The sequence below is a fragment of the Triturus cristatus genome, chromosome 2_2 (genome assembly GCF_964204655.1).
Source record: "Triturus cristatus chromosome 2_2, aTriCri1.1, whole genome shotgun sequence".
Taxonomy (NCBI): Eukaryota; Metazoa; Chordata; class Amphibia; order Caudata; family Salamandridae; genus Triturus; species Triturus cristatus.
This window is the reverse complement of record NC_140582.1, coordinates 295168127-295240215: the sequence shown is the minus strand read 5'-3', so window position 1 is coordinate 295240215 and position 72089 is coordinate 295168127.

Below are 72089 nucleotides of genomic sequence, written 5' to 3'. Positions count from 1 at the left end.
ATTAATATATATTTACTTTCAAACAATTAATAAACTGTTAATTTTAATTTATTTTTATAATTTTAAAATTATATACCAATTTACAAAAATATATGTATGTACTAATAATATAAAATCTAATTTAAAAAAACATTCTATTATAAATAAAAACATTAAACTATTTAATAATCTTCAAACTTAGATTTCCCACTCCAGTGAGTGCAACAGTAGGGAAAGTGTTGGATAGCGAAGGGTTAAGAATTACTATTCCCTCTCCAGTGAGTGCAACAGTAGGGAAAGTGTTGGATAGTGGAGAGGGAAAAATTACCATTCCCACTCCAGTGAGTGCAACAGTAGGGAAAGTGTTGGATAGCAAAGGGGTAAAAATGACTATTCCCAAACCAGTCAGTGCAACAGTAGGGAAAGTGTTGGATAGCAGAGGGGTAAAATTTACTATCCCCACTCCAGTGAGTGTAACAGTAGGAAAAGTGTTGGATAGTGGCGGGATTAAATGTACTACTCCCACTCCAATCAGTATAACAGTAAGGAAAGTGTTGGATAGCGGAGCGGTAAAAATGACTATTCCCACTCCAGTAAGTGCTGAGGGGTAAAAATTAATATTACCACTCCAATGAGAGCAACAGTAAGGAAAGTGTTGGATGATGGAGGGGCAAACATTAGTATTCCCACTCCAGTGAGTGTGACAGTAGGGATAGTGTTGGATAGCTGAGGGGTAAACATTACTATTCCCACTTTAAAAATGGTAACAGTTGGGAAAGTGTTGGATAGCGGAGGGGTAAAATTTACTATTCCCACTCCAGTGAGAGCAACAGTAAAGAAAGTGTTGGATAGTGGAGAGGTAAAAATTACTATTCCCACTCCAGTGAGTGTAACAGTAGGGAAAGTGTTGGATAGTGGAGGGGTAAAAATTACTATTCCTACTCCAGTGAGTGGAACAGTAGGGAAAGAGTTGAATAGCGGAGGGGTAAAAATTACTTTCCCACTCCAGTGAGTGCAAAAGTAGGGAATGTGTTGGAAAGAGGAGAGGTAAAAAAAATTACTATTCCCAGTCCAGTGAGTGTAACAGTAGGGAAAGTGTTGGATAGTGGAGGGGTAAAAATTACTATTCTCACTCCAGTGAGTCCAACTGTAGTGAAATTATTGGATAGCAAAGGGGTAAAAATTACTATTCCCACACCAGTCAGTGCAACAGTAGGGAAATTGTTGGACAGTGGAGAGGTAAAAATACTAAGCATGGGCAAAGCACTACGCTACGCTCGCTTAGTTTGCGAAGTTTGCGCTACTTCGCACTACGCGAATTACACGTAGCACAGTGCAAACACACGTAGCTTAGTGCAGCGGTCATTTTTTGCTTGTTCGCGGTCCTCAACCTCAAGTTGGCGACCGCGAGCAAGCAAAATGACATCCTGGCGAGACTTTTTCCTCGTTCGCGATCAGCAACATCAAGGGGCCGATTCCGATCCTGTATTTTTTTTTCCCGTACGAGTCGTATCTGTATTTTTTTCCATACGAATCGTACAAGTCACGTCCGACCCGTGAAGTACGATTTGTACGGGGAAAAGTACATACGGATCGGCCCGTGAAGTACGAATCGTAGCGGGAAAAGTTGTACGAGACGTACCCGGACACTTTTCCGTACGAATCATAAAACTACAGTCCGAGCGTACAAGTACGATCCGGACCGGCTTTCCGATTTACGAATCGTACGGAAAACGTCCCGTACACTGGGAATGACTTTACCCGCTACGAAGCGAAGTTTGTACGACTCGTATCCCGGGAAAAGTAGTTCCCGGGGTGCGAGTCGTACAGGCATACACCCCCGTGCGTGATGTATGTATGGTGTGTACCCCCAGCGCATATGTACACACCGTACCCCCAGCGCGTATGTACGCACCATACCCCCGGGCTGGGGGTACGATGCGTACATACACGCTGGGGGTACGGTGTGTACATAGGCGCTGGGGGTACGGTGCGTACATACGCGCTGGGGGTACGGTGCATACATATGCGCTGGGGGTACGCACCGTACATACATAATGCACGGGGGTGTATGCATGTATGACTCATACCCCCGTGGACTCAGCTTTTACGCCTGCTATTGGCTTCCGTAAAAAAAGAGCCGCACGGAGTGACATAGGGACGATTCGTACTTGCTGGGCCGTAAAAAGCTGCTTGCATACGTACGGAAGTCGCGTACATGCTGTTCTGGATCAGATTCGTAGGTATTTTTTACCCGTACGGTCTTTTGTACGATTCGTACGGAAATAGGCTTTCTGTACGAATCGTACTTCCTAGGTTGTACGGACAGTTTACCAGGTACGAGTCATACGGAGAAAACGCTCCGTACGACGATTCGTACGGCCCTTTTCCAGGATTGGAATCGGCCCCCAAGTTGGCAATCGCGAGGGAGGTCAGGTTTCTCATTGCGAGTGGTCGCATATGCTCGCGACCGCTCGCGATGAGAAACTACCAGTCCTCGTTGAGAAAGCTGCAGTTCGAGTAAAAATCTACTCGAGCATCAGAAAACTACAGCTCGCACTGTGCAAGATGCCGTTTTCAATGATTGCACAGTGCCGGATGCTTGTCCGCACTGTGCAATCATTGAAAACGGCATCTTGTACAGTGGGAACAGGGTACTACGCTGTTCCTGAAGTGCTACGCATAGCTCGCATAGTGCGAAGTGCACCTTGCGTAGCTAAGCGTAGCGCTACTTCGCGAACTACGCCCAGAGTTAAAAAATACTATTCCCACTCCAGTGAGTGTAACAGTAGGGAAAGAGTTGGATAGTGGAGGGGTAAAAATTACTATTCCCACTCCAGTGAGTGGAACAGTAGGGAAAGAGTTGAATAGTGGAGGGGTAAAAATTACTATTCCCACTCCAGTGAGTACAACAGTAGGGAAAATGTTGGATAGCGGCGGGGTAAAAATTACTATTCCCACATCAGTCAGAGCAACAGTAGGGCACATGTTGAATAGCGGAGGGGTAAAAATTACTATTCCCACTCCAATAATTGTAACAGTAGGGAAAGTGTTGGATAGCGGAGGGGTAAAACTCTTTCCCTACTGTTCCACTCACTGGAGTGGGAATAGTAATTTTTACCCCTCTACTATCCAACTCTTTCCCTACTGTTACACTCACTGGAGTGGGAATAGTATTTTTTAACCCTGGGCGTAGTTCGCGAAGTAGCGCTACGCTTAGCTACGCAAGGTGCACTTCGCACTACGCGAGCTACGTGCAAGATGCCGTTTTCAATGATTGCACAGTGCGGACAAGCATCCAGCACTGTGCAATCATTGAAAACGTCATCTTGCACAGTGCAAGCTGTAGGTTTCTGCTGCTCGAGTAGATTTTTACATGAGCGGCAGCATTCTCAACGCGGACTGGTAGTTTCTCATCGTGAGCGGTCGCGAGCATACGCGACCACTCGCAATGAGAAACCTGACCTCCCCTCGTTGAGAATCTCGCCGGGAAGTTTATTTTCCACACTTGCGATCGCCACCTTGATGTTGCTGATCGCGAACGAGGAAAAAGTCTGCCGGTATGTCATTTTGCTTGCTCGCGGTCGCCAACTTCCCGTTGAGGACCTCGAGCAAGCAAAAAATGACCGCTGCACTACGCTACGCGTGTTTGCACTGTGCTACGTGCAATTTGCGTAGTAGTGCAAACTTCGCAAACTACACGAGCGTAGCGTAGTGCTTTGCCCAGGCTTAATCCTCAAGGACATGCAACATGAGCCGGTCGCCCACCATGCCCGCATAGAGGCCAAGTGGGATGACATCACTGCGGTGCATCGGGACATACTACAATGCCTCGGCCAGATCAACACCAACCTGTCCACACCCCCCTGTGTGCCCACAACATCAGTTGCAACACCATCTGCCAGTGCCACAGGGAGGGAGGAGGACTCTGGCGGAGAGACCCCTGCACCGCAGAGGCCTGCACATAAGGATCCCCCCCCCCGGAAGAAGAGGAGTCGTCCAAAGAAGAACATGTGAGAGGCAGATGTTCCAGCACATCCCCCAGGGCCTCCAAACCTGTTATGGACAATGTTCTTTGTGCGCAACCCGTACACCTTGTCCAATCGCACACAACTCGCCCACATGACATGGAGGGTTCATGTTGGGCCTATGTATCAGATGACTGTGGACTTTACTCTGGACATTTCATCTACCAGCACTTTCAACTCCAATGTGCACTTTGTATTCCCAAACCACTGTTCAGCACCCACCATCCTGTGCACTTCCCTCACACATGTTTGTAAATAAACTCACCAGTACACCATACTTGCCTCTGTTGTGATTCCAACTTGTCATGTTCAGGGAGATGTCGATCTGCTACACAACACAGTGCATGCCAAATACTGCAACAATGTGACCAACATTTGGCATACACAGACACAACACCAAGCCCAGTCAGTGGTAACAAGTCCACAGGTGAGGTAATCAGATGTCACTCAGATGTGGGAAGACAGACAACGCACATAACAATGCGTAGCACAGGTTCATTACACATCAGCAATACGTTTATTCCAAACTAGTTGCACGGTAATTCTACGTAACAGTGGACACACGCTCACAATGTGTTGGAGAATGGAAGTCCAGGGATGTGGGGTACATCAGTTGATGGGAATTGTCAACTTCCACACTGGTGTTGGCTTCTGGGTGTTGGGGGTCAGTGTTGACCACACAACAGGCAAAGTACCCAGGGAAGGACAGACAAGATACAGTCAAAAGCACAGAAGAACAGGAGAGAAATGCAATACACATGCACAAAACATGTTGCAAAATACCAACACAAACACTAGTTAGCAGTACTACCCTATTGTGGAGTACACACCAGTTGAATGGACACATCACAGCACACATCTAGTCAAGTGGCACACAGACAAACTCAGACAGCAACAGAGCTGGCTCAACACATTCCAGGCTACCTCCACACATTCACATAACAACCCTTGAAACTCACATTCAGATGAAGAAGTTGTTGATGAACTGGGAGCGGACGTCACCATCATCTTCATCATCACTGGCATTTTGGCCCAGGCCGGGATCCTCCACAGGTGCTGGAGGTTGGTCGTCGTCATTGTCATCCTGGATGAGAGGCACCTCTTTCCGCACCGCCATGTTGTGTAGCATGCATCAGACCAGTATTATTTTGCACACCATTGCAGGCTCATATGGGAGGGTCCCTCCCGTCTTGTCCAGGCAGCGAAAGCGACTTTTCAGGAGGCTGAATGTCCACTCAATCACCCTCCTGCTCCGACCATGTGCCTCATTGTAGCGCAGCTCAGCTGGTGTCACAGGGTTCCTGAGGGGTGCCAGCAACCACGGAATGTTGGGGTATCCGGAGTCACCTACACACACAAAAAAGAACAAGTAGCTGAGTTTTGTAGGAGTGCGGAATACAACAGTGACAAACACACACAATGAGAAACAGTCAGTACACACCGACAAGCCAGGCACGCTGAGCTGGCGTCTGTGACATCAGTGTTGCAATGCGACTACTCCTCATAATGTAGGCATCGTGCGCCGAACCAGGGAACCGTGCACACACATGTGTGATCGACATGTCAGCAAGACAGACCACCAGAGCATTGATCGAATGGTAGTGCTTCCTGTTCCGGTATGCCTGCTCATGTGCCTGTGGTGGTATCAGGGCATCATGTGTCCAATCAATAGATCCATTGACGATCGACATCCTCCCCAGTGTATAAAAGGCATCCTTAATTTCAGGGAGTTCATCTGGGCTCGGGAACTTGATATACAGGTCGAGGAATTGCAACATCCCCTCCAAGACATCGCGTAGCACCCGACTAAACATCATTTGCAACATACCACCAGCAGTAGCCACAGTGTACTGGAAGGTACCGATAGCAAAGAAGTGCAGGGCTGCCATCACCTTCACCTCTGGGGTCAGTGCTGTAGGGTATGTTCTGCCAGGTAGCAGATGTGGCGCCAACTGCTCCGCCAACTCCGCAATCAGTGGCCTGGTGAAGCGGTACCGTCTGATTCAGTCGCGTTCCTGCATGGTTGCAAGGTCTGGGAACGGACGATGGACAGCTGGTGCCCTGCAGTACAGAGATGCACAAAGGAAGATTGTCAGTACATCCACCCAGGTGGCCATGACCACGATCACTATCACATGCTAGTTCATGACATTACACAATGTACTGAGGTGTGTGCTGTTGGGCATGGACACATATGTCACCTACAAGACTACCACCTCACATCTCAATTCCACATGTCCACATGAGTGCCATGTAGTGCAATGGGCCAATCATCTGGCTGTGTCACCCAACCTATGTGCTGCTGCAACGTTAAAAAACACACCCCAGTGACAATTGAGGCCTCATGTCTCCCAGGCATCACAGATCTTTGCCATGCAGAAACCCAGGCTCCCTGTATTGCCACATCAACACAGCAATGGACATGGCGTAGCATGTACACACCACAAGGCAAGCATAAGTCCCACAGGTAGTGGCCACTGTTGTTCCTGCCGGCCCTACATGTATGTCTCTTAGACACACACCCCATCAAGGTTGATGCATATACCACATGGATGTGGAGACTGTCACCCATTGGTAACATGTGATCAGACACATCTGAGACACAACATGCACACAGACTGTGGGTGCACATCAGTATTGGGGCTACAGGTCTCACTGTGATGTACATGCCATCACCCCCAGGACTCAGGGTGTATGTGACATGTCTTAAACATATCCAACCTGACACTGTGGCCTTGACTCATGCCCATTACGGTCCAATTGCACATCACAGTGGTAATGTGCACAACACACAAAGGATTCTGCCCCCATGTGCACGTGCACAGCCTGGGAGTGGCTGCACAAAGTGCCAGCCAAAAAAACAGCTGTGCCCCCCCCCCAAACAACCAGGGAATGCAGCCTTACATGCCATGGGACACTGTGTGGCCAATGCTATAGTGTGGCAGGTGTGCGCAGGTGTCCATGGCCAGTATATGTGTGTTGCATCCGTATAATAGTCACACTAATGAGGTCCGACGCGTGTGACAATGCGTACGCATTGCACGGTTCATGACTGAGCCGTGCGTACTCTTTTTCATTGAATGCAATGAGGTCCGACGCGGGTGACAATGCGTACGCATTGCACGGTTCACGACCAAGCCGTGCGTACGCTTTGTCATTGAATGCAATGAGGTCCGACGCGGGTGACATTGCATATGCATTGCACGGTTCATGACCGAGCCGTGCCTACGCTTTGTCATTGAATGCAATCAGGTCCGACGCGAGTGACAATGTGTACGCATTGCACGGTTCACGACCGAGTCGTGCGTATGCTTTGTCATTGAATGCAATCAGGTCCGACGCGGGTGACAATGCGTACGCATTGCACGTTTCACGACCGAGCCGTGCGTACGCTTTGTCATTGAATGCAATGAGGTCTGACGCGGGTGACTATCATGCATACTCGTTGGACAGGCATGGTCCGAGACAGGCGCACGCCTTGGCCATTGAATCGTATGGAGACGGGTGCATGTGTATATTAAAAATACGCGTTGTACAGTCAGTTGAATGAGCCGGGCGCACCCATTGGCTCAGGACTGTCATGGAGACGGATGCAGATTCAAAACTTGTACAAGTTGTGCACTGGAAATTCAGTTGGATGCCTACAACAATGTTGCAATTTCAAGTGTTCCATGAAGGTGAAGATTTGAACGATGCGGAAGGCGTGTACGAGTCGTACTTTTGAATGGATTGGCCAGATTCATAGAATGCAACCGTGTTGGACCTATCACTTGGGACACATGGCACAGAGTCTGCCTCTGCAGCACAGATATAAAACTGGCTGGCCCAAAGGGAGCTCACTTGCCTGCACTACATGCTACTGGACCACATCCCTGCTACCACTGCTGCTGTCTATGCATCCTCTGGCTCCTGCTGTGGCACGTACTCTGGAGAGGGCCCCAGCCTTCACTGAGGAGGAGAACCAGGCCCTGCTGGACGGGCTCCTTCCAGAGTACAGAAAGCTCTATGGGACACCAGGGGAGCAGGTGAGTGTGCTGTCCACTGCCTTCCTAATTATGCATGTTGTCTGACTAGCAGTACTAGCAGTGTGTACACTAGTGGCAAGCATTCTCACTGACTACTTTCATCCCCCAAAGTATGTAGGTACATGTAATGAATAGTTTTCCTGCTGCTAAAGTGCATTATTGCAAGCTTAAACTATCCAGGCATTGTTAACATGTCAGACATGCATGTGAGTTTTCATTCCCCATGGTTGCACTACCTGTGTCATTTATTTCCCTTTGTGATGATGACATGTATATCCAAATGTGTGCTGCACAAATCTGGGGCATGTGTGTTAATGTACTTTTCACTTTGTCCTCCTCACAGGTTGATGCCTACCAGAAGCAGGAGATCTGGCTGACCATCGCCCGGGCTGTTTGTTCTGTGGGGGTCTACAAGCGCCGTATCCGCAACTGCCAGAAGAGGTGGCAGGACCTTCGGGCTGGACCTGGAGGATAGCTGGAGTCCAGCTGAAGCTGTCACCTCCACGCAGGAGGGGTGGACACCGGACCTTGACACCCCACATGCTCCATATCCTGGCGGTGGTCTTCCCGGACCTGGATAGGCAGTTGAAGGCCAGACAGCAGCAGGAAGGAGGTGAGTCCATGTCTGATCTGTGTACTATGTCTGACATGCAAATAGCAGTCTTTTGTCCTGGTCACACTTCCACATTACGTAGGTCTTGTAGTCCCAAACTCAGGTCCCTCATTTGTGTGATGCACCCTCCTCATCTGTTCCACAGGTGTGGCCCCTCCAGTCTGTTGCTTGTGTCACTAGGGCACTGTGTCCCTGCAGTCAGCTATGCTTCAGGGACCGGTCAGCATCAGTACCCGTGAATCTGTTGTGTGTTTCATGGGTGGGTCAATTGTTTACACAATGCCTAAGATATGACATGTGATCTGTGTGTGCCCTTGAGATGTGTACCAATTGCTGGTCTGACTCGCAACATGTGGCTGAGGTATTCCAAACAAACCCATGCAGCAGGGGACTCCAATGTTTGGGCATCAGGAGTATGTATATCAAGTATGTCACACTTGCTTAGCCACCTGACTACTGTCCGTGGCAAAACACTGTTTCACTTAGTCCTGGCCAGTCATGCCCCCTCAAGGGCATTCAGAAACACTCTGTAATCCCACTCCTGTGCATAAAATTGCAGGTTGTGCTTAGTGACATGTGCCCTCAGGTGTCTGCCTCTGTGTCATTAGGGTGTGGCTTGTTGCTACGTACAACTGGGGTGTCCATGATTCAGAGGGTCAGCATGACATCTGCGATGTGACTGTGAGAGACAAGACCTGTGTGACATATAGGTGTATGATCATCTGACAGCGCACAATGATGTATGCAACTGTGTCCTTCATGCATCTGGGTTACATGCATGGCAGACTGTGATGTGTTAATGTACAGGGATTTGTGTTTGCTGAGACTCATATGAATGATTTGCATGATGTGGGGTCTTCTGGGTCCTGGATATGTTGTTTGCATGGGATGGGCAAGTGCGCCGGTCATGTGCAGAGTTAGCTTCACCCCTGAGCTAGGATTGTGAGTCAGTGCATATTGTTGTCGTCTGGATGCCCTGCCCCTGTGACAGGAGACATTGTTGACTGACTTTCAGGGCATCCCAGTGCCATGGCATTTAACTTGCTATGAGTGAGCCTGCGTTGTGTTCAAGTGTGCACCATGCACCCCATTGTGGCCTTACCCACCAGGACATGAGCACATCATAGTGTGTGTTGCTGGCATGCATCCCAAGCAAGTTAAATGAGTCTCTGCCCATCCCTTCATCCGGACACCTGTACTGAGTCAGTAACAAGAGATGTGCTGTGTGTATAGTGACATACTCCTACATGTTCACTTGCATGCACAACTAATGTGTGGGTGGTGCATGTTGGCACATTGGTGTGTTAGCATCCAACATGCAACTGATATATGTGTGAAAGTCAAGGAGGGATATGTGTGCCATGGTTGATGTTGAGAATGACAATTGTCTTATCCTAAACAGTGTTGGCACTTTGAGCTGCGTTCAGCTAATGATGCCAGAGCTTGCCCTGTGATGTGATGTACTCACGGTGCTGTGTGCAGTCGGTGCAGGTGACTGATGTAGTTCTGTTACTTCCTATTCCTATCCAGATACATCCACGGCCACAGGAGGGGACAGCTCCACGGACCAGGAGGAGCCACAGAGCCTTACAGGGACTGAAGGAGAGGAGTCAGGTGGACCCAGTGGCACGGAGGGCGAGTGGAGCCACACAGAGGAGTCGTCAGCACCACCACCCCCAGCTGAAGGCCACAGCAGCTCTGAGGATGACTCCCTTGTGGAGGTGGGTGTCAGCAGCCACCAAACCCCAGCTAGTGAGGCTGTCTCCGCCCCGCCACAACCACCACCACCACCACCCCCCTCCCATCGGCTCCCATCCCAGAGGTCCCTGTGGGCTCCCGTGTTCGTGAGCATGTCTCCTTTGTGCCAGGCACCGCACGCCCTGCCCCTGTGTCCCCTGCTGCCCTGAGTGAGGAGTCTGTGGACTTACTTAGACAGATCCATGTAGGGCAAACGTCGATGCTGAAGGTCCTACATGCACACACAGGTCTGTTGACACAACTGGTGCCATTCATGGGGGGCATTTCCTTGGGCATATCTGCCCTACAGAGGACCAATCAGTCCGTGGCCTCCTCCCTGATGGCAGCAGTGGCCCTCCTCCAACAGTCCCGCACCCCTCCTACCCCTGCACCACCCATGATTCCTAGCACCCTACCCGTCCCAAGCACAGAAACCCCCAAACCAAGGGCTAGACATGCACATAAGCAAGCACAGGGGACTGATTCCACACTCACTGTGGCTGGTTTGCTGACACACACACAGTCATCCCCCACCACTCCACAGTCCTCCCAGACCTCTCCCTCCCAGCCACCTTCCCTTGCCTCACCTGCAACCCCATCCCCCAAGAAGCTCTTCCTCTGTGACCTTGGCCTCTTCCCCACCGACCCTGCAGATCCTGATTACAAGGGGAAGAGGAAGTCCCCACACACAGGAGTGCCCCTCACAACCGGACTCCCTCCCTCAGGCACAGTCAGACCGAGACGCCCACCCGCAAGTCCCCCCGGTGGAAGAAGAGCAAGACCCCCCGCCACCACCACGCAGTTCCAAGGCAAAGCCTCTGTCCTCCATCCCCCAGGCCACCACTCCAGAGGTTCCCCCACCACTCCCTGCCCCGGGATCCCCCACACACAGATACACCATCCCCAAAATGCTAAGGCCATCCCCCCCTAGCACTTGCTCCTCCACACCTGGTCAGACAGTTGGTGCCACTGATGTGGGGACCGTTTCTCCCCCCTGCCCTGCCGACCTCACCTGTCCCCCATTCCGCTCCCATGGATGTAGGCACGAGTTGGAGTCCACGACCACCCCGTCTGAGCACTGCAGTGGTGAGCCAATCCACTCCATTTGACCTGCCCACTGGAGTTGTGCCAGCACCCACCCCATCTGACTTGTGCCCCACAGTTGTGACAGCACCCACCACTTCAGTCAGCTCCACTGCAGTTGCAAGTGTCTCGCATGCATCCACCACCTCTTCACTGCCTCCTTCTGCTGCGCCCTGATCCTGTCCCTGCGGTGCCTGGCCTGCCCCCATGTATGCCCCTCCGAGGGGATGACCCCGGTCCTTAGCAGTGCAGGCAAGCAAGGTGTGACAGTTGTCACTCTAGTTCACTCCTTGGCATTTGGACATGGACTGGCCATTGGCCTTTGGTTTGCACAGACGTTTAGATTTTCATATACTGAATTTGTCACTCTAGTTCACTCCTTGGCATCTGGACATGGACTGGCCATTGGCCTTTTGTTAGAACAGACGTTTCACTTTTAATATGCTGAATAAAGCTTTTTTCTTTGTCCCTGTGAACTTGATTTAGCTGTACATCATGTTGATGTTGTTTTACATGCCCTTGCACCTGTAATGCTTGGTTTACAATGCTGCATACTGATGTGTTGATGTGAGGTACTCCCTGTGGTCCATGAGATATGTATCCTATTCTGGTGGGTATCCATGTCATCCTTTGCAGCTACCTGGGTGTGTCAGGATCAACTATTTGTGTACATCTCTCTGTGAGCATTTCATTGGCATGGTCACATCTGTGGCTTGCACCCCTGCACATATGATGTGCTTCCCATTGTCCAATTTGTCACTGCCACATACTTTGAGCTCATCAAGACTGGACCTACAGGTGTGGGCATCATTGTAATAGGAGCAACTGGGGGCTCTGTGCAACTTGCTAGACATATGTTTTGGGTATGTGCAGATGACTTAGGGGAGACTCACGTACCCAGGCTGTTGTGACCCGAGCCTTCATTGTGTGGTAACTGATGGCTGACTGACCAAGTGTTCTGCAGACATGAGTGGGACTTGCAGTGAATATGTTTGGCACAGCTGGGCTCCCACAGGAGTTGTGTCCCCTCAAGTTAGTGTGTTGTCCAGTGACATGGCCTGGGCCCATGGTGTGTGTTGTATGAGCATGTGTGTGTGTCCACATCCCTGTTCATACACAGACAGTGTTCCCTTGATATGTTCCTGTTGTTGATGCTTGCTGAGTGGTACTTGGTTCATCCCACTACTTTTCCAATGGGCTACCAGATGTGTGGGTGCATGACACACTACTGTTAATTGGTGTATCATCATTGTGATTTGTCAGTTCTGAGTGGTGAAGATGTTGTCAGACACAGATGGGACACAGTCAGGGTTCCTCAAGGCACTTGTTTGTTCGCAATATCATGTAGTTGTCCCTAGGTGGTAGTTTTCAGTGACTGAGACATTTGTATGTGCGTGTGACTGCTCCCACTTGTCGGGTTCACGGCTGCGATGCTGGCAGGTGTCAGCATGGGAGCCTTGTGTTTCTCCTTGGCATCTGCATTGTCCTTGGACTGTGGCAGGGATTCTGAAGGTTACATGAGCTTTGAGGTCATGTCCATGTACCGCATACTGTGCAGTATGTCTGTCATTCCCCAGGGTTGTAAACAGTCCTTGTGTGATGTGTCTGTGCACCTTAGTTCATCCCAACATTCCTGTGTTTGTCATGGGTGCATGTGCAATTTCACCTGTCCATGTGGACTTCACAGATACACATTCTTGCAGTTCAGGTGTGTGGTGTTGAGGGTGGACTGATGTGAAGGTTTGCATGGATGGTCCCCTAGCTCCCGTTTGTCCATGGATGAGGGGCCATGCTGAGTGATTTGTGTTTGTGTATGTGTGATGTACGTTTGTGGCACAGGACACATGTCTGGGTTTCCAAGTTTGTACGACATCTGCCTTTGTCATCACAGTGGAGGTGTCATGCATGCTTGTGTCACCCCACTGTCTGGTCCCTGGGGGTAGTAGTGTTGTGTGTCAGTCTCTTGCTGTGTTAGTTGGTGTTCATTCCAGCTTGTGCCACATGTGTCTGTTGTGCTCTCTCTCATCTCCCAACGCCTGATTGCCCACTGAGGGTCTCCCAATGATGGTTTGCTTTTGTATGGCACTGTGTCCACATCTGTGTCACTGTGGTTCAGCCCCCCTCATGTGTTGTGTAGTTGTCTGGGGATACTGTGACACACACACACACACACACATGTTGTGTCCGGTGTGCAGTGGGAGTTTGCCTGTTTATGTTTGTGCATCTGCACCAGTGCATTGGTATTGCTGTTGTGGGCCTTTGTCTGGATGCTCTTTCTGTGATTTTGCATGCTGTCCCTGTGAGTAATTTCACATCATTGTGCACATTCATCCTGGTTGTTGGGTGCCATTTCTGGCATGGAATGTGAGTTTGTGAGCTGACACCTACAGTCTACACATGTTGTTTTGATTGGTGTGTCTATTTTTGAGATGTGTGCATGCTTGGAGATGGTCACTTCTGCTGTTGTGTCATTGTACGCTGTATGCATTGTCAGCCCCCATGTGTGGTGCTTGTCTGCACATGGCCGAGAGTGTTATGTTTTCACAGCACTGTTAGCCTCACCACATCTCTGTGTGTATGGGAGACAACCACTAGTTTGCCCCAGAAGTGTTTGATGTGTTGGGAGCAGGGATCATACATGCTGTTTGTTATTTGCAGCTTTGACCATGATGACACTTACCTTTTGGTCACTGTGATGAGGGGGGTTTGGTCCCCATCACCACAATGCTCCACATCTGCTGCATTTTGTGAGCCCCCACATAACCTCTGTTCTACACAGTGAGGGGGCGTTCTTTTTACATTGCCACAGTGCTATGGTGATGCTTGCCTTGTGTATGTCACACTCATGTGTTGGTCACACATGTGCTGTTACTTACTTTGTATGCTTGAAGCCATAATCACTGCAGGGGTGATGGGCAACAGGTCCCCTGTGAGTGGGGGTGGCAGGGGTGATGGACAACATAAGCACTATGTGTGGGGGTGGCAGGGGTGATGGGCAACAGGTCCCCTATGGCTGGGGCTGGCAGGGGTGATGGGCAACAGGTCCCCTATGGCTGGTGGTGGCAGGGGTGATGGGCAACAAGTCCCCTATGGCTGGGGGTTGCAGGGGTGATGGGCAACAGGTCCCCTATGGCTACGGTGGCAGGGGTGATGGGCAACAGGTCCCCTGTGAGTGGGGGGTGGCAGGGGTGATAGGCAACATAAGCACTATGGGTGGGGGTGGCAGGGGTGATGGGCAACATAAGCCCTGTGAGTGGGGGTGGCAGGGGTGATGAGCAACATGTCCCCTGTGAGTGGAGGTGGAAGGGGTGATGGGCAACATAAGCACTATGGGTTGGGGTGGCAGGGGTTATGGGCAACATAAGCCCTGTGAGTGGGGGTGGCAGAGGTGACGGGCAACAGGTCCCCTATGGCTGGGGGTGGCAAGGATGATGGGCAACAGGTCCCCTATGGCTGGGGGTGGCAGGGGTGATGGGCAACAGGTCTCCTGTGAGTGGGGGTGGCAGGGGCGATGGGCAACAGGTCCCCTGTGAGTGGGGGTGGCAGGGGTGATGGGCAACAGGTCCCCTGTGAGGTGATGGGCAACAGGTCCCCTATGGCTGGGGGTGGCAGGGGTGATGGGTAACAGGTCCCCTGTGAGTTGGGGTGGCAGCGGTGATGGGCAACAGGTCCCCTGTGAGTGGGGGTGGCAGGGGTGATGGGCAACAGATCCACTATGGGTGGGGGTGTTTGTGGTGCTGGCCATGCAACCCCTATTGTGGGCTGTTGTTAGTGGCCAGGATGTGGATCCCCTGTGTGTGTGTGTGCCATTTTGCGGGTACGTGTCGTTTGTTTGTGTTGTAGGTTTCTTACTTACCGTCAGCACCGTCGGCGTCGGTCCCTGATCCGGTCATAGATGTAGAGTACTGGTATGACCTGCGCGATGGGATTCATGATGTGTTTGCGTCATACAAGCTGTTTGTTGCTCCGTCTCGTACCCGCTGCAAGCTGTTCCGTCTCGTAGCCGTGTATTGATTTGTGGCGCGAATCGTAGCTGATATGCTTGTTTTCCGGATGCTGTGACATCCGGTGCGTGACGACCCATCCGGCGCGTAGGAAGTGCACATCGTACTTGTCATGCCGGAAACTGCTATGGATACTGCTTCCGGGCGACTCGGTTCATCTTTAGGAGTTACGGCTCGGATGGAGAATGCGGCTTGATTCACAGCCTACATGTCGGTCGTGTTTTTGGCGGTTATACGCATCCTACTTACTCTACAGGACGGACCGGCTCCTGGTACGTGTCGGTCGCACGGTAAGGCTACGGACAGCTGTCTGACCGGCCATCGGAATCGGCCCCTATATTTTTGAAAACAATGTTAATGACTTCTATATTTTTGAAAACGATATTTCTTTCCTTAAATTGATATTCTTGACCACGATATTCTTGATGTTGATATTTCTGTGTCACAATATTTCCAACTCAATATTTGTGTAAGTCGACATTTCCAACTCGATATTCTGTCTAAATACCATCCAAAGCCATAATTCCTTGCATCCAAGGTCTCTAAACTCTTGGCCCCCATGACAAGTAGTTTCAGACATGGAGCACATGCAACTTTATTTCTGATTAACTCAAAGGACTCAATTTGATCCTGAGTCTATGCAAATTTATTATTAACGACTTTTTGATTTTGTTTGTATATTTCTTCTAAAACTCATTAAGTCCCAAGAATATCATAATTTGCTCTTTTGATGTTGAATCTGTTGCTTTTTGAATAGCATCTGCATGGTCCCTCTTTTGTGACCTAAATATTTGGCATATTGCTGACCAAATATACTCTTAAAACACTTGGGGCCTGATTTACAAAGGTAATTTTTATGTGCATTTACTAGTTTTTGCTATTCACAAACTACAAGTTTCATTTTGCTGATAGTAATTTTACAACTGCAGAGTTGTCCCCTTGAACAAAAAAATATTCTTGGAAGAATTTCACCCCTTGCAGACCCTGCAACACATTTACCATCACTCTTCGAATACTGCAGAAGCAATAGCTAAACTGAATGGCATTCTTTTATTTTGGAAAGCACTACAGGAGTCATGAATGCATTACAGTCCTCAAAGCCCCCCTCCAATTCAATTTGGTGTTAGGCACTATTGAGGTCTGTTAAAGAAAATATACTTACCAATGGTTGGAAGACAGCAATTGCTGCAAATTGGAAAGAGGAAAAGTATTGACCTAAAAGGCACATTTCGAACACCTTAGGCTCACACATAACCTCAATTCATGTGGACTTTTCAGTAAAACCTCACAATTGGAGAAAACCAATAACAAAACTCCACTGGTTCTAGGATGTCCTTCTCTCACAGAGACTTCAAAATCTCTTTAAATTTTTCTATGTATCTCAACGGAACACTCCAAATATGGTGCCTAATGAGAGTGGTATTCTCTATTAACTTAATGTTATGTTTAAAACTCTGCAGCTTCTACAATACACTTTTTGAATTTCCTTATCTACTTTCTGATATCCATTCATACATTCATCTTCAGTATTGGTCACATATACAGATTAGTCAACTCTTGGATCTCATCTGACTCACAGTTTTTCCTGATGTGGCCAACATAAATTTGTCTCACTCTTCACAGACATATACATTTTATCATATGGTCTCCTCTTCTTGAATTCTAGCTCTGCCCCAAAAATAACCAATGATCTTGATCCTCTGACCCATGTATACATTCCTGGTCCCACCTCTGTATTATGGAAAGTTCTGTCGTCAACCAAAAAGGTACACCAAGGTCAAAAGTTATTCTTCCTTCGTACACACATGCATCCCCAAACAAAATATCATACTATCCTCACTGAAATCATATTCTTCAGTTTAATGCATGAATTTCCTGGCTAATTTTCTTAATCTCACAACCAAAATGTTCTCACAGCTATAAGAACTAATGCTCCCACAACTATAATTATAACTAGAGGCCATAGAGGGGGTAGAGGCACCCTTTCTATGGCCTCTCTCCTTTTATGTTTAGCCTCATCCTTGTACTTAGAAATAGCATTCACTCAACAAGCAGCCCCAAAATTGCTTATATCTCTTCGTCCTTCTTGAATATATTTCTCACATAGTTCAATACTCAGCTTCCAATGCTGCTTTTAATGTAGTTTCATTCCCATACCACAGTCTTTTTTGTATCTTCTTGGACTTGGTACTCTTCATTAGCTGATCACTAAGGGGTGGATTACGATGGCGGGCAGACTAGGTCCACCCGCCATCGTAGTGGTGTTTGGGACCGCCCGCCAGACAAGCGGCAGTCCCACCACTGCAATTTGGATGCGCCCGCCATACTGGCGGGCGCATCAAGGGCTTTTAACATTGCGGGCGGTGTATGCAATGTTAAAAGTGATTGCACTGCATTTAACTGCACCACGTGGCAGGCACCATGCGGTGGCTGCCACTTGGTGCATGGTAATGCAGGGAGGTACCATGGGTACCCCCCAGTGTAGTGGCACCCTCCCCAACAAGGGGCTCATGCAACGGGCCCCCAAACCCAATCCCCGCCAGCCTTTCCATGGCAGCGATGCCGACATGGAAAGGCCTTTCCTATACCCACATCCTCATTTGGTGGACGGTGCCTGCTAGGTACCACCACCATTTTGGGGGCCCTGCACCTTCCGCCAGGCAATCGGTGCGATTGACTTTGGCGCTGAAGCATCGTACAGACTTTGCGTCCGCCGCGGTACCCACCACTAATTTGGCAGTGGGTAATACGCTTGATGATGTCGGAAGGACTGCCACCGCCGCCCGGTGGTGGCGGTCCTTCCGCCATCACAATTACCCCCTAAGAACCTTTTCATAAGTAATATGCTTGAACTTATATGTACCAGCAATAGCTCTGAAAACTGCTATGTAAATTTTGTACCGTTCCAAAACAGTATTCATTTTAGATATATCTCCCCTGCATTTATTTCAAGAAAATTTGGTAAACATCCACATTTCCAGTTTTTTCTAGACCCACAACATATTAAATTCTTTAACTCTACTGCGTATTGAGACAGTTTCAACAGAGCCAACTGTCTTTGAAATGCATTCTTCATCTGCAAGGAATTCCACCTATGACTGGTATAAATCGAACCACATTTCCCACTCTATATGTCATTCCCCAGGCTCAGCTATGAATAGCGGAGGCCTGAATACCTGACATTCCAGCAACAATAACAGAAAAAATATCCACTCCTGCGCAAGAATGTAGATGAGCACACACAAAAAACAAAAATAATAAAGGTGGTCACCGTTATTCAATACAAACTTGTCTTGTGAACTATTCTACATTGGGCCCCTGCACCAGCGCCCCAGTGCCACTGGTGGGACAACTCGAGTGCCCATCTAGAGTTTGGGGAACCTTGGACCTCACCCCCAAAACTCTGACTGGTAAGGTGTGTACTTACCTGAGAAACCGCTAACACTTTTCTCCCATAGGAACCCATGTTAAGAAATTCTTGGGCCTAAAATAGTCTAAGTTTATATGGAGAAAAGAGAACTAAACTGCGAAGTGTAAAAAGTCTTACTTACAGTGTATGTTGAGATCCTATGGTGTGGTACCTAGGCATACTACCCCCAGTACTTAAATAATCCAAAAGTAACTACAAAGTAATCTGAAAGTAATTACTGTGTAATTCAAACTGCATTTTAAAGTGATCCAAACCTGTAACCACTGCAAATCCATCCTCAATTTCATTTCTGTGTAAAGGTTTACCATTGGAAGTATATTTACCTACCTGTACCAAGTCCTGCTTGGTTCTAGAAATAAAATACAAGTATACCTTTTTTATACTCACCCAATTGGTCTGGATTCAGTCTCTGAGTGTGTGTATCAGTCTTGTTACAGTGAATACAATAAATGCTTAATACACCCTCTGGATAAGCCTAACTGCTCGCCCACACTACCACAAAGAGAGCTGTTAGTACTGACCTAATTTAGCCTCGGCAAAAAGAACAATTGATGGACAGAATGCAGAACAATGTCATACATTCACCCCAGTACAGTGGGCTGGGCCTAAATCCATTGTTTTTCTGCTCACCATGCCATTCCAGTTTGGACCCAGCCATATGCAAATCAGTCTTGACCCTGCGCCCAATGGGAACAGTCCAGCCTGAACTGCCAGGCCAGGTCCTTCCTGGACTGGAAACAAGCATCCTATGATCGGTTTCAGGCTTTCAGCCCTCATCACCCACGTCTTGGCATACCTGTCCCACTAAGGGTGACAAATGCAAAAAGAACAATTGATGGACAGAATGCAGAACAATGTCACCCCAGTACAGAGATCTAGGCCAAAAAGCATCCTAGGACCGGTTTTGGGCTTTCAGCCCTCATCAGCCAGGATATCTTGACTCCAGTGGCATGGAGAGCACAGGACCCACGTCTGGGCATACCCGTCCCACTTAGGCACTCAGGGTGACAAATAAAAAAAGCACAATTGATGGACAGAATGCAGAACAATGTCATGCATTCACTCCAGTACAGAGATCTGGGCCTAAATCCATCGTTTTTTTGCTCACCATGCCATTCCAGTTTGGACCCAGCCATATGCAAATCAGTCTTGACCCTGCGCCCAATGGGAACAGTCCAGCCCGAACTGCCAGACCTGGTCCTCCCTGGACTGGAAACAAAGCTTCTAGGACCTGTTTCTGTCTTTTCAGCCCTCATCAGCCAGGATAGCTTGACTCCAGTGGCATGGAGAGCATGGGACCCACGTCTGGACATACCCGTCCCACTCAGGGTGACAAATGCAAAAAGAACAATTGATGGACAGAATGCAGAACAGTGTCATATATTCACCCCAGTACAGAGATCTGGGCCTAAATCCATAGTTTTTTTTGCTCACCATGCCATTCCAGTTTGGACCCAGCCATATGCAAATCAGTCTTGACCCTGCGCTCAATGAGAACAGTCCAGCCCGAACTTCCACGCCAGTTCCTCCCTGGACTGGAAACAAGCATCCTATGATCGGTTTCAGGCTTTCAGCCCTCATCACCCACGTCTTGGCATACCTGTCCCACTAAGGGTGACAAATGCAAAAAGAACAATTGATGGACAGAATGCAGAACAATGTCATACATTCACCCCAGTACAGAGATCTAGGCCAAAATGCATTTTTTGTTGTTGTTAGCCTCTTCTATACCTCTAGGGACTCCCTAGACTCTGTGCACACTATACCTTACTTTGGTATTGTATATACAGAGCCAGCTTAGTACAGTAGGGCTCAGTGAGGATCCCTGGGGCACTCAGCAGCTGATCTCTGTAGGTTATGAGAGGATCAGGGGTAGTCTGACTCGCTGAGTCTGGTCTGTGAGGAAGTAGTAGATCCAGTCCAGTGCCTTGTCGCGGATGCCGGAGTCATGGAGTCTCATGATTAGGGTGCGGTGGGAGACGGTGTTGAAGGCGGCCGAGAGGTCCAGTAGAATGAGGCTGCGGTCTCGCCCTGGTCAAGGAGGGGGCAGATGTCATCAGTGGCGGTAAGGAGTGTGTTCCCTGTGCTGTGGTTACTTTGGAAGCTGGATTGAGAGGTGTCCAGCATGTGGTTTACTTCTAGGAATGCAGAGAATTAGGTGTTGATGGTCTTCTTGATGACCTTGACTGGGAAGGAGAGGAGGGAGATGGGTCTGAAGTTCTTGAGGTCAGTCGAGTAGGAGGACAGCTTCTTCAGCAGGGGGTTGATCCCGCCGTGTTTCGAGTTAGCTGGCGGTTTTGATGGAACAGTTGCTGGTGCGGCAAAGCTGGGGTCATGGCTGCTCTGTGGAAGATGTGGTGCAGGCAAGGTCCAACAGGGATCCAGAGTGGATGCTCTTAATAATCTTCAACATGTCCTCTGTTGCAAGCGGGGTTCAGCGGAGCACGGTCTGTTGGGGTGTGGCGTGGTTGCATGTGGTGTTGGTAGGAGAAATGGCAGGGTCTATGGTTTCAATGCTGTCATAGATCTGCCTGATCTTGTGGTGGAAGAAGGTGCTGAGTTTGTTGCAGAGGTCTTAGGAAGGAGGGACGTCTGTGGTCTTGCTGTTGAGCCTGGCGAACTCTTTGGCGATGGAGAAGAGTTCTTTACTGTTGAATGTGTTGGCGCTGATTCTGTCTTGGAGGGGCATTTTCGATGTGGTTTTGAGGAGGAGGTGGTGTTCATTGATGGTAACGGGTTTCCGGGGTTTCGTTGTTTCTCCTTCTCTTCTCGAGTCGTCTGCATGTACCTCTGGATTTGTGGAGGGTGGGAGTGAACCAGCTGACTTTCTTGGAGTGTTGCTTGCCTGGTCTTTTCTTGAGGGCTGTCATGGTGTCTGTGCAGTTGGAGATCCATTGGAGGAGGTTGCATGCTATGCTGAAGGTGTCAATTGGCAGAGTGTTTGTGCTGAGGGAGTCAATCAGAAGTTATTCGCTGGCCTTGATCCAGCTGTGGTAGGGGGCGGTGACGGCAGGGTGTACGGTGGGTGTCGCACAGGACAGATGTATGCAGTGGTGGTCAGTCCAGGAGAGTTTGGTGGTGTGACTGTAGTTGAGGTTCCAGCTTCTGGAAAAGACGGGGTTGAGCGTGTATCAGCTGTGTGGGTCAAAGCAGTGATTAGCTGCTTGAGTCCGATGTTGGTGAGGTTCTCCAGTAGGGAGGTGGTGTTCTGGTCGCTTGGGTTCTCCATGTGGAAGTTGAGGTCTCCAAGTAGGATGCAGTCGGTGGATGCAAGAGCCTGGGGTGTGATGAGGTCTACAATGGCATTGGAGAAGGGCGGTTGGAGTCTGGGTCACCAGTAGACGAGGGTGCCTTGAAGGATGCTGTTGGGGTTGGTCTGGAACTGGAAGTGGAGGTGTTCCATGGTCTTCGTTGAGCCATCAGAGTGCGTGGTCAGTCGAAGTGTGTTCTTGTAGATGATGGTGATTCCTCCTCCTGGGCGATCAGGGTGGTCCATGCCAATGATTTTGTAGCCGTCAGGGATGGGGATGGCAATATTCGGTCCAGAGCAGGGGTTAGTCTGGGTTTCCATGAAGAAAGCAGTGTCAGGAAAGGTGGAGTCGAGAAGGTTCCAGATCTCTGTGGCATGTTTGTGGAGAGACCACACAATGAGGAGGAAGCAGTTGAGCCAGTCGGGTGTGCTGTTGGTCCGCTGGATGGCGAGAGGAGCTGTTGTGTTGGCGTCAGTGAAGAGGCAGTTGTAGTTCCAACAGGCAAAGGGTCTATGGTTCTTCTTCAGAGATACTAGATGACAGGCAGCATGGCGTCCAGGGTTGAGGGCGGGGAGGGTGCTGGCGTCGCAGTGGAAGAATGTCCAAGAACTGGGGTCTCTGGCAATGGGTGCAGTCCAGGGGCAGGTGTGCGCTGATGGGTTTGTCTTTGGCTTGCTAGCAGTGTGGCCGCACAGTGGCTACAATTAAGTAATACTGCAACAAGGCTGTACAGCTGGGAGGTGGGAAAACACAGGAGCGGGAAGGAAAACAGGAGGGGGCGGGCCACGGGGGATCGCAACGAGGGAGAAAACAGGAGGAAAGGCAAAAGTAAAATCAAAGCCAAAAGGCAGAATTAAAGAGAAAAGCAGAAAGAGAGACAGAAAAAAGAAGAAAGATAGGAAGACACAGGAGGGGGGATCGCAGTGGCAGGGGCAGCAGTGGCGACGAGGGGGAAAGCAGGAGGAAAAGGAAAATGCAAAGCCAAAAGGCAGAATGAAAGAGAAACAGAAATTCAGAATGAGAGACAGAAAAAGCAGAAAGAGACACAGAAGATCAGTCAAGCAGCAGAACAGTGAAGCTCTACCACTGGACCACCAGGGATAAGACACAGGCAGGAGTCTGCGGGTGTAGAAGGACCTCGAACTCCTGGCCCCTGGGTCAGCAGCAGCAGCACACAGGGGATAGCAGCAGTTACCAGATGGCGCTTTGCTTCGAAGAAGCAACTCCACTACAGGATAGCAAAGAGCCTACTTCAAGATTTCACCTTTTGTTATTGAAAGGAGATCAGACTGATGCCAGTCAAGGGTTTAGGACATTAGGGGGACCTCCTAGGGATCAGGAACTCACTCCAGCAGAGGCCAGCAGTGCTCAGGCAGGTCCAGTTGCAGGTTCAGGTAGGTCCAGTTGTAGTAGGTCATTTAGGGCAGACTTTGGAGCTTGTTATGTCCCTAGAGCTCTAACAGGAGGTCAGCCAACTGACCCTTGGATTCACTCAGGTTTACCTGGGAAGAAGCTAAACAGGTGTAGTGTTACCTCTTAAACAGCCAGGCAGTCATCAAGCAGCAGGGCAGCCTCTGGCAGTAGGGCAGCCCTTCTGAACTGTCCACAGCTCCGGGAATGTTTTGATGAGTGGTTCTGGAGGTCCAATATATGTTTCAATTAAGAAACCCCTTCAAAAGGGAAAGGGTTCAAGGGGGACACGGAGCTGGTTTGAGGTGTCCAGACGCCTGTGCTCCTAGTAGCAATTACAAAATTCAATGATAGGGCTGGTGTTCCTTGGTAAAGCTAGAGAGTAAGAGAGGCACGATTTGTCAGACTGTGGAGAGTGCCTGTGCCAGGGTAATGAGAGTGGACAGTCAATGGGACTGTTTATGTTGCTCTCACACATTCCCTTGAGTAAGTCATGATTCATCATTGGACGGTGCTCCTCATTGGACTGACGCTGCAATGCCCAACTGGTCCCTCGAAGGGTCGCTTTAGCGGAGATCTTTTTCGAGGCAATGAGTAATACAAGAGAAAGCCGGGTTGTGAACACTTAATGCACTATGATGTATTGTTCTTTAAAGAAGTGAGTCTTCAACTCTTTCCTAAGTTTGAGTAGCTTTAGGTGATCCGGATGGAAACAGGGATGTTGTTCAAGATCCTGGGTGCATAGACGGAAAAGCTCTTTTGCCATGTTTTTTTCCTTTTTACACTTCTTAATCTGATGGTGTCTTGACTGCGGGTGTGCGGAGAGCCACCAAAGATTGTGAGTTTCTCTGCAAGATAATTGAGGGTGCGGTTTGTGATGGCTTTGTAAATGATGCAGCTAGTTTTGAACATGGTGGGACTAGCGAGGGAAGCCCATGGAGTTCCAGCAGATTGGGGTGATTTGATCATATTTCTTCAGGCCCTGGATGAGACATGCTACAGCACATATAATGAAAAATGAAAGCGTTATCTCCCGCGGGAGTAACGTCTCTTACTCAGCACTCCTGTATTTGTATCCTTTCAAATAATTGTGCAACAACCATACGTTGTGTGTCTCAAACACTTTCTTTGATTTCTTTTATTTGAATGTTTTCATTTTAGTATTCATACTATTTCCATCATAGTATTCCAGAATTGTTTGTTTCAATCATCATAATTCAGCCCAATGCATTTCGGGCGAACCCTTCGTCAGGGGAATTACATTCTGAAAGCATTAAACAACATTACAGTAAAAACAGTGAAATAAATGTATGTACAAAGTATCCAGCAAACATTTACAATGTCAATTTTATAATGCTAGCGTGAACTAGAAAGGTTAGAAGACACAATTTTTTTCGAAGTGTCCACATATTAACGCGTACAATTAACACACTCTTAGTGACAGAAATCTCGCATGATTTTTCCAACAGTCACGATCGTGCACGATTTGAAGGTCACTTCAACAATTTATTCATCAGAACAATTTAGGTTGAGCACCTAACTGTTCACTTGGGGATATAATTCACCGGTGTGTTCATTTAATTTCTAAACACCAACGTTTAACGCAACGCAAGCAACTTGCAGTTTATTTCGTCGCCCGGCGTCCTTTCCTTTAAACCGTCATCACTCATGCTAACTTGGCAGCGACTTTTCACGCTAGCATTATAAAATTGACATTGTAAATGTTTGCTGGATACTTTGTACATACATTTATTTCACTGTTTTTACTGTAATGTTGTTTAATGCTTTCAGAATGTAAAGTCCCCAGACGAAGGGTTCGCCCGAAATGCATTGGGCTGAATTATGATGATTGAAACGAACAATTCTGGAATACTATGATGGAAATAGTATGAATACTAAAATGAAAACATTCAAATAAAAGAAATCAAAGAAAGTGTTTGAGACACACAACGTATGGTTGTTGCACAATTATTTGAAAGGATACAAATACAGGAGTGCTGAGTAAGAGACGTTACTCCCGCGGCAGATAACGCTTTCATTTTTCATATTCGGTTTGCCCTTTTGCCCAGGAGGGCGTTACTTACCAGGCACCCCAAATTAACTCAACCTTGATTACCTATTTACAAGGAGTGCGAGGTTCCACATCCCAATTGGATTTTCAACAGCACATATAATGACCATAAATGTGCCAGTTGGTATTGTTGGAAGCCATTAAGTAGGGCATTACCACCATTCAGATGGGCTTTAACAGCAGTTCTGAAGTCACTTCAGGAAGAACAGGTTTGACTTTCTCGAGAAGAAGGAGCTGATGTCAGTCTTTTCCTTGAGGGTGAGGTCTATGTCCAAAGTGATTCCAAATGACTTGGCATTTGGGGAAAGTTGGGTTTCGAAGATGTCATGGTACATGTAATTGATCCAGGTTTGTACTGTATCTTGGTTGTTGTTCTTCGCAAATAACCCACATGGGAGCATATTTACAATGAAATGGTGCAGGGCTGCGCTGCAAGCAATTTAGCTGCGCAAACTGAGTCATTTCAAAACTGCAGGGATGTGCCGTATTAACAAGAATACAGCACACCCCTGTGTTTTCCCTTGCGCTGGAGCTAAGAAAGCTGCCTAGCAGCAGAAGAAGCACCTTCCTACACAAAATTAACCATTAATGGAATTTGCCTCCTTCTATGTGTGCTGCAGCATGAAGCACACATAGCAAGAGCAATAAACGAGGAGAACTAAAAGTATTTCTCTCCATTGCGCCACTCTACCGCCTCCTTTTGAAAGGCATTATTTTTTGGAGCTGTCTTATATTTACAGATCCTTGTAAATCTGTGGCAGTGTCAAAAAGCAATGAGTGTTGCGTGTGAACACCCATTGTACACCCGTTTGCCGTAGAAATCTGCAGCGAGAAGAGCCATATTTACAAGGCAGCGTTAAGTCACGCAAAGTGACTTTGTGCCTCATTGTAAATATGGAGCAGGGAATTGCGCCGCCAGAGCCTCAGAAAAAGTTGCGCTCTGGTGGAGCAATGCTCTTGTAAATATACCCCATTCTGTCTTTATTCAATTTTTTCTTTTCAGTGGGTTTTATTCAAGTTATTCTGAGGTGTGTCTCTTGAACCTCATAATCCTGGCTCATATTTTTTACTTAAATCTAATCCCCTTTTCAATAATTCTGAAGAGGGTGTTTCACACAAATGAGGCAGGGCAAGAGTGCTCTGGTGTGCACCTTTGATTTGAAAAACTTTTCTTTAATTTTGATGTTTCACAAAAATCTAGGTTTATTCCATATAAATGATTTTTGTAGTTTCACTGTTGTTCACCTGTCAGCTCTGACCCTAGATCTGTGGATTGTGCATGGAAACAGAAAATTGCATTGTAGTGCAAAACGCCTGATTGCTGCAAACTGATCAGTTGAATCAGTTCCCAGAAATCCACATGAAGCACAGCTAATTGTTTCAATGGAATAACCAAGATAATGGTCTGAAACAGTCCAAGCATTGAAACTTAGGGGCTGATTAGGATGGCGGCTGGACTTACGTCCGATCACCATCCCTTCGGAAATGGAACCGCCCGACTAGCTGTTGGTGGTCCCGCAGCCTGGATCATGATGCTACTTCCTTCAAGGCGGTCACAGAGTGTATATTTTGTATTGCAGCGGGTGCTGCAGCTGCAGCCATTATGGCAGCAGACATTATGCACCATGTGCATATCCCTGCTCTATGTGGCTGGCACCATGCGGTGCCTGCCACATGGTGCAGGGATATGTTGGGGGGCACCATAGGTGCCCCTCAGGGGCCATGTCGGAGGTCCAGTGAGAAAGGGGGCCCACTACGGGCCCCCAATGTCCCTGTCCGTCTGCCTTTTCAAGGCGGGTAAACCGAAAGGGACATTGTAATCCCTATGGCGGTGCCTGGCAATCACCGGCATTGTTGTAAGGATACAAGGCCCTCCGACGGACCTATGGGCTCCCTGAGCCCATCGGACACAAGGAGGTCGGTCTCTCCGACCACCAAGGATCTGCCTGCCATCCTAATACATCTACAGCACTTACACAAGGGGGCAGATTTACAAGCCCCGTACTCCACTTTTGCGCAACCGTTGCGTCACTTTTGTGACGCAGCGGCGGCGCAAAGCCAGCGCCATGCTGCAGGGTATTTACAACGTGGCGCATCTAGGGAGATGCGTCACATTGTAAAGCCCTGCGCCACATGAAACCGGCGTCAGATCTCATGTGGGCATTCGGGCGCAGGGTGGGCATTCCGGCGCAGGAAGGCCTCGGAAAAGTGGCTGAGAGAAATCTACAAGATTTCACTCAGTCACTTTTCCGACCCTACTGCATCAAAACCTTGCGCCTGCTTGTAGCAGGCCTAAGGAGTGACGCAGCACAGCTAGTATAGGGCGCCCCCGAGCAGGGCTGTAGTTGCGTCACGCTTGCGTTACAACTCAAGCACTGCGTCACCTTTACGACCTCAGATGCGTGACGCATCTGTCTATTCTTGCGCCATGGTGCGCCGCATTGTAAATGTGGCGCATCCATGGTGGCGCAAGAGGTGTCTGCCTTGACGCAAAGTAACTGGCGCATCCCTGCTAATATGCAGGGATGCACCAGTTATTGTAAATCTGCCCCAACATCGTGATAACTTGCTCTGACAGAGATTACCTGCCCTATAGGTGGTCACTGTCACAGGATACGTGTATTATACCTGGGATCTGGTCTATTTGTGAGTGGACCTATACATTCAGAAAGATATCTGTATACATATACATATAATCTTCTGCTGGCCGTAAGGTTATCTTGTCGGAGCGAAACAATGTTAAGTTATAGGTGCCATTTTGCATCCTGTCATTCAAATCCCTATCAGTAATATTTTCTTTCCTTTTCTGATTTGCTAAATATGTCAAATTAATTATGCAATTTATAGTGTCTGCAAATCTGAAAGAGAACCAAAGCTCATACAAGGGGCATATTTACAATGAAATGATACAGGGCTGCGCTGCAAGCATTTTAGCTGCGCGAACTGCGTCATTTCAAAACTGCAAGGATGTACCATATTAACAAGAACACAGCACACCCCTGTGTTTTCCCTTGCGCCGGAGCTAAAAAAGCTGCCTAGCAGCAGTAGAGGCACCTTCCTACACAAAAATAATCACTAATGGAATTTGCCTCCTTCTATGTGTGCTGCAGCATGAAGCACACATAGCAAGAGCAATAAACGAGGAGAACTAAAAGTATTTCTCTCCATTGCGCCACTCTACCACCTCCTTTTGAAAGGCATTAGTTTTTGGAGCTGCCTTATATTTACCGATCCTTGTAAATCTGTGGCAGTGTCAAACAGCAATGAGTATTGCGTGTGGACGCCCACAACAACACCCATTGCACACCCGTTTGCCGTAGAAAACTGCAGCGAGGAGAGCCATATTTACAAGGCAGCGTTAAGTTACGCAAAGTGGCTTTGCGCCTCATTGTAAATATGAAGCAGGTAATTACGCCGCCAGAGCCTCAGAAAAAGTTATGCTCTGATGGAGCAATGCCCTTGTAAATATGCCCCACTCTGTCTTTATTCAATTTTTTTCTTTTCAGTGGGTTTTATTCAAGTTATTCTGAGGTATGTCTCTTGAACCTCATAATCCTGGCTCATATTTTTTACTTAAATCTAATCCCCTTTTCAATAATTCTGAAGAGGGTTTTTCACACAAATGAGGTAGGGCAACAGTGCTCTGGTGTGCACCTTTGATTTGAAAAACTTTTCTTCAATTTTGATGTTTTACAAAGATCTGGGTTTATTCCATAGAAATGATTTTTGTAGTTTCACTGTTGTTCACCTGTCAGCTCTGACCCTAGATCTGTGGATTGTGCATGGAAACAGAAAATTGCATTGTAGTGCAAAACGCCTGATTGCTGGAAACTGATCAGCTGAATCAGTTCCCAGAAATCCACATGAAGCACAGCTAATTGTTTCAAGGGAATAACCAAGATAACGGTCAGCATTGAAACTTAGGGCCTGATTAGGATGGTGGCTGGACTTACGTCCGACCACCATCCCTTCGGAAATGGAACCGCCCGACTAGCTGTTGGTGGTCCCGCAGCCTGGATCATGATGCTACTTCCTTCAAGGCGGTCGCAGAGTGTATATTTAGTATTGCAGCGGGTGCTGCGGGCTGCAGCCATTATGGCAGTAGACATTATGCACCCCGTGCATATCCCTGCTCTATGTGGCTGGCACCACGTGGTGCCTGCCACATGGTGCAGGGCAGTGACGGCCTGTGTATGGCGTTTTACCGGGGCGATGACGTGGTGCAGAGGAGGGGCAGGGTGGGGGGTTGCAAAATGCGGCATACGGCCGAGTTCAGGTAAGTTACGAAAAAAAATAATAAAACGAATTTCGTTGCGCGCGCTGCATCGCCAAATGCGATGCAGCGCGCGCAACGTAATTTGTTTTATTAATTTTTTTCGTAACTTACCTGAACTCGGCCGTTTGCTGCATTTTGCAACCCCCCACCCTGCCCCTCCTCTGCGCCACGTCACCGCCCCGGTAAAATGCCCTACACGGGCCGTCACTGGTGCAGGGATATGTTGGGGGGCACTATAGGTGCCCCTCAGGGGCCATGTCGGAGAGCCAGTGAGAAAGGGGGCACACTACGGGCCCCCAATGTCCCTTTCCGCCTGCCTTTTCATGGCGGGTAAACCAAAACAGACATTGTAATTCCTATGGTGGTGCCTTGCAAGCACCAGCACTGTTGTAAGGATACATGGCCCTCCGACGGACCTATGGGCTCCCTGAGCCCATCGGATTCATGGAGGTCGGTCTCTACGACCGCCAATGATCTCCCCCCATCCTAATACATCCACAGCACTTACACAAGATCGTGATAACTTACTCTGACAGAGATTACCTGCACTATAGGTGGTCACTGTCACAGGATACATGTATTATACCTAGGATCTGGTCTATTTGTGAGTGGACCTATACATTCAGAAAGAAATCTATATACATATACATATTATCTTCTGCTGGCCATAAGGTTATCTTGTTGGAGCGAAACAATGTTAAGATATAAGTGCCATTTTGCATCCTGTCATTCAAATCCCTATCAGTAATATTTTCTTTCCTTTTCTGATTTGCTAAATATGTCAAATTCATTATGCAATTTATAGTGTCTGCAAATTTGAAAGAAAAGCAAAGCTCATAGAAGTATTCCGGCACTGTTTTATTCAAAAAGTTAATTTCTCTATCATCCATGCTCCAAACAAGGTAACAGTTCCTTGAACTTGCTAAAACGTAATTCCCCACACAATCTTTCCATTACTATTTTAATCCCAATAAGTACAATCTTGCTCTTGAAACAAGTATATGAACTGTGGTGAATATAAATCTATGAAGAGTAATTAAAGTCTTTTTTACATTTTCGGGTTCATTCAATATCAAACTGCAGATGATCAATCCTCCAGTACTGGATCCTGGAGCGTATTTTTAGTGATACTCTGGCTTATACTTTGATAGATTCAGCACCTTTTGAAGAAGGGGATGAGGTGAAAAGAGGTATATCCAAGGTTCCTTGTTTGAACCACTTTGCTCCTCTTGACCTCTCACAAATCCGTTCTATGGTAGAGTTCATCAGCACAGGATCTCTCCTGGACCAAGTACCTTGGAACATTTAAAAGCTGAAAAAACTGAGCTAACACACCCTCTATGGAGGTCTGTAATAGTTCCCTGGCTAAAACTTCTGTGCCACTGGAATGGAAAAAGTTGATTATTGAGCCTCTATTAAAGAAGCCAAATTTGGACCATACAGTACTAGCCAATTTCAGGCCAATATCTCTTCTCCCCTTTGCCGTGAAGATTCTGGAGAAGCATGTGAACAAGCTTGTGACTGGCTTCCTAGAACAAAATCAAAACTTGAAATCAGTGCAAAGCAAAAAAAGCAAACCGGTTAGCCTAGTGCTACTGGATTTGCTGGTCGCTTTCAACAGTGTTGCATTCGATACTTTTGTGATGTAATTCTTACCAAATTGATCAGTGCCCTTCTGTATTTCTTCCATCCCCATCGGTCAGAGTATAGGACGCTACCTCAAGGAACCCCGCCGGGATCGAAATTGAGTTCTACTCTATTTAATATACATATCTAACCTCTGAGGATGATTATAAGACCTTTTGGACTCAGATTTATGAATAATGCCAAGAATGCACAGATAATTATCTCCCTGGATACCTCTCTTTATTCCATTCCTCTGTGCACGAAGGCAATCAATTCTTGGCTGGGTTTCAATGCTTTAAAGTTTGATTGGGACACAATAGAGATACTCTGGATCCATCGCAGTCCTCCCCCTTCATCCTACCCTTCGAACGTTTGGCTTTTGGACTGGTTTTTATTGGATGCAGATCTCTACTTTATCGGACATGCAATTCATTTATCCTCATCCTGTGGTCTGCTGGGAAAGGTTCTTAGGAAAAGGTTGTTCCTTCTCTCTTTGGCTACTTGCAGGATATTAGCCCATGTGTCCATTATGAGTCATCTGGACTGTTACTATTCCTTATTTGTGGACGTATCAGCTGGAGTACTGAAGAAATTACAGGGATAAAAAATGCAGCAGCTAGACTTGCCCCAGCCTACCCCTGGCACTCTTCATCCTCAGCAGCACTGGATGCTCTTCATTGGCTCCCTGTGGAAAAGAGAATTATTTTAAAAGCATTATATCATGTCCATCGGGCCTACTATCAGATAGCCCAGCTTATCTGGAAATCAAGGTCTCACAATATATCCCAGGTTGCACTCAGTGATCATCAGATGCCTTCCTTTTGTAAGTCCTTAGATTCCAATGTGTACAATTGGGAAGCAAAGCCTTTTCAGTTGGGGCTGCCAGTTTATGGAATGCTCTCCCATCATCTTTACGCAAAGTTCAGAATCTGCTGTTGTTTAGGAAAGTATTACAAACACAGCTTTATGGCAAATGAGGTACATTTAGCCTCTCTATCCTGCCTTCTCCAAGTGCTAGGACACCTGTATAGGTAGCAGTGTGCTTAAGAAAAATGGTAATAACATATAACACAACATAACAAGTATAATGTATTAAATATTAAAAATAGAGGGGTGGGTTATTAGGGGATACTGTGGGAAGTTATTTAAATCATAAATACATTATAGATTTTGTGTTATAATTATTTTTTTATGTTTATTAAATATGTAATTGGTGAATAATTTTGCATGAATCAATTATTTGTTATTTAAATTATGTAACTTATGTATTATGTAAGAGGTGTATTTTGTGATTTTAAATGTATATTTTATCTTTGTATGTTAAATTAGTAATTTAAATTTTAATTGCTGGATGTTGGGTTTGTAGGGGAACAATGTGGGAAGTGATTAAAATTATTTAGTATGTTTTAATTTTAATTAATTAAAAGTATTTAATTGGTAATTAATTATGTTAATTTTACGATTGATTCCTACATATTAAAATTTTTATTTTTCATTTATTAGTGGATTAAATAGTATATTTATAATAACATTTGTAAAATGTATTTTTAAATAATATTGGTTTTAATTTCATTTCATTAATATGTTAACATAATTTTTTTTTTATTGAGCAGAACTATTATGAAAAAAACCTTACATCAGCAAAGCAGTTAGTTTTAAATTAAATATAGTTAGTTAAAGCTTTTTATGGCACCTACCCTTTTTGCACAGGCCTCTTCAAACGTTTTGGTCCGAATCATTTTGTTATACCAGTTTAAATAGTCCGGGACTTTAGTTGTCCTCTAATTCTGTAAAATCAGGGACCGTGCAATAAGGGAGGATATTGCTATAAATACTTCCTCACCTTTTAGGATTGGGGAGTTTTGTCTCTGTCTTTCTAACCCAAAAAGTGCTATTTCCGCCTCTGGGTGAAGTTTCCTCTGAAGACCTTCTCTTGGGGCGGAAAAACTTTCTCGCAGAACTGAGCCAATGCAGGACAATTAAAAAAAATGTCACGCCAGTCCCCTTGGTCCAGTTGCTGTCATCTGAAGCATCTATCCTCGATTCCTGGGTTCCTTTTGTGCAGGACTGTAGGAGTATAGTAGGCCATCCAACGTGATAAAAATGATATTCTTTTCAAATTGGCTGCTCTTAATGCCTTGTTACTGTAATGCTAGATTGCATGCCACTCTGCCTCTGAGAATGTGCACTGTGTTTCTTGAGTAATTTTATCTGGAAAACTTGATATTATCGTGCAGCCCTTTTGGCTCTGTAAGAGCCTATACCAATTTCCCACCCCCCTTAGCTGGGTACTAAAAAGTGTAGCGAGTACTGTGGGGGCAACTAGCTGAAAGGCAGTAATTTTTATCAGTTGAATAATTTGAAGATACCCTAACAAATAAAAGCTTACATCGCATTCCACACCTCGCTTGTAGCTCTTGTCAATTTTAAAACCTCCCCCCACTATAAAATGGGCGAGTTCTTTAAAACCCTTACTTTCCTAGAACTTTACCTGACTATTCTGTAAATATAGGCCCAGACATTTGCATTCTGAAAGCTTCAAATATTCATATCCAGCATTGTAGCTTTCCCTGGAGTAAAATGACCGAAGTCTAAGCCCCTATTCCTGTAGTGTCTTGTATCTGGTTTTCTTTGGGAGTTTAGCCATTTTTATAAAAACGGAATCTGTAAACCTGCTTCCTGCACCATTTCCCCCCCTTGTTATCTATCAAACAAGCCATTATGTCCAAACAAGAAGCTTCATAATAAATACAAACTTGGGGGAGTGGCAACCTTCCTTAGCTGATATCTCTTTGAAGCATCAGGAGTTTTATCCTTGAAGCCTTCTTGCTCCAAATAAACTGGCGAAAGATTGCCTCTAATTCTTTTAAATACAACATATTGATTTTGATCTGGACATTTGAAAAAAGAAAAATCAATAATGGTAAAATCGAAATTTTTATAAGAGCAATTCGGCCAAATAATGTAAGCGAGAGAAGGGTCCATCTATCCAGTAAATTTCTAATCTTGTTGAGCATTAACCCAAAATTCAAATTAAAAAGGTCCTCGTACCGATTGGTTACATAAATCCCCAAATATCGAATTGGGCCAAAGGAGCAAGCTTGCCTTTGAAGATTGTATGGAAGAAATCAGCACCCAGAATTGAATAGCAAAATTTCGTTTTTTATCACAATTAATTTTATCGCACCCAATTGACTCAAACTGTGCAAACTCTGCCAACGTCGTCTCAATGTTCTGCTCTCCGGGTCTAAGATAGCGAATGATATTGTCTCAAAACAGTTTTGATTTAGGCATACTCTCTATTGGTGCTTTTATCTCGTGTTTATACTAGATCCTAATCACAAAGGGTTCTATGAAAAAAGTAAATAAGACAAGAGAAAGAGGGCAGCCCTGAAGGGTGCCTCGTATTATGTCAACCATCCCCACTGGACAGGAATTTATAAGAACCTGGGCCCCTTGATTTAAGTTTGATAACATATCAATTATTCAACTTGGAAACCCCATTCTTTTAAGAGTATAAAAAAGTGCATCCCAATTTACAAGATCAAATGCTTTTTCAGCATCGACCCTCATAATTAATGCAGGGGTTTGGTTTGTGTTAAAAAACATCAAGTGCCTGGACCAAAAACCCAGTATTCAATGACATTGATCTTCCCACCAGAAATACTGTCTGATCTTTATGAATCAATTTCTGTGGTATTGTAACCGATGTACCCAGATTTTCATCAAAATTTTATAATCAACATTCAACAAGCTAATAGTTCTATATGCATTAATGTCTTTGGGATTCTTACCCTTCGTAACGAAACTGGCTATCATTGATTCTTTAAAAGTAGATGGAACCACCCTCCCGCTTGTATGAAATTAAGAAGCTCAGTTAGAAATGGAATTAATTAACCAGAGAATGTTTTATAAAACTCAGTAGGGAGGCCATCGTTGCCGCAGGCCTTCGCACCAGCCATTGAGGTAAGGACACGCTGGATTTCTTCAGCTGTTATTTCCGCTGTTATTTCCTTAAACTATGTATTTATTAGTTGAGGGAGCTTGGTCCTATAGAAGTATTGGCTGATCGCCTCATTTGGTACCATATATTTTGTTGCGTACAGCTTATGGTAGTGATCTAAAAAGATTTTAGCAAATTTTCTTTTGGACGACCAAAAGCCCGGTCCCTGGTTCCTTGAGTTCTGATATTACTGCAGCCTCCTGTTTAACAAAGCTTGACCAGGCCAGTCGTTTATCCACCATTTGACTTTCCTCGTAAGCCCGCTGCTGAAATGTTCTTGAACTACTTATCTCCTCAAGGATAACAAATTCCCTTAGCTTCTTCTATGCTTTGGTTAAGTGCTGTTCGGAGACAGAATGTTGCCCCTTGCTACTATTTCTCAGCATTAAAGCTGAATCCACTATCTGTTTCAATTCTGTTTTACCGGCTCTTCTAATTTTAGGATGTGCGGCTGAAAAAGCCAGCATCTGCCCCCTAATTGCAGCCTTAAAGACTTCCAAAACCGAAAACAGTGCTGCTGTACTCTTGTTCTCCTGAAAAAATACTTTTATCCATTTCTTCATATTCTCAACCCATTGCGTGTTTGAGAGGAGGAGGCGGTCCATCTGCCACCTGGACTTTTTCCTCCTCTTTGCCTCTATTTCTATTTCTATTTTGATTAGTAAATGATCTGAAAAAGAATTAGCCCCAATTTCTGCACTTAAACAATTAATATTATGAGAAATGAGAAAAAAATCAATACGCTAGGCTGACTGGAATCAACGAGAGTGGCAGGTGAATTGTAAAATGTCTGGGTGGGCCCTACGCCATGGATCGATTCTTTCAAAATCCTGTTTCATGGAATTTAATACTCTTTTAGACTTAGGTTTTAATTGTTTTTTGTTTTATTAGAAGTATTCCTTTTCAAATTTTGAATAAAATTAAAGTCCCCTCCTAATAATATGGGGCCTACCGCCCCTCTAGCCATCTCATTAATCTTCATAATGGCTTTGGGATCGTCTTCTATTGGGGCAACCACTCAAATTCACCTACCCTAAGGGTCTCTCAGAACTTGTGAGATCTCCCAGTCGATCCATTGCCCCAAATAAATATCCACCCCTCTTATCCCCAGCCCTTCTGAGGCAAAATACGCCTGAAAAAAATATTTGGGGATAAAATGTTATGGTGTATTTGTTTTTAAATTAGTTTCCTGAAAAAAAATATTTGAGGAGAAAAAGAAATTAACCATCTAATCATTGCACCATATTTTTGTTTGTTAGAAACTCCATTAACATTTACCGAGACTATACGCACTTTAAGGGCCATCGTATCTTACAGGTAAAACCACATTTAGAAATTTGAAGCCTCTATATAATAACTCAACATACATTTTATCCTATTTTTCATATTCCGTTCTTCCTATTCGCAATAATTCTGCTCTTTTTTGACTATTGCTCCTAAACCTACCCTCCACGCCAACTCCCCTTGCTCGCCTTGGCAAATGGGGAATTACCCATCAAACCCCAAGCCAACCTCCTCTGATTAGACCTAGGTCTAGGTCTGAGTGCCATGGTATTGCACCCCAAGTGAACTACTTCTCCCCCCTCATCTCATATATTCTGACTCTACTTAGAGAGAAAGGAAAAAGAAACTGTCCCCAATTATCTTTTCTTAACTACTTTTCAGTAGTAATTTCCTGTAACAGCTTCGGAGCATCATCAAGATTCGCAAACATATGGAACTTCCCTTGAACTAAAACGTGTAGCTTGGATTGCTGGGTAATGGCAGCTTGAGCACCGTGTGCTTTGAACAAATACAAGTTTAACAAATTCCTTGTGCCGACATGCAGCTGCTGCTGACATGTCCGAGAAAATAAGGCAACTAGGAACTTCACTGGTTGAAAATTGTCTCTTTTGAATGGCCCTTGTAAGTATCTGTTCTTTCACTCCGAAATCTTCAAAGTTTACTGAGATTGTTCGAGGCAGCTTTGAATTAGAAAACGGCTGCGCGGGTACCCTGTGTGCTCTTGTGATTGTAAGGTCACCTGTAAATTCTGGCAAGATGTTGTAAACGAATATCTCAACCCATTTGAAGACTTAGGAGCCTTCACACCCTTCTGGAATTCCCACTAAGCGCAGGTTGGAATGTCATGAATGATTTTCCAGTTCCTCAAGTTTGTTTTCAAGAACAAATTTCAGTTTTTTATCCAGAGTAACCTGATATTGCATCGCGGTCATTTGGTCTTCAAACTGAGAGATCCGGGATTCGGCCTCTTGCATTCTAGCCAGATAGCTACTGACTGCCTCTTTAATTTTTGACAAGCGCTGATATAGGGATGCAATCTCACTTTCCTGTGTTGCCTTGAGGTTGTGTATCTCCTTGAGAATGAGATTTAACATGGTTTTGATGTCATATTGGGCAGTATGCTCTGTTTCTTGGAGTGTTTCTTGGACAGTGTCTGGCCCCTTATTTTCTGAGGAGATGTCTGATGCGCGTCATGCTTGATGTTGGTGAACCCCCTCTGGGAATTTACCTAAAATAGAGGTCATGGGCCATGGCTGACAAACCGTAGAGATGGAATTCTGAGGCCCAAAAAGTTGAGGAGATGTCCCTTTTTCTTTTTCCAAGCTACTTTGTGGTAGTGTGATTGATCTTTTAGAGTCAATTCTGATTGAAAATTAATAGTGGGTCCTCGTTCTTGTATTTGCGCATCAGCTGCTGAAGTTGTAACTATTTTAGGCCTCGAGAAAAGAGGATATTCCTTAGATTTTCCTTGATTGGGACTCTCCTCTATATTTTCTGCTATCCAGCCGTCTTTATTGAAAATGACCCCTTTACCAGCTTGGCCATTAGGGGCCGGAGGTTGCCCCACAGAGCCTCCTTCTTCTGAAGGCCTTTCCTGCTGAAAAGTATCCAAGATTCTACTGTCCTCTTTCATGCCAACTTCGTGCTCCCCCATATCTTCTTCTGAGCTCAGGGGGCTAGGTATTGGGACTGACCATCGACGGGATTTTTGAGAGCGCTCAGCTCTTACTGCCGCTGACACGAACTTCATCTGGGCTGCTCGAGATTTGGATTCAGGGCCCGCATTGAACTCAACATGGGTCAACACATTAGTGACCTTTAAATGCTTTCCCATCGTGGCACAGGGCAATGTAAATGATCCTTATGGCAAAGACCTGAACCGTAGTAAGCTCTCCTCATAAGGAGAATGACTGACCCAATAAACTCAAAACAGGGAGGGTTATAACTAAATACTGCGCTGTCTTAACAGGCCTTCAGAATACTTGGCGCTTGCCACCGTGCTAAGGGTCGGAGTTCAATAGGTGAATTTAATTGAAAGCAAATAAAAAAAAGGAAACTGAAAATGTTAGAAATTTTTCCAATTGTCTGGCAATTTAGCTTCTGGCCACCATTGAGCACCGGAGCGCCTGTACCTGAGATTGCCGCCGCTTCTAACGTGACAACAGCAGCTGTGAAAATGCTCTCTGCAATTCTTAGCAAGTCTCCTCCTCATCGAGTGGTGGAGCACTCAACACGGGAATCTGTATTCTCCAAGAGTCGGCAAATCCCTGAAAGTAGTTCACTTTTTTCCTCGGCCATTGATTCTTCGGCGTCTCACTTCCGGGCAGCCATGCGGACACTGAAGCGAACCTGCAGCATTGCGTAGAATGAAGGGAGGATGGAGAGGTCCACTAGCAGCGGCGTATACTCTGTTCATTCCCACGCTGATGTTGACATAATATTTGTATTATGGAGGCCAGCACATTTTTATTTCTTCTATATATAACATCATAGTATTAATAATAGTTTTTTAGGTTTAATTTGATATATTTACAGAGTGCATATTTTTATTTTGAATATACTTTTTAATAGTTGTATGTTGTTAGGTATTTAAATGTTTCTTTAAAAATGGCATAATTAACTCTTCCTAAGTCCAACATGTTTTAGCTTACATTGGAGTAGAAATAGTAAATCTATTCCTTCCGAAGTGCAGCAGTTTCTCCACTATTGCTCATATTGGAGAGGGAATTGCAAATCTAACCCCTCCAAAGTCCACCACATTCCTCACTGTTGTTTAGATTAGAGTGAGAATAGTAAATGTAACCCATACAAAGTCCAACACTTTCACTACTTTTGCTTCGTTTGGAGTAGAAATAATAAACCTAACCCCTCCAAAGTGAAACACGTTGCCTAATGCCTAATGCTGCTAAGATTAGAACTGGAATAGTAAATCTAACTCCTACAACCTCCAGCAATTTCTTTACTATTCGTTAGATTAGGATAGAAATAGTGAATCTAACCCGTCCAAAGTCCAACACTTTACCTGTGGTTGCTTACGTGGGCGCAGGAATAGTAAATCTAACCCTTTCAAAGTCCAACACATTTTCGCTGCTTTTGCTTTAATTGGAGTGGGAATAGTAAATGTACCCCTCCAAAGTTCTACATTTTCCCTTCTTTTGCTTGTGTTAGAGTGGCAATAATAAGTCTAACCCTTTCAAAATCCAACACTTTCCCTGCTTTTGATTACATTGGAGTGGGAATAGTAAATCTAATGCCTCCAAAATCCAATAGTTTTTCCTAAATTGTCCTAATTTGAAGTTAGATTAATTCTCTGTTTCCTTTGAAGTTGAACACTTTTGCTAGTGTTGTTTCTATTTGATTGTTTGTTGGTATTTTTCATTATTGTGTATTCTTTAATGTTTATACTATTAAAAACAATTTTTTACTTTACTTTTAATTAATTTTGATTTATGTTGTTGTTAATAAATGCTTGATAATATTAAATATTCTATTTTTTATTTTTATATTGCTTGAATCTTTTTTATTTTACATATAGATATATATGTGTGTGTGTGTGTGTGTACATGCTTATTTACTTAACAATATAAATGAAAACTATTTTTTACATTGATTTAATTTTTTTAATTTGGTTACATATATGCATTTGTTAGTTCATTTTTAATTTTAGCCTATAGTAACTATATTAACATATATATGTATTTCTATAAATTTATGTACAATACTTGTTAAAATGATTTATTTTAAATATTATTATTTTTTTAAGTTTAATATTTGAAACAAATTTACTTATAAAGCTACATATTATAAATGTGTTATTCTCATGTTTTTTTGACAATATTCTGTTTCACTATATTTTTGACACAATAGTATGGTAGTTTTCATTCAAAGTATGTTAACTCAATATTGTTGTAGATAGTATTTTTGACACAATATTCTGGTATCACAATATTTTTTTTAAAGATATTCCTTCACACAATCCATGGCTGCCCTCCTTGTGCATTCTCTCCGGCTTGCTATTGTGCAGGATGATAGAGGATCTGAATGCCCTTATGCAGCCCTTAGGAGTCAAATTGAAAATATTTTTGGGGGACAGCAAAGTAGTTGCCTGTTTCCGTGGTGAGATGCACCCTTACAGAATAAGGACTGAGACGAGAAAGAACTTGACTTGGTGTAATGAAGATTACCAGTAAGTGCAGTTGTTTGAAAGATCTATTGTTACCTATTCTTTACAATATACATACGGCTCGATTACGAAGTTGGTTGGAGTTGCCTTCGACCGACACCGTTGCTGTCTCGGGACTGACTGACATCTGGTCGGCGGTCCCAACACCTCAATTACAATGTGACCGCAAATGGTGTGGTTGCATATTCCCATTTCTCTATGGGAGCTTGTGCTACAGCCGTAAACTGGCCATAGCACACGCTCCCATAGGGAAATGGGAGATTCTGTTAATCTCTGCACCGTGTGGCAGGCACCTCAAGAAGCATGCCACACGGTGCAGGGATCAACAGGGGGCCACGATAGGTGCCCCCTCAGCCTCCAACTGGAGGCTGCAAGGAGAAGGGGCCCTTGCTAGAGGCCCCCAAACTCGCTTTCCAACAGGCTTTCTATGTTTTAAAGCCTGGCATGGAAAGCTTGTAGGAAACTGAGCATCGTAATCCCAACAGCAGAAACGACGTCCATTGAAATTATGGACCACCTGGTTTCAATTCCGACCGCCTAGATTGTTATTAGGCGGTCGGAATTGAAACTGCAGTCGGTTGGAAAGCCACCGACCTGTGATTGGAGGCATTCCGACAGATATCAAAATAGGCCCCCTAGAGTGGATTTTAGCTCCAATCAAGAGGAGTATTACCCTTTCACCTGATACTATTGACTGTTTTGGGTATCATTCCAAAGCTGAGGGATTGCTTGCATTGCAATGTATAAGGGACTATTTTACCTCTCAAAGTACACTGAATCATGACACATGCAATTCTTTATCAGATTGTTGCATTATGCACAGAGAACAATATTTTTGGTTTCTTTTTCACTCGTGTAGGCTAGTTAAAATATATTAGTCAGGACTCAAAATGCAAGCCAGACTTTCTCACGTTGTTAATGATTGTTTAACTATACTACATATGAGTGCTACAGAATATCACTTTACTAATCACCTCTTTGGTACAAATAAAAAGCATATACCTATTTGAATTCAGAATGTTTTCCTTGATTGAAATTCTAGTTTCTATTATTCTTGAGTATCTGTAGTTATTTTGTCATGACATTAAAGCAGCTAGGACAGTGTATCTAAATTCTGAGTACCACAAAGGATCATGGTAAGTGCACACTTCATACCAAGATTGTCATATTATTTGTACTATAAGATAGATCAGTGCTTTCCAATCTTTTTAGAACCATGACCAATTTTTTGACAGACAAACATTAGTAACCCACTTAGCTTTAATCGACATTAGGCTCATGATTTTGAATGTAACTAAAGCATTGGGTGGTTGTGCACTGTAATTTCCAGACAGCACATTTTCTTTGGAAATGGCCACTCCATTTGCACACACACAAAAACTACAAACAAACAAAAACATCATGCTCAAGTGACCACCGCTTGTATTATGTCAAGGAATGACTAGAGGCTACAAAGCAACAGGCTACAACGAATCCAAATATTTGTCACAATATTAATTTGTAAGATAAAAAGATTTGACTTAGTGAGCAAGGATAGAAAGACCTTACATTGGCTTCCAGTGAACCAGCATATCCAGGTTAAGACACTCTGCCTTATGCATAAGGTCCATTTCAACTTGGTAAAGTCCCTCTCATATCACTTCTCCTCCTATGTTACAGCAAGACAGCAAGACAGCTTCATTCAAATTCAAAAATGTTATTTACTCCTCAAATTTTCAAACTCTCAAAAACTGGACGTGGGCCTTTTCTCATCTTGGTCCATGACTTTGAAACAATCTTCCCCTTTAAATCAAATGTATCTCTTCCCATTTGAAGTTTGGGAAAGCCTTAATAATCCATCTCTCCTGCTAGAATTATTAACCCTGATCATGTGTTTAAAAAAATAAATAAATAAATAAATACAGATCTCCTGAACATCCAGCTTGAAATGTTTAAATCAGTTTAAAAGGTATCCAAAGGGGTTGATTTCAGTCTATGATGACTAAATCAAATTACACCAGTTCTAGTTGTGTGAAACAGGCTCCCAGTCGAATCAGGTAAGATTGTCAAATGTGCCCAGCGAACTTACAACGCAAAGAAGAGAATGGCCTAGAAAACCCCCACTCAAGAAAATATGTCCATGAGTCATCCATTCTAAGACTGTGTTATAAGGATTCAAAACTCATTACAGCCTGGGATTCAATTGGCCCCATCCCTTGATGTATGCTGAAAAGAGAAAAAAAGTACATTCTGGTATACATGTAAGGCCGCCTAATTCACAGAGGCAGCTGTCCTTTCCCATCTGCAACCCGCACCTACTCAAGTTCACATGTTGTAGTTATTGCTTTGCTCAAACAAGGACAGTGCTGTGGGATGTACAATGCAACAGCACTATTTAGTTAAATATGTCTAAGTTTAACTGAGACCTATGCATCTGTAATGTAATGGGGATGGGGGCCATCTGTCAATGCCCATAAATGATTGCTGCTCAGCTGTTAGCTTAATAACAACTTTGTTAGCATCTTTTATGTACAATGTTTCATTAACATTGGGATACCAGTCTCTATTTAATGTGTTCTCATTCTTCGAGGAGCCTAAAACTGTTTGGAAAAATGGCACAGATGTAAGAGGTGAAGAGGATAACCAAGTTCACTACTAGTAAGGGATGAGACGCATGTGCCCTCACTCACGCCGCTCCCGACTCCATGCTACCGCCCCACCAACAGCACAGAATTTCACAACTAGTCGCTGCGGATGCAATCCGAGGACACATTTTGTTAATTGTACTAGCAGTAGCAGGCAACTGGTTTATCTGTGCCCCACACCCAGGTGCAGTAATCTTTAAATCAAACAAAATTTCCACCGATGTTACTGGCATAATGTGCTAACAAATGCACCACCTGCAGACAAATTCCCTAAATAATCTTCGAGCAAATACCTCAACATGCCCCATTAAGTAGTCTTTAAATGATATACGTTTTGGACAGTAAAAGCAGCCATAATGTGCTTACACATGCACTATATGTCATTACATTTGCGCCCAACGCCTCCTGCTAATGCCTGCCAGATGCCCACCTCAAGGTAACTTAATAAAGTATATCACACCCCCGACACCCATCTCCACGACCACCACCACCCTTCTCCTACCATCTTGGATACATTCCTGATTTGTAAAAATGTGCTGTGTTTTAAAGGAGGAGACAACGCCGCACCGTCTTTTTTGCCTCGCGCTCTGCCTCTGCTTTCTGTAAGGGACGTGACCGGAAGAGCGTAACGTAAGTTACGTAACGTCTCCCAGCATCCGAGAATGATCGGATGTTTGGAGTCCTAAGTGGTTGCTGGCTGCGCGCCGGCCGCGGATGGGTCCCCCAGAGCACGGGGCCCCCCCGCACCGCGGGGTCTGCGGGGGCCTTTGATACGCCCCTGCTAAAACACCTTTCCTGAGAATGTTTACTGTGACAGAGATCTGGGATTGCACCACCTATAACCGGTAAAAAACATTTTTTTCACCAACACAATTTGTAAAATTCCTCTTTTTCACTCTTGGCAAAAACTACATTTTTTTTTTTACCACCCCCTCCACAACTTTCTCACCTTTGAAAAGTATATGTTCTATGCTTTGTGCGGTCATTTTTATTGCAAGCGAACCTAACCAAGTTTGAAAAGCATATGCAGAATGTTTATTTGCAATTGAACCTTCAGCAAGTAAAATAGCACACATTTACTGACTTTTTAAATGATGGTTTCTGTTTTTCAGAATTTTTCTATGCACAGTGCACTGTGCTGGGAAATGAAACTGTAGGAAATCGCAATGTTTTTGCCTGATATACCCTCAGAATTTTGCTCTGTCTGTTTTGCTGGCTGCAGAACTCTGTGCACTTAACACCAGCTAACGAATAGTAATGTGCCTGTGCTTCCACTTTTAACATGGTTCAATTGGCATAACCCTATTGATTTATTTAACTTACCTATGAGTCCATAGTATATGATACAATCTCTGCTCAGGGCCTGTAAGTTAAATGCCACTAGTGGACTCCAGCATCTATTATGCCATTCACTACAGTGGGAGTGAAAACATGGTTTCAGGCTTACCATCGAATCCAGAATGGAGTGGTTTAATAACTAAAATTTGACTCCGCGAAATAAACCCTTTTTAACAAGTCTAAACTTCCCTTTTATATATTAATATGTCACCCCTAAGTAAGCCTTGTAGCCCATAAGACAGAGTGTTTGATATTTAAAAGTAGGACATGTAGACAGTCAATGTTATACATGTCCTTACAGTGACTATCACCTAAAACCTATTTTTACTGTAGCAAGGGTAGCTATTCTATAGAGAAACACTGGGATGCACTACTAAATTTAATAATGCTATTTTTGGCTATGAAGCTGCTAGAAACACCCTTCCAAAACTCTTTGTAATATTTATTAAGAGCCCAATTCACTGCTGAAGTCAGAGTTGTAATGAATATTAGAGAAAAGGTAGCTTTAGAAAGTTAACTTTTTCCTACCTAAAGCCTCTAGAGGTTGATGTGCATTAGCCTCCAACTATAGCCCTCTGAGAGCACAAGCCCTGAATGAAAAGTGGACACTGCTCCCAGAGCAAAGACAAAGACCTGGGTGTGGAAATGTGCTTTTGGTATTCTGTCATTGCCCATTTGAGCAGTGCCCATGAACCTAATTTACTTCAAAGGGGCTTCTCCTGTCACAGGCAGATGTGAGGTGATACCTGGAAATGCCCTCTCTTTTGCTCACCCAGTTAAGCAGAGTCCCAGTGGGGAGGGAGCTGCCTTGAGGATTAGTTGGGAGTGACCACATAGGACAGGTTGCTTTTGCACCTCTGGATAGGCACACAGGCTCGGCTCAAGGGGAGAAGGGTTTCGCCATCTTGCATTTAGGCAGATAAGGGCACTTGAGGTTGTTTGCACAAGGGCACGCAGACAATGCTGCAAACGTGGATAAGGTAACCCCCTGGGAACATTTACCCTATTGGTTAGGGAGGAATGAGGAGTCACCCTCACCAACAAGCTGGTGCCAGACATCAAGGTGGCATCTCCAGTATCCTCTTCAGAAAGGAGCCCTGAAGGACTGGACCTGCTCTTGCTTGTACTCAGGACGAAGACGTGGACTACAAAGGTCATAAGTCTGACTTTCTGCTCAAACTACAAGCACACAACAAGTTGCAATAGGCCTTTTCTGAAGATTCCTAGCTGACTAGTTCCTATTGGACTTGCCTTGTTCCTGGCTGGTGACCTCTGCTGGAGTGAGCCCAGGCCCCAAGTGCTGTTCCTGAGGTCCTGGAACTAGTAGCTTTGTCTGGCTAGACTTCTCTAGCCACCACTGAAAACCTTGGACTTAAAAACCTTTGGCTTCAATGACATCCAGTTGATAGAAGCAACCCTGGCAAGCCGATCCAAACATGGAGTGTTGCACCTGGACTGAAGATTCAGATATCCCCACACTCAGGGCTTTTTGGTGACAGCAAATCCTCAGCTGCAGGACCTCGCAGAGACGGTATCTTGCCTCAGAAGCCCTCTTTGGTTACAGTTTGGAGCCTTGCCTGCTGAAGCACCAAAAAAGTGACTTCATGTAAAAAAGAAATCTTGACTCAGCAAACGCACCAAAGGCATCTGTCCAACAAGAGACCTTCTGTGTGTATAAAATTCAAATTTATCCCACCTTGAGCTTACCTTTAAAAACCCAACTGCTTCACTGGATCTGAGTCCAATGCCTATTTGAGCTTCTGGAGACTTCTTTGGCTGCACAGCCTGCTGCCTTTGTCCCGCTAAATAGTTTGGATTTCGATTTTTGAGATTGAGGGCCTTATTTATTTTTGGTGGACGGCCCGATGATCCTCCAGGGTAATGGAGTGAATTACTCTGTGGCCAGTGTGGTGGACCTGCCCCAAATTTATAAATGACTGCCAAGTAGGTGCTTATTTACACAATGCATTGGCAGGAACCGCGGTCACGGGGGTTTGTGTCAATGCATTTCACTGTTTGGTAAAGAGCTGTGTCAGCATGATGCAACACTGCACCAAACAGTTTTCTCTTCTTATTTTAAAATAAATTAAATACTGAAATGGGATTTTCTTTTAAAAAATACAAAGTAATATTCCCATTGCTAAGGGGGAGCACTTTTAGCATTTTCTTGTCCCTTACCATCAAGGTTTGCCTGGCAGCAACATGCCATAAAGAAATGGCTATATGTCCGCCCATCTTCATTGTGTGGGCAGACATATAGCCATTTCTCTGACAGCCCTTACTCTGTCGGGCCATCGGAGAGGTGAGACTAAGGCAGAGCTGGAGTAGTCACCTCTGTAGCCAAACCTATGGTCTGACCGCATCTAAATCGAGCAGGCAGAAAATTATGTTGACAGTAGATATCCTCCATCGCCGTTGAGACAGAGTATACATACCTTCAACAAATAAACCAGCCCCTAAGGTTCATGGTAAATCCTCTGACTGGGTTGAACCTGGTCCGTGTATTACACCTGTGCTCCATCACAGTCAGCCTCAAAATGCCCTTATGTCCCGATCTACAGCAAACATCTAGCTGCACTTGGCACTATTTTTATTTAAAACTTTAACAATTAATATATCCAGTTACCCTTATTGAACTTTTGATGTTTTTGTGTCATTTAATTTATCAAAATGTACTCTATCGTTCTAATTTGGTTTGAGGTTTTTATTGTGTTGTGTTTTGATTTTATAACTGTTTTGGTCCTTTATAAATGAAGGAGTTGAGCTCAGGTCCATTTAGTGACTTTGTGGATCCACCCTGTCAAGGATTCAGATTATTAATCAAAGTGGATAGTCACCTTCTTGACTAAGAAAGCAATTTCTTTCAAAAAGTATGGGTGTTATGTATCTAGGTTTTGAACAGTGACTGGTTTGCGACCTGACCTTCATTTTGCATTGCGATTGATTTAATATACGAAATACAAGGAGTGACAAATACTCATGCTTCATAATATTTATGAGATTGAATTCTTTTGCATTCTGCCTGCAAATGCAGGCAGGGAGGCATATAAGGGACAGAAAACCTCCATCATTGCTTTCGCTTTCTCAGAGTGCCAATTTTTTTTTATAAAGTAGCTGATCCCGTGTAGAGTCTAGGAGAGGGGAGACTTTCAAAAATAAAAATTGGCATGCACAAATTGACACTGGAGATAACATGCCTCTTTCAGGTCATGGTAAATAGGTTTTCGGTCATAAATCACTGAAACAGCTGGGTATGCTTTGCAAAAGGCACTTACAGGTACATGCATCAACCATTTTTGCGGGCGCAACCGGTGCGATTTGCAAAAATTGGCTGTTTGCGCCCGCAAAAAGAGCTTCTGTGATGCATCAACCTGTCAGCCTCTCGCAATTTAAGAAATCCCAAATTATTAAGATTTCCTAAATTGCGATTGCATTTAAGGAATTGCAAATTGCGATTCCTTAAATGCAATGCATGATGGAATCGCAAATTGCGATTTTGCTTTTAGGGGGCACAAATTACCATCAATTTGTACTTGATGGCATTTTGCAAAAACTTTGAAAAATTGACTAAAGTTTTAGGTTACACACACACATGCCCTTGAGGCATGTGTGTGCGCAACATGTGTGCACAGATCAATTTCAGGGGTGCAACAGGGTGCACCCTTGAAATTGCACGCGCAATTTGCGAGTACCTATCATTCCTATGGGCCTGTAGGCCCAAAGGAATAAATGGGAAGTCATTCCTTAAATGCGACCCGCAATTTGAGAGTAGCAATTAAGGAATGTTTGGGAATCACTCATTTTATAGCGATTCCCACATGCATAGGCTTTTGCAATTCCTTAATTGCGATTCCTTAATAATCGCAATTAAGGAATCGCAAAAGCCTACATTGATGCATGTACCTGTATGTGAGCTGAAATGACTTTCCTCCATCAATATGTGACTTTTGTAAATCACTGTTTTACCGTTGTATAGCTTGTTTTTTTTTTAAATCACTAGCTTTTAGACCACAAAATCTTTCCATACATCAGGCCTTGTTTCCTGTGAAGGATTTATTTTGCAGAACAATTTTCTTGCTTTTAAATAGGGATACATTATGTTACAGTATCTGAAATTTTTATAGCGCTCAACTGACAAGCTAAGATCCTGCTTGGCTGCCGCCAAATCCCAAAGCCATCATCTCTCTCACTGTGGTACCCTACTGTCTGGACACTGCAGAAATGGTGACGTCAGCTCCTTTCTGCATTTCTGGGCAGTGGCTCACTGCTGGTGTTCGGGTACGTTGCTCTCCTTTTCACCTGGCTGTGGCTTGAGAGGATCCAAAAACCACCTGCCTTCAACCTCCAACCTGAAACCTCTTCCCACTCTTTCTCCTGTGGTTGGCTGCTTGGTAATCTTGATCTTGCCTACTTTTGGTCCTCTTTTTTGGTCTGTACCATTTGTTTTCTGCCTGAAGTCATCTTCGCTCTTAACATTTGGCACTGTGAGAGCTGATTGTGAGCAGCTCTCTACTTGCTGCTACAGGAGATTCTCCACTCCTTGACCACTGGATCACACGTCTCAGTTGCAAATAGTTCCCATGTGCTCTTCTCTCTGACTAACTGACAACTCATGGCAGTAAGGTCTTCCTGAACAGTTCTGATGCCAAAGAGGGTACCCTTGCCTGCTCCTTTCAATACAGGGTCAGGAAGCTTGAAAATTCTATATTCTCTATTTTCGTTTTTTTTTCCAGCTAACATCGGGTTGTCCTCCAGGACTTTTGTATGGCTGAAACACATTTTAGCTGTCTATAATCTGTGCTTCTTATGGAGTAAAAAACATGTTTTGCTGCTTTCCCCTACAATTTCTAACCACTCTGTTCCTCCACCTCCCTTCCTTTTAACTGGTTCTTCCCAATCCCACACTCACCTATAAACCTTTAGCATACTGACCTATGAGTGTCCTTTCTTTACCTCTCCCTTTTCATTTCTCCCAGGTGTTGCAGTCCTTTGTCTATTTTCAATTTACTCAATAATTATTTTATTGCCTGACTTAGCCAGGGTTGGTTCTTATTACTGGAGAGATAGAGGTCCGAAAGGCAATATCTGCTGCAATAAAAAGTCTGCTTTGGAGATCTTGAACTTAGAAGCTTCCAGACGTATGGGGTCTTTGTACTGAAGCCTACTTTGGCCTTGTGAGATGTAGAGGAGGATCAAAACACATATCCCAGAAGAGGCTTCGTGAATAGCCACCAGGACCAGCTTAATTAACATTAATAGAAGCCGTATCCCCAGATGCTGACAAGATGGCAGAAAGTGTCATAAATTGTGACTGACTGTTTGCAAGAATGTCAAGCATCTGTATAGCACAGGTAGTGATAAGTGGAGTCCTTCACAGCCTCAGCTATGGTTGCACTGGGAAAGGAGTATTATTAAGCATAGATATAGCTGGAGGTACCTAGCATGGTAGCCAGAAAGTCTCTCACTTATCTTCACGGTTACTGAACTTACTTCTGGTTATAAACTGTTTATTCAAGATAAGTAATCTAAGGCTCCTTGTACTTCATGAAGATGAAATTCTCAAGGAAGATGTGTGCTGGTTTGAATAACCTCACAAGTGACACGTCATGTACTCACTTGTATTATTATGTACCCTGATAGTTTTAGGCATCTTTAATCTAAGGCAAACTCTACCGAAGGTATTGTAATTAATGATAAATATTGCTTGACCTAAGGTGATAATCTGGGGGCAGAGATAAATGAAGAAATATCTAGTAATTGTGGGACACGAGGTACTTTGTGTATATAGAAGTATGATGCGTTAGCACAAGACTAACATTTCTCCTGGACTGACAGAATATTCTTTCTTTAGGAATACTGTTGATGTCAAAGAGTGACCAGGTTCATGCATCTTTAGGAACCTTGGAGATTAATGCTAACATGACTCAAACCAAGAGAAGAGTCTGTATACTGGATAAGTCCAAGGGATTTGTGGACATCTAAATGTGCTGCATGCTTCTGAATGAAAGTAAAGGCTACTAAAATGTGTACATAGTTATTCAACTTCAAAATATATAGAATAATAGACTCCCGATTTCTGGTATGATTAGGAATTGCTTTTCCAAAAGGTTATGTAGAACATCCTTTATTAGTATAGAAGCACAACGACAACCCACTATGCTAATTCGGAACCTGGGTAAATATTGCAGATCATGAGAAAGTAGTTCATTTTTGTAGGAAATTGGGTTACTGGCTGAGGCGGGTGAGACACTATTCAAGCAGCAACCACAACCTCTCTCTGTGAAACGCAAGCAAACCCAAATTAAACTGTGCTTAATCCTCTGATAGCTTGGCATAATAGCAGTCAAGATACACAAGACAAGAAAAATCACATACCAATTTAGAAAAATAGAGTCACATTTAACACATTCTTTAAGACCACAACTACAAAAATACAATCAGCAGGAAAGGAGAAATGCAATGTAAGCGTTTGTGATTACAAATAGTGCCTAGAAAATAAAAGCATCAACTGTGGTTATCTGGTCACACTGGGGACAAGTTCAGGCCAACTGCAATGGAGCACAAGCCAGATACAGGGACCCAGTTAGGATGAGGGATTTGTATTGTGAAGGGCTGCATTGAGGATGCTTAACGCAGTGGCGGTTCTGAGGAGGCTGTGGGCTGTGATGCGAAGTCCTGCATCAGGGGTGCATCACTCTGTGGCGGTTGTGAAGCAGAGTTGCGAGTAGATGCATCATGCAGCATCAGTTCTGCCCAAAGGACCACAGCAGGGCTGGCAAAGCACCTTCAAGCCCACCTCCACAGGTCCAAGAAGGCGGTTCTAGACTTTTCTGTCCATGTAGGTCTGATCAGGATGCTACCCAACTATTCCTTGGAGTCATTCTGGTGGTCCAGGGTTCAATTTGAAGGCCCAGTCTTTTTCACTCAGGCAGCAGGGCAACAGGGCAGCAGGGAAACAGAGTAGCAGTCCTTCCGAGTCTTCCACGTCCAAAGGTGTACTGAAGAGCTGGATCTGAGGGTCCATTATTTTACATGGTGACCATTTTAATGTAGGTGAAGGCTTTGAAGTTTTCCACCCCCAATGGTGCTTGGAATTTGCTGTCTCCGTACCCTAGCCCCAGCTTGTCTGGTGTCACAAAAGACAAGTGTCAAACCCTTTGTGAGTGTGCTCAGGCAAAGCCTTTGTGATGTGTAAGTGTGGTAGGTGACAGTTCCTCCCCCTCGTCAAGTCAGAGATGGCTCATCCTGCCGGATGTACGATGGAGCAGTGCACTCAAATTCATTGCATGCCTTAACCATGCATTTTTTACCCAGCATTTTTTTACAACCTGTATGCTTTTACAACGTATGAAATAACCATGCATTGTTTATATATTTAAAAATAATGTATTTGTGGTGGAGGACCCCTCCACATCCCCAACTTACCTTAAATGCATGGTAAAGGCATGTGCTGTAAAAATATGCACATGGTAAAAACATGCGTGCCAATAAAATCAGTTGTAAAGGTACAACGCTGTAAAAACTTCATTGTAAAGGTTGTTTCCCATTGTGTAAACACCTATTCCACCTTTGTCACTGTCTGGGAACAATACACAAAGACAAACTTCCAGCTACACCTAGTCCTGTGACCCAAGAAACAGGCTGCATGCACTAAATGGTTAGGATAAGAATATACCAATTTTCTAAAAGCTGCATTTTTAGAATTGTGACTTAAAATCCACTTTACCACTTAAGAGGGTTTTACATTACAATTCTTTAGACACTGAACTCGACATTCCTACTTGCTGCCAATTGAATGTTAGCACTCATTAAATGTAATATAGTAACACAATGCTATCATGTAGAAGAAGAGATAGGCCTTGCAGTAGTGAAAAACGATTTAAGAGTTTTCCCCTACCAGGATGTGTAAAACTCAAAAGTACATGCCAACTTTTTAAATATACTGCACCCTGCCCTCTGGGCTGTGTGTGTAGGGCCTACCCTAGGGGTGATTTACATGTATTAAAAAGGAAGGTTAGGGCCTGGAAAAATGTTTATTTTGGCAGGTCGAAATGGGAGGTTAACCCCTTCCATGCTCATGACGGAACGGTTCCGTCATGAGCATCGGTTGAGCTGTGCTCATGACGGAACCGTTCCGTCATGGCCCCGCCCGCGCTCGAACCCTTCAGCACCGCGGGGGAATCCGCGCAGCGCTGAAAGGGTTAAATTGCACACACAGGCTGTAATCGCAGATCTGAGACATGTTTAAAAGGCTACTTAAGTGGGTGGCACAATACGTACTGCAGGCCCACTAGTAACATTTAATGTACAGATAGCACCACTCTACTAGGGACTTAAAAGTATTTTTTTAACATATCTTTATTAGCATTTCAATATACATTTATCAACACATATTATTGTTCAAACATTAATCATATTGACTCTCTTACATTCGGGATATTACAGAAGTTGATGTTATTACTTAGCAGTTTTTGTCCCAGATGTGTCCACAGAGAGGGGTACAATAGACACGGTACCTGTCGGTTAATACTACTCATTCCACCCATTGCATGGCCTAGAATTAAAATAACCTCTCCCATGCCCATCTTTCCCTTAATATTTTGTACTTTCCTTACAGTTCGGGATAGCCATGTCTGAGCGAATGGTGTCGCTGCCATCTCAGGATCGTATATAATAGGGTTGTACCAAACAAAGATCTAAGAACAAAACTTCTAACTGCCTGGCTGAACCCAGTGTGGCCTTAACTGCAGATAAAACTTCATTAAGCTTGTCGTATATAGGGGGTGGGGGAAAAAAGAGGGGGGTATTCTCGGGTTTTGTCGCCTCAGGGCCCAGGGGCCATCCAGCTTCATTCCCACCATATTTTCTCTCATCCAGTCAACCTCCATCTCCCCTCCCTTTTAGGCAGGGGGGGTCCAGAGGTCACTTCCACGCAATAGGTCCTGTGGGCTCAGTCAAGCACCCTCAGGTTGGGTCTCCTTATCCCCCTATTTTAGTCTGAGGGGGGTTCACTTTCTCCATCCGTGCTCCTTGGAGGACTCGGGTATTCCCAGGCATGTAATGTGTCCCTCCATTGCTCTGCTATTGGGCGTTGACGCAGCCCCCTCAACTCTTCTTTGGCAGTGCCCTCTCCTCGGCTCCAGCCCAGGTATCCTTCCCTTTCCTAAATGTTCAACTGCGGCCCCACAAATGCTTTCCACATGATTGATATATGCCTCCTGGCTAGTACAAGTGCCAAGTCTATAAACCTGTTTTCCACTTTATGCTTGGGTGGTCTATGAAAGAGCCCTAATAAGCAGACCTCTGCAGTATAGTTGAGCGCACGCCCTAAAGTGTTATTGAATTTAGAGAGTACTTCATGCCAGAAGATTTGTGTTACCCCGCACTCCCAGGTCATATGCAAAAAGTCTGCATCTTCCCGACTGCATCTCGGACATCCCATTGGCTTCCCCCCAAAGGTGACAAAGATCCTATGCGGTGTCAGGTAGGTCATGTGTACATAATTAAATTGAACATATTTCAATCGTGTGTTACGCAATATTTTCTTAGGGGACTCCAGGATTCTGCTCCATTCCTTGTCAGTCAGCTCCCTTTCTAGGTTTCTTTCCCATTTCCCCTGCAATCTCTGCAGGGGGGCCAGAGAGACCTCACGCAAAGACACATAAAACCATTTGATTTGGTGTCTCGCTGTGCCCAGGGTAATCAAAGAATGCGGTAATCAAAGAATGCAACACACCACGTGTCTCCGGCTCCTCTCTATTCTGGCCCCAAAACTTCCCAAATGCCTGCTGCAGTGCCACGCATACGAGGAACTGGCCATTGGGCAAGCCATATCCCTCCAGTTTCGCAAAGGGGAGCACATTTTTCTCATGATAGCAGTCCCCCACATTCTCAAGACCCACTGCCGCCCAGGGTGCCATCTGCTCCACAGAAGTGGTCTGCTATGGTTCAACATGTGGCAACCCTACCATGGGCAACTCTGGGGAATATTTCAGGGTATCAGGTATTTTTTTAATACAATGCCTCCAGCACTGCAGTGCGGTCTGTAGTATCGAGGTATAGGGAACTTTTGTTGTATGGTCAAGAAGCTTTGCCAGTAGCAGTTTGGGGCTCTGGCCAGGTTCCATTAAAAAGGTCCCTTCAGCGTTCACTCCTTCCAGCCATTGGGCCAGCCATTGCAGCTGGGCAGCTAGCTGGTAGAGCTTAAAATCTGGCACCCCCAAGCCTCCCACTTCTATAGGATGTAGAATTTGGAGCGACACTCTGCGCCGACCGTATCCCCAGATTAAGTCTCTCACTAGGGAATCCAGATTACAAAACCATCCCGCGGGCATTAGCACTGGCAGGTTGGCAAAATAATATAACATACAGTGAAGCATGACCATTTTTGCTAGGGAGATTCTAGCCATTATGGGAAGGCTTAATGTACCCCAGAACAGGACGTTAGATAAATCTAAGCGCTTTATCCAAATTGCCCTCTCTTAAAAAGTCCAGCGAGTGAAAGACCTGGACACCTAGGTATTTAAAATTGTCTGATGCCCAGTTAAGATCCGCAGGCAAGGATGGTCCGGCCACCGGGAACAAGTATGTTTTACGCTTATTGACCCGTAGGCCCGACAGCTCCCCAAGTGCCTCCAAATGCTGCCTTTATTGGCAACACAATAATAAACTAATAGATCGTCCTCATAAAAAGAGATGATATACGTTCTTCCCCCTATTGTCAATCCCATTCCTTCCCCCTTGCCGAAATAACTGGTCCAAAGGTTCTGTCGCCAAGGAAAATAGAAGTGACGACAGCGGGCAACCCTGTTGGGTGCCTCGTGCTATGTGATATTGTGATGAGATGTTTTTACCAGTCTTAACCCTGGCCGCAGGACGCATGTATGGCATTCGCACCCATGCCACCTATCCGTCGCCCATACCCAAGCGCCTCATAACCACCAGCAGGTAGTCCCATCCCATGGTGTTGAAGACCTTCTCCAGGTCAATCGACAAAATGGCGACCTGTCGTAGTGTCTGCGCTTATGGATGGTACAGCACTGAATGCAACCATATAAGGTTGCACAAGGTATTGCGGGAGGAGATAAACCCATTTTGGTCAGCATGGATTAGATTCTGCATACGTGGGAGCAGTCAAAGCGCCAATACTTTACTAAGAATTTTAAAATCAGTATTGAGAATAGAGAGTGGCCTAAAATCATTTACCTCAGCGTCCGGGGATGTAGTCTTGGGGAGCGGGATCACCAGTGCATCTCGTGTGGTTTCGGGCAGTAACCCAATTGGTGTGACTCCGCATACAAGGTCACCAGTAGTTTTAAAACTAACTCAGACCTATACTTCTTATAAAATTCACCTGGCAGGCCATCTGGGCCGGGAGTTTTCTCATTGGCCATTGTGGCAATGGCTCCCTGAACCTTCTGCAGGGTCACCGGTGCACCCAATTCCTCACTTGCATCCGCATCCAGGGTGCAGAGGTCCAACGGATCTAGGAAGGCATCAACAGATGCACTAGGGGTCCCGGGGGGCAGTATAGAGGGTCCTATAGTAATTCCTAAATAAATCATTGATCTCTCCTGGATCATGCAGGGTTAGGCCATCTGCTGTCCATACACGCATGATCGAGGACCAATGCATTTCCGGACTAATCAGCCAGGCCAGCAGGCGGCCAGCCCTTCCCTCCTCCCCCTGTATTTTGTCTATGTATGCCTTATAGTCATAAGACCTGACCCGCTCTAGAGTGTCAGTGTATTGTGTACGTTTATCCAGAATACATGTGTGGGCCTTTATGTCCTGTCCCTGCAGATTGTCCAACGCCCGCATTTCTTCCTCCCTAGCCTACAAGTCACAGTGGAGATCCCTACGCACACCCACAGCTTGCCCTGTTGCCCCGCACCACCACTTTAAATGCTTTCCACTCTATCAATGCAGAGGATGCAGGTCGCTCATTCTCAACAAAGTATTCACTGACAAGGGAGTGCAGGGCATCCGCAAACAACACGTCCTCTAAAGATATAGGGTTAAGGTGCCATATGGGTATTGGGGTCTGTCTCCATGTGGCCGGTATGTCAGCAACAGTGGGCTGTGATCGGACAGGGTCCGTCCTGGATACTCCGTATGTGTGACAGAGTCGCTGAGGGTGGGGGAACAACAAAAGGCATCTAGGTATGTATGGAGGAGCTGATGCATGGGAAGGAAAAGGAGTATTCTTGTGTTTGCCCATGTTGAATTCTCCAAATATCTTTCAATCCCCAATGGGACATCCATTCCTGCAGTCCAGCTGCCACTCGGCAGGTCTGAACCCCATGTAGGGGAGGATGGGACCGGTCCAATTCCACATCTGTCACTCCATTAAAATCTCCTCCCATTATTACTCGACCCACCATCATATCTGCTATGTGGTTGGAAAGATCAGTCATAAAGGCCATTTGGTCCTGGTTGGGGACATACACGCAGCCCAGTGGGATTTCCCACCCATACAACCTCCCCCAGATTAACGCCCCATGAGCATATGCCGAGAAAGATGTAGCATAAACCTGTACCCTCCACTGTCTGCGTAGCCTGTCCACTTCAATTTGGAGCAGGTGTGTCTCCTGCAGGAGGGCTATATGCACTTCCTGCCTCCTCAGATAGTTATCTATAATATGGACCCCATTCCTTTATTGTTCCACATGAGGAGCTTTAGCATGTGGTAGTGTGTCAACATTACTAGCAAGGTAGTCCATCCCCTCCACTGCCCCAGATCCCACCACCAACATACCCCCAAAAAGGAAAGGCAATCCGCTCTCTATACCGTAGACAAGCCAGGTCTTATATAAAAAGAAACAGAAAAAGAACAAAAAGGGATCCCAAAATGGACCAACTCCCCAGTCCCAGAGCAGTGTGGCGATGACCACCCGTCCAAACCCTTCATACATCTTCAATAGTCAATTGAAGTCCAAACCAGGTATGGTGGGGTCCTTCAGGGGGCCATTGCTTTGTTCAATGTCTCGCAGCAGTGTGTGAGATATCAGAGACCGTGCCGGGCACCGACCTCCATAATAGTCAAATCTGAACCATTTTACCTCTTTAATCCAGCGTGATTCAGCTGCTTCCATAGGGTTGAGGTACCCAGCCAACCCCACTTCTCATTGCGGCCTCAAAGGTCATTCTACCTTGGCGGGCATAAGATCACTTAATTGGCTCCCTATCCAGCAACAAGTGGACTTTAAGGCCCTCTGTTTAGTGCACCAGGCACTTTATGGAGGTGGTTCGGTGGAGATCCAGAAAGTGTTCCCAGCGCCAAGAAGCCGCTGCATTTGAGCGCTTTAAAAATGACTATCCTATCCTATCCTATGATCTCATCCGCAATTTTCATGTTTACTTGTGGCATACTGAGGCTGTCTGCATTGGAGGAGTCCGAATCCGAGCCCTCCCTGCCCTTCGGTGAGCGTAATCCCATCTCCGACCGTTATTGGTCCTCCTGCATTATCTTGGCCACTGCTTGCAGTGCTGCTGCTCTTTCTCATGCCGTTTGAGAGGGACTTGGCTTCTTCAGGAAGCTCCTCGCTGGTCGGCTCCTAGTTTGTTTTCCTGTCAGTCGGTTCTGCCGGGTCAGCGCCTGTTCTCGTGCCACCCGAGGGGCCCAAGTCTTGTATTCCTCCAACCAGTCCTATGCCGCCGAGGCATTTTTACAAAAGTGTGTCTTACCATCTTTTATTATGCGAAGCCAGGCAGGGAAGATGAGGGAGCATTGAAGGCCCTCTGCTCTCAGCGCCTTTATAACCTCCAGGAAGGAGGTGCGGTTCCGCTGCACCTCAAGGGTATAGTGCGGAAATATGGAGACCTTACTATTATTTACGGGCCATCTGATCGAGCTCTATATAGTAAAATGTTCTTATCCCTGAAGTGAAGGAGTCTGGCCAACACGGGTCTTGGGGGTTGGCCCAGTGCCGGTGATCGCACCAGGACCCGGTGCGCTCTCTCTAGGGTAAAGAACTGCGTTAGTCCTTCCTCTGCAACCACTTCATGGAGCCATGGTCCTAAGTAAGCCATCATGTTGCCATTTTCAATCCCCTCTGGCAGGCCCAGAATGCGAATGTTGTTCCTTCGGCTACACCCTTTACTATCTTCCGCTCTGCGCTCAAATATTTTGACCCTGTCCGTTAACTCTGCCACTTGTTTGATCGTCACCTGGTGGGCTGCGGTCAACTCCTCGAGGTTCGATTTCGCCACTTTCACACGCTCATTGAGTCTCTTGAGTTCCGCAAGTAGGATACCCAACCCCACCAACACTGTGCTTATATCTTGGTGTAATGTCTCTTTTATGTCTGAGATTTCCTCCAAGATCTTAGCCAGTTGTATGGGGTCCTTAAGGAGCTGCACCTCAGAAGTGCCCTAAGCCTGCTCACACTGGTCCTCTTCCTGATCTGGGGCAACCTCTGTCTGCTTTGCTCTGGTTTTACCCATCGTCGCCACTCAGACACAATGGTATCCTAGAATGCTCCTAGTGTCTCCCAGGGTTGGCCCCCTCCGGGGTGTCTGCCACTAGAGCACATATACGTGGCACTACGGTTTCATCGGTCTCATGAAGGGGGACCCCCCTCTCAGACGGTAGCAAGTAGGGTCCCAGTGCAATATGTTGCAGTCTCCACGAAGTTCGCCGTCCCTTCTCTCATGTGTCTCCTGTGTCTCAATTGATGGGCCTCACCCAGGCAGTGGCCAGGCCCGGTAGTGTTGCACTATAGTGGCAGAGGCAGGGGGGAGGGGGCTCCCTTCACTCTATGGCCTTATGGGGATCCCCTAGTGCAGGCAGTCAGTCTTTCACCTGCTCCGCCAATATCACCATGCTGTTGCCTGGGGCCTCACCACTACCCCACTCTGCCTCCGGTCCGTATTGTCAGCGTGGTCTCGGAGGGCTGCACTACGATCAACAGGTGCCACACCAAAGCCCCTCCAGGGCCCCATTCACTGATGGCCACAGGACTCCTCTCCGCAACAGCAGGTCGCAGGAAATGCAGCAGGGCAGGGCCCACTCCAGCGGGGTACACTTCACTGCACCCAGCCCACTCCGCACATCAGGCCGCCTCCGCAGACCTGCACCAGTCAGGCCAACCTGCAGCAGTGGCAGTCGGTAGATGGTGCAGGCAGCACAATTCCCCGGTAAGCCGAGGCAAGGGGAGAGTTGCGCGTGCCAACCCAAGCCCGCCGCTCCTCAGGTCCGTCTGCGACGCGACGGTCCCTCCCAGACCTAGGCCCCAGACGACCTCCGGCTCTGCCCGCAGCCCTGAAATCTGTCCGCAGCACCACCGATCACACCGATCACACCATCTCACGGCAGCCACCTCTAATTCGCAGTAGGTATTTGCTCACCTGCTGGGGGCCGGAATTTGCCCCTGCAGAACATCGACGGGCCTCGCGAGCGGCGCGACCCTGCCCCCAATCCAGCGTTTGTAACAGCGGAGCTTTCACCCGATGTGCCCAGCCTCGCTCCTGCGTAGATTCCAAGGGCTCTGGCAGAACTCGGCCCCTCGACTGCTGCAAGGTCGCTCCAAAGGCAGCAGGTCTCCCGGAAACCGGCGCTCACCTTTGGAAGAGTGCTCGGTTACAGGTTGCAGTGATTTACGCCAGATAAATGCCAGGTCGGTGCGGAGCCACTTGCTCACGCTTCCACCATTGCTCACTGCCCAGCCACGCCCGACTTACAAGCGTTTGATGTCACGGGTAATTTCATATGTAATCATGTGTACATTATTTATTGTGGCCAAAAAAGAATTTCGCAGGCATGTCCTCTATAAATTTAGTTCAGTAGATAAAAAGGCCATTTGAAAGGCAAGAAGGTAACCAATCACCCAAGTCAGAGGTAGCAGGACTGCACACCAGACAATTTTTGACAGTCCCAGCAATTTATTTATCAGGCAAAAATATCCATCCCACAAAGCAATCTAAAGGTAACAGACGAAGTGAAAGTGCTTTAACATGCTTTGATCAATATGTAATGATTATAATTTAATTCTTCTTTATCACCTTAGATTAAGCTGGCACTGATACACATTAAGCTATCAGTATATTATTGTCTAAATATTGTCTGACAAAACTATTGTGTCTTTAATATCGTTTACAAAGCTATGACCCCCACACTATTATAGTGTCATATTACTAATGTATTCCACATAAAAGGGGTCTGTGTAGCGCTATAGTGGCTGTGGCTTTCCCAGTGGTTGAAGTCCATAAAAAAAGTATGGAAACTGTGATGCTACATACAATGGAGATGTGGCATGTGAGTGTGGGGGCATGGTTAAAGGTGTGACTAAAAGAAACCAAATATTCTCTAACTTTTTTCGGTCTCTCACCTTCAGGTAAATACTTATCAAATAAACAACAGCTTAAATGAAAACTAACTGCAAGGTATGATACTCAATGGGAAATGTACTATCATACATTATGAAACCTCTGTTATTGCACTGCATCAGAGAGACACAGCATTGAATACAGGTTGGTGTAGTGGAGAACAGTGACTTGTGTATGTACGGTGGTATAAGGACCCAGTCTGTGACAGGAAGCACTGTGAGTATGTAAGAGAGGCTGCTACAAAATGTGCAAAAAGATTAAAGATAAAAAAGTGCCTCCAAAATATAGATTTCACCAGTAAACAGCCTGTGCTCAGTACAATTGTTTTTATAACTGTCTTTTAAAAGCCCACACTTTACAGCTTAGCTGGTAGCTCCCTTAAAAACCTCTCAAAAATAATAAATGTGTGTCATCAAGAAGCTTCCACTGATTCCTTTAATTAAAGACAATAACAACTCTCAAGCACCCAATTATAGTTTATTCAGAGTTCCCTCAGAGCGGAGCCCTGTCTGTCCAGTCGCTAAGGGTGTTGCAGAGAGAGTCTGACTTCAGCAAGCATAACGATACATTATGTACATTTCAGAATCAATGAAAACACTCCCACCATGGAATTTTCCAGAGAATCGCAGCTGGACAGTAAATTACAAAGAAATATGTTTCGGTTCTGAAGCCGGGCACACATTATCTATCAGTCAAGGCCATTCCGCCTGTGTCCGCCACTAGACAAGCGGGAGAAGGCTTACATCCAAAGGAAAGGTTTGCACTAATAAGAACAGGGCATTTATTAGTGTGGCAGAACTCAGCTCCAAAGAAACATACCCTAGAGAAGGCCTTTTCTCAGAAATGGCAGAGAATTAGTTTTGATCTTGATACAAAATGGCGCCCCTACACAAAATGACGCTGCGAATGTTAACTTATGTAAAACAATACAAAAGCATCATTTTTATTTTAACAGACCCTCCTTTTAGCATGAGTTAAGAAATTGTATATGATAACAAAAGATATAAAATAAACATGGTAAATTGATTTAGGGGCATTCCATATCTTCAGCTTCAGGGGGAGAAACAGTAAAGAGGGAAGAAGTCACAAAAATACCCTCGTCTATCTGCAAAAGATCGGTCACTTCTTTCTGGATCATAATTGTCGCATTGGTATCATGGATCAATATTCTCTTAGGGGCGAGAAGGGTGGTGCAATAAGAGCAACATAAGGTGTGACACTGTACTAGAACGCAGCAAACAATCAGAATCACAATGAAATAGATCACCCTTACAAGGATCCAACCCCATCCACCAAAGAGGGACCAACTCCAATTTCTGCTCTCCATTCCTTTAACATTTTCCAAGATGTCTAAAATATGTTGAGTAATATTCTTTTCCATATTAGTGATCCAGACTACACACTGGGCTCCTACTACTCCGCCCACACCAGCGCTCTTAACTAGGAGGAAGTCAACAGCATATCTGGTTTGCTCAGAATATATTCGCATACTTTCCAATTGGGTGGTGATGTCACGTAAAGCCGCTACTGTGGAATTAGACAGTATCTGCAGCTTACATCCAAAATATTCCCTAGCACTTTCACCCCTAGCCATAGCAGTACCTCCAAAGGTAATAATGGAGGAAAGAATATGCCCAAAGGTGATACCATTGCTATATTTATTGACCTCAAGGTCTGTTACTCCATCTCAAAATTGCTTTGTCAGTGTTCTTTTAACCCTTCTTATATTTGGCTTACTATACTTACAGGGCACACCAAGAGGAAGCACCATTCCTAGAACAATGTCCTCTGTACCATTATAAATGTTTGAGTAAGTCCCATTGGACAGAAAATAAAACCCTGGGTGTTCATAAAGTGGACCTTGATAATCTACAGGAGCATATCTGGTGTTCATTCCCACTGTACTTGGATCCTTCTTTTTCACTAAAGACATTGTATTTTTTTAACAATATTATTCCAGAACAATTTATGTATAGAAAAGCGTCAGTACTGTTTACTATCGGACAACATCCAGGATAATAACCTGCCTTTCAAGTAACTGTCAAATCTTGATAATGCCAACCCACTAAGGTGAAGTTCTGCTCCTCCATATACAAAGTGTTACAGTACATATTAGTGTTGCAACCTGGATATCCCTTCCCTCGTGGCTTCCTATAATACAAACAAGAACCGGGATATCCCATCCCAAACTCACCCTTTACCTCTATAAATTGGGGTGGTCGAACATACGTATAATTAACCAGTGACAATAGGTAAGCAGTCCATAAACTTGTAACAGATTCAGTAGGGTAACAAGCTGTACCTTCACCAAAGAATTTCTTATGTGTATCTAGAATACATTGCTCGGGTCTGTCATTTTTGTACGAACTTGAGAAACAATCATGTGTAGTACATGATGGTGCATTCTGATCACATTCCAAAACCCAAGACACCCCACCCAAAATCAACAACAGCAGTAACACAAGAACAGCACAGAGTATTTTTTCTTTGGAAGACCAAAATTTCCATACACGAACAAGGGAAATTAATGGCTGCTCTTCGCACAGGGGCAAGACTGATTTGCATATGGCTAGGTCTAAACTGGGGTGGCATGGTGAGCAATGATGGATTTAACCTAGATCTCTTGACTGGGGGTGAATGTTTTGATTTGTTCAGCATTCCATCCATCAATTGTGTGTCTTTTGCGTTCTCGCCCCAAGTGCGCCAGGTATGCCCAGACGTGAGTCCTGGGCTCACTGTGCCACTGGAATCAAGCTATCCTGGCTGAAGAGGGGTGAAACCCCGAAACAGGTCCTAGGATGCTTGTTTCCGGTCCAGGGAGGACCTGGCTTGGCAGTTCGGGCTGGACTGTTCCCATGAGGCACAGGGTCAAGACTGATTTGCATATGGCCAGGTCTCAACTGGGGTGGCATGGTGAGCAAAAGAATGATGGATTTAACCCAGATCTCTTGACTGGGGTTGAATGTTTTGATTTGTTCAGCATTCCATCCACCAATTGTGTGTATTTTGCTTTCTCGCCCTAAGGCACAGGGTCAAGACTTATTTGCATATGGCCAGGTCTAAGCTGGGGTGGCATGGTGAGAAAAAGAATGATGGATTTAACCCAGATCTCTTGACTGGGGGTGAATGTTTTGATTTGTTCTGTATTCCATCCATCAATTGTGTGTCTTTTGCTTTCTCGCCCTAAGTGCGCCAGGTATGCCCAGACGTGGGTCCTGGGCTCACTGTGCCACTGGAATCAAGCTATCCTGGCTGAAGAGAGGTGAAACCCCGAAACCGGTCCTTGGATGCTTGTTTCCGGTCCAGGGAGGACCTGGCTTGGCAGTTCGGCTGGACTGTTCCCATGAAGCACAGGGTCAAGACTGATTTGCATATGGCCAGGTCTAAACTGGGGTGGCATGGTGAGCAAAAGAATGATGGATTTAACCCAGATCTCTTGACTGGGGGTAAATGTTTTGATTTGTTCTGCATTCCGTCCATCAATTGTGTGTCTTTTGCTTTCTCGCCATAAGTGCGCCAGGTATGCCCAGACGTGGGTCCTGGGCTCACTGTGCCACTGGAATCAAGCTATCCTGGCTGAAGAGGGGTGAAACCCCGAAACCGATCCTAGGATGCTTGTTTCCGGTCCAGGGAGGACCTGGCTTGGCAGTTCGGGCTGGACTGTTCCCATGAGGCACAGGGTCAAGACTGATTTGCATATGACCAGGTCTAAACTGGGGTGGCATGGTGAGCAAAAGAATGATGGATTTAACCCAGATCTCTTGAATGGGGGTGAATGTTTTCATTTGTTCTGCATTCCGTCCATCAATTGTGTGTCTTTTGCTCTTTGTCAGCAACCATTCTACCAAAGGGGTGCATAGCATATGATAAAGCAAGGGGAAATATTGCCAGCCAGAGAAGTATACAAGTTCCCAGTGTCAGTCAGAGCCTCACTGGTAAAGGCTCCTATTGTTCATCAAACGTCGGCGCTCTTGAGCACTGGTGATGGAGCTTGCTATGTCCTAAGCGCTTGATGTATCTCACGCCGATCAGGATAATGTACCCCCCAAGGGAGTACGTTCGATCAATCCTGTCCAATGTTCAAACAGTGCACAAATCTGACATCACCCTAAACTAATTCTGTTGGTACTATAACAAAGTAGCCTAACTTACACAGTCCATCCCATCTAATCTGACTTCTCTTTTGGTGCACTATTCCTCTGCCGAAGACACAGATTGTACCTGGTGACTTCAGGCACAGAGGGATCAGTGAAAAGGGGTTCCTGATTAGCTCTTCTCTCTGGTGAGACAGCCTTGTTCAAGATGTCGTCATTCTCCTTGTCACTTTGCATCCGTGTGAGGACAGTACCACTGAATGGAATGAAACATGGAATGTGTTCACACTCCTGGTCAGCAACCCCCTCCTTAACCCACTGATCATAGGGTAACGGCAGGGGCACCCTCCTACAATGGGAGGCGTGGATCCATTTCTCATGGCCAGAAACTTTAACAGCGGTGCGGGTCGCCAACAAGACCTGGAGTGGCGCCTTCAAGCACGGCTCCAAACTCTTCTACCGCTGAAAGTTTTGAACCAATATAATAATCACCAGTCTGAATATCGTGTCTGGGCCCCTGTGGTGTAGCTGGTAGGTCCTCCCGAACCTGTTGGTGAATAGAACCCATATTTTCAGTTAACTGGCATAGGTAATCAATCAACAAGAAGGACTCAATATCAGAAAACCGCCATGGGTGCGGGACGCCCCAGTCATTTGCCGGGCTTCCAAACACGACCTCATGCAGTGACAATCCTGTCCTAGAATGTTGTTGACAAAAGTGCTAATGCTGGGCATCTGGCCATTGTAACCCTGTTGTCTCTTGAATCTATGCCATTTTGAGTTTGAGAGTACCATTGTACGTCTCAACCAAACCTGCTGACTGCGGGTGGTTTGCAGCATGAAATTTCTGTTTTATGTGCAAGCCATCACATATTAACTGAATGATCTTGCCATTGAAATGACTTCCGTTATCACTCCAAATCAAACGGGGCAAGCCAAAACGAGGAAACAACTCCTTCAGGAGTACCTTTGCAGTCGTAACAGTTCTATCGTCTTTAGTAGGATAAGCTTCAACCCACTTACTGAAAGCACAAACAACCACTAAAACATACTTCAAATTATTGCACCGCGCCAGTTCTATGAAATCCATCTGAAGGACTTCAAAAGGGAAAGTAGGTGGTGCAAAATTGCAAAGTGGGGTAGGAGTACCTTTTCCTGGACTGTGCATATACTTCACTAAATGTGCAGCAGTCTTCGAAATGTTATCATGCTGACATACAGGATCTAACAACTTGCAAATACCCTTAGCACTAATATGGGCTGGACCATGGGCCATTGTAACTACAGGGAGATCATATGCATCTGGCAACATCCATCTATGCTTCCCTGACTTGTCAATCCAACATCCCTCATCGTTCAATTGTGCTGTACCATCTTGGCACACTGCTAACTCTTCAGTTGTGGCCTTTCTTTGAATCTCCTTCACCTTCTCAAGTGTGTCTTCGAACATAGTTACTTCAGGCACCTACCTGCTACGAATATTCTTTTCATTCTAGTCCAGGCTGTTTCCTTAGCTGTCTGATCTGCAAAAGCGTTTCTCATGCCTACATCATCAGTGACTTTCCGGTGGGCACTACAGTTTACCATAGCCAATTTCTTAGGAAGCGTCAAAGCAGACAGAAGCTGCAATAGAGGGTGCCAATGTTGAATCTTAGTGCCATGTGAAGTAAGAAACACTCTCCCCACCCAGAATTGTGTGTGACTCCAAAGGCGTATTGGCTGTCAGTATAAATATTGACAACCAATCCCTCACTCAGTTCGCAAGCGCGTATCAAAGCAAAAAGCTTCGCAGCTTGAGTCAATTGGTAAGGCACTCATGATGTCTCAACTACCGTACGCAGTGGGGTGATAGCATAAGCCACAGTGCCATCTGGGAATTTAAAACAAGAGCCATCGACATATAGTTCCCCTTGAGGGTCAGATAAGGGAACATCAGTTAGGTCTACCCGTCCTTTCGTCTCTTCTGTACAGAAGATACAATCATGTTTATCAATCTCATCACTCTCAGAAGGGAGGGGCAGTAACGTGGCTGGGTCCAAAGTGGCACATCTTTTGATTGTGATGTGTTTTGCAAACAATGTTAATTTGAAACCTGTCAGACGTGCACTGGTAAGGTGCTGTGTCTTGGTCTTATTCAAAAGTGTATCCACAGCATGGGTTACCTTGAATGTGAGGTCAGTATCAAGTACGAGTCCAGTCGATTGTCTTATCGAGACGGCCACAGCCACGACCGCTCTTAGACAGCTCGGTAGGGCTCGTGCGACAGGGTCAAGGACAGCAGAGAAATAAGCACACGGTTGTTGCTATCTCCAATTTGGTGTTAAAACAGAAAAGTGCGCAACCAGCCATCTCATGGACGTTCAACACACATGGTTTAGTGTAGTCTGGGGTGCCAAGTACTGGAGCCAAACAAAGCTTAGCTTTCAATTGCTCAAAAAACTGCTGACATTCAGGCATCCAAGGCAGGGGCTCATGCACGTCTTTTAATGTTAGAGCAAGCAGGGGTTTGATTAATAGCGAGTAGCTAGGTATCCACTGCTGACAGTAGGAAGTGATACCTATAAAAGCGCGCACATCTTTCTGAGTTTGTGGAACGGGCATTTTAGCAATGGTACTGATGCGCTCCGGGATCAATCTTCTACCCTCCTTCAACAGTAGGTTGCCTAGATAGGTGACCTCCTGTAGACAAAATTGAAATATAGAAAGAGACACCTCATGGCCATGTTGGGCCAAATGCAACAACAGTTTAACTGTACTATTTTTACACCCTTGTTCCGTGTCAGAAGCGATGAGCAAGTCATCAACATACTGGACCAATACATTACCTGCTGGAAGTGAAAGGGAATCCAATTGGCTCTTTAATGCTTGACTATAAATACTAGGACTTTCTGTATAGCCCTGAGGAGCTCAACAGAATCTAAAACTTCTACCAGCTAGGGTAAAACCAAACAAGTACCTGCTATCTGGATGAATAGGAACACTGAAGAACGTATTTTTCAAATCAATGACAGAGAAAAATTTACCGGTATAAGGAATCATTGTCAAAAGAGTAGTAATGTCAAAAACTACTGGAAACTGACGGACCACTATTATATTAACTTCGGGCAAATCAATCACAAAACTATAAACATCTTCATGGTCATCAGGGGAACCTGAGGGCATCCATTTAAGAATTGGACGAATAGGGCAATTGCAAATATTGGCAGTTGTCTTATCAGCCACTCTCTTCCTAATCAAATCCTGTATAATTTGCAATAAAGCTCACTCTCCTGCCTGCGGTATTTTATACTGAGGGATACGGGGAAACACAGCACCATCCTTGACTTGTATAGAAACCGGCGATATCTGCAACAATCCCACATCTGTGTCATCTGTTGCCCACAGAGTGGGTGGCACATCTTTAAACTCAACAGGAAGGGTGCATCTTTGGACAAACACTGCTTAGCACATGCTACATCTGGACCCAATGTCATATGGACACCCACCGGAAAACAATAAATTGTGGCATGCAGTTTTTGGAAAAATCCAAACCCATCAAATATTCAGCACAATTAGATGTCAACAAGAATGGCAAATCCACAGTTAAAGGACCAATAGTCAGGGCAGGAGGTTTGGAAATGGGGCTTACAACTGGTACACCAGAGAAACCAACTGATACATTATTATGGCCAGACAGAGCCGCCCCAGGGACCTTATTTCAAGAAACAGAACGTTTTGTTGCCCCTGTGTCCGCCAAAAACTCCTTAGTAGAATCTTGCAGTTCTGCTGTTACACAAGGTCCACATGGTCTATAGGTAGCGGAACTGGTACCTCACTCTGCCCCTGGCTGTCTTAACTGTAAGACATCCCTGTCACTTCTTCCATGCTATAATCGTCATGATAATACTGTCCATCTCGAGGGTCATCACAATAATTATTATCAGAACGACCCTGTGAGGCTGCAGCACTTTGTGCCCTATGAGACACACTGGCTCCACCACCCTCATCCTCTACGGGCTGCTACCTTCTGCAAAAGCACTGGATACTCGCTACGCCAAGGTCCAATGACCCAAGGGCGTAGTTGTTGGCTGCCTACTAGTGCGTTGAAGCTGTCCGGCAGGACCACCACGTCCTCTCCCATTCCCTCTAAAAGCCTGCTGTAACAACACCTTCATCTTTAAATCCTTATGCCTCTTCTCTGTCCTCTCCATTTCCTCATTATATCTATGCTCATAAAACTGTGCCATATTCAAAATAACAGAGGGGGAAGAGGTGGACCAAGTACTTTCAGAAGCCTGCAAGTGAGTCGCAATTTCGGGAAGCAAATTAGAGACAAATCTATTAACAAACCACCAAACACCTCCCTCAATAGACAAATCCTGCCCACAGTAGTCCAAACATGTACCTTCAAATCGAGTGAATAAATCAGACACACTCTCATCTTTCTTCTGCCGACAGGCTGACAATTTATCACAATCCACCTTTCTTGGCGGAATAAGAGAATGCAAATACGTGATTATGCGGCCTGGCAACGCTAAAATCTCAGTTCGAGGCTTATCTCTGGGCTTCCTTTCCTGATCCCATGCCTTAATTTGATCCCAAGTACCACCCAACTCTGGAACATGATCTTGAGTATGAACCTGCCTCCAAATATTGACCGGAACAAGAAGACCAAGGAACATTTCAATTTCAGCGAGAGTCATCACCGTGGAAGAACAGCTTCAGTCAGTTCTTTATAATAAGCAGTGGGATTTTTTCTAGGGTCAGGCAAATGAGTTTTAAGGGATAAAACCTCACTTCTTTTCCACGGAGTATAAATCCATTGTTCTTGAAACCAGGCTGCCACAGCTGTTGGAGTAACATTACCTCGCCCATCCGTTAACTCTGGTATCTCTGAGTGATATTTAGGATGAACCTCTCTCATGAGAAACTGGCACACCGACCTGGGACTTTTCTAATGCGGTATTCACGTATAGGCTAATATTGTCGTAACATTAGCAAAGACTTGTTCCGGCCACAACTCACTAATATACACTCGATCTCTAATGTCATATAACATTTGTTGCGCCTCCGCTCCAAAATACTGTTGCCAAAGACCAATCAAAGTAGCTGACATGTGTTTAATGGCATGCTGCTGTATAAAAGGCTCAAACTCTCTCATAGTCGCCCAGACATCCATAAATAGGATTACGGGCCCACTGCGCAGCCTGATCGGCTATTACCTGCTTCTGCTCATCCCCCACATCAGACCTCACTAATGGTCCCATGTGTTCCTTATACTTCATCCAATCCCTATCCATAAAATCCACACACTGGCGTCCCCCTACTTACTAATGTTGGAGGATGAAATACCACAGTGGGAGAGGCAACATTAGTAACAGGCACTATCATCGCTGGAGGTTGTGTCACGGGGGAAAGAGTTGGTGAAAGGGATACTGAGACAATAGGTGCAGCAGGAGTACTAACAGTCACAGTTGCCACAGACGGCAAAGAAACAGAAGAGACAGGAGGAGGAGGAGGAGCCGAAGCCGTTGTCATAACAACGGTGGACACAGGAACAGAGACAGTAGATGCAACTGTAACGAGGGGCTGTGAAAGGGCCGGAAAATATGATATATTCTCTGCGGGGCTTGGGCATCCAACAATTCTTCCACAAAAGTATCATCTTCCTCCTGAGCCACATATGATTTGTTAATATGTAATCAAAAGTCTCCTTTTCTGGGCCTCCTTCTCTGCTTTCATTCGTCTCTGCGTAGCTGCTTTTTGCCACGGTCTGAGGGAATCAAACATAGACTGCATACTTCTTTTCTTAAACAACTTTTCTTATAAATACTCTGTCTTTTGTTCATCAAATGTGCCCGTAAACGGCCACTGAACTCGCCATTGTCCCTCATACATTTGTGCCATAATGTACTAAACATAATAGGGCCAAGACCATGCTTCACATACATAGCAAAATTCGGAGTGCCTTCTGGAGGTGCCAGCTGACTTTCTTCAAATCGAGCATCAGTAGAAAAACAACGACAGCACAAGGCAAACAATTTACTGAAACTAGGCATTTTCAAAAGAAAACAAGTTCACTATTTTGTGCCTAGCAAAACAATTGCAATTGCTTTTGTCCCAAAAACGGTCCTGAGACCATATCAAATACAAATCAAAATGGTACTATATGCACAAAGAACCAAAACAAACTCACATTATCTATCAGTCAAGTCCATTCCACCTGTGTCCACCACTAGACAAGTGGGAGAAGGCTTACATCTAAAGGAAAGGTATGCACTAATAAGAACAGAGCATTCATTAGTGTGGCAGAACTCAGCTCTGAAGAAACATAACCTGCATAATGGCAGAGAATTAGTTTCGATCATGATATAAAATTGCGCCTGTACACAAAATGGCACCATGAATGCTAAGTTATGTAAAACAATATAACACACATACCAGTCTGTAGAGGTGGAAGCAGAAGACATGAGAATGATCTCTAAGGAGCAATAAGAGAAGCAGCAAACACTACAATGCAAGAGCCTCAGGCAAAAAGGTAGAGGCTACGTTTAGACACTGATGAGTACTTGGAGCAAGGGCATTTGAGGCAAAAATATGCAAAGGCACCAATTACAAGAATTGTTAAAGCACATGAGAGATGTGCTAATATTTGAGCATAAGCCACAACAGCAAAAAAAAAGAATTTATTGCGGGTACAAATTATATTCCATAGAGTTCAAAGA